Source organism: Capricornis sumatraensis, chromosome 9 (assembly GCF_032405125.1).
Source record: "Capricornis sumatraensis isolate serow.1 chromosome 9, serow.2, whole genome shotgun sequence".
Taxonomy (NCBI): domain Eukaryota; kingdom Metazoa; phylum Chordata; class Mammalia; order Artiodactyla; family Bovidae; genus Capricornis; species Capricornis sumatraensis.
Window position 1 is genome coordinate 50,368,636 of NC_091077.1, and position 67,178 is coordinate 50,435,813.

The following is a 67,178-nucleotide window of genomic DNA, read 5'->3' on the forward strand; positions in this document are numbered from 1 at the left end:
TTCGTCAGGCACATGCCTGGTGGTCTGGTGGCTAAGACTCCAGGCTTCCAGTGCAGGCTATCAGGTTTGATGCCTGGCCAGGGAACTGGATCCCACATGCTGCAACCAAGAAAGTCCTTGCATGTCACAACTAAAGACCCCACAACTTAGACCTGGTGCAGTCAAATAAATATTTAAGGGGAAAAAAAAGAGATATTCGTTAGAATAAGTTGTGCAAATCTCCAGTGTAAGCAGCTCCATGAGTTTTTATTGGACATTTTTAACCCACAAAAATGGAATTATATAAACTACATTTTGCTGCAGTTTTTGTTTTATACCTCAACAATATTATGATAGTTCTTCCACAGTAGGACATATGGATTTAATCATTCTTTTCATGGTAGCATAGTATCCTGTAGTATGAATTTAGTATTCTAATTAACCTTTCTTAATTGGTGAATAGTTAGACTGTATCCAATTTTTGCTATTTCATGTTATAGATTTTAAAACTTCTTTTCTTTATATAAGAATAATACATGCTCAGTATAAAACTTTCAACATTTCAGAAATGTTAGACTTAGAAAGCAAAAGTCCCTCATAATCCTATCTCAGAAATTACCAAACACAGATGTTATTCTCTTCCTATAGCACACCCATTATCTATATTGTGTGATCTCTACACACTATTGGAAAAACAAATAACAAATACTATATAACTGTTAGGACTTCCCAGACGGCACTAGCGGTAAAGATTTTGCCTGCCAATGCAGAAGACACAAAAGACAAGATTCGATCCCTGGGTCAGGAAGATCCCCTGGAGTAGGAAATTTTTCTTCTACAGGTAGTAGAGGAAAAATTAGATACGAGTTAATTTATTCTAATGAATTGGACAACTTAAATGAAGTGAACAAGTTCCTTGAAAAACAATGGACACAAGAAGAAAAAAAATCTAAATACCCCCATACATATTAAAGAAGTTAACTTATTATCAAACTCCTCCTGTAAAGAAAACTCCAGGGTTAGATGGCTTCACTGGTGAATTCTATCAAATATTTATTTAAGGAAGAAAAAAATAACAATCCTACACAAACTCTTTCGAAACACAGAGGAAGGAACACTTTCCAACTTATTTTATGAGGCCAGGATAACTTTGATATGAAAACTTGACAAAGATACTACGAGAAAAGAAAATTATAAATTCTTATCCCTCATGAACTTAGATGTAAAAATCTGATTAGTCTTTGACAGAGCAATTTCATTTCTAGGAATTTTATACCCAAAAGCCCTCAGAGATGTACAAAGATTAACTACAGAATACACACTATAGCAATATTTTTGTTGCTATTCAGTCACTAAATCATGTCTGACTCTTTTCCACGCCATGGACTGCAGCATGCCAGGCTTCCCTGTCCTTCACCATCTCCCAGAGTTTGCTCAGACTCATGTCCATTGATTCAGTGGTGCCATCCCACATCTCATCCTCTGTCATCCCCTTCTCCTCTTGCCCTTGATCTTTCCCGGCATCAGAGTCAATTTTTTGGTGCTCAGCCTTCTTCCTGGTCCAACTGTGACATTCGTACATGACTACTGGAAAAACCATAGCTTACTAAACAGACCTTTGCTGCCAAAGGTCTACTTTTTAAAAAAATATATTTTTATATTTCAGTTCAGTTCAGCTCGGTCGCTCAGTCGTGTCCAATTCTTTGTGACCCTATGGACTGCACCATGCCAGGCCTCCCTGTCCCTCACCAACTCCCAGAGTTTACTCAAACTCATGTCCATTGAGTCCATGATATCATCCAACCATCTCATCCTCTGTCGTCCCTTCTCCTCCTGCCTTCAACCTTTCCCAGTATCAGGGTCTTTTCTAATGAGTCAGTTCTTTGCATCAGGTGGCCAAAGTATTGGAGTTTCAGCTTCAGCATCAGTCCTTCCAATGAATATTCGGGACTCATTTACTTTAGGATGGACTGGTTGGATCTGTCCAAGGGACTCTCAAGAGTCTTCTCCAACACCACAGTTCAAAGGCATCAATCCTTCAGTGCTCAGCTTTCTTTATGGTCCAACTTTCACATCCATACATGACTACGGGAAAAACCATAGCCTTGACTAGACAGACCTTGATGATGCTGTGAAAGTGCTGCACTCAATATGCCCCCAAAATAAAAGCCCTCCAAAATAAAAGTATCTCACTGTTTCCACTGTTTCTACTGTTTCCCATCTATTTGTCATGAAGTGATGAGACCAGATGCCATGATCTTAGTTTTCTGAATGTTGAGTTTTAAGCCAACTTTTTCACTCTCCTCTTTCACTTTCATCAAGAGGCTCTTCAGTTCTTCTTTGCTTTGTGCCATAACGGTGGTGTCATCTGCATCTGAGGTTATTTATGTCATCTGATAACAATAACAAATGGTGTTGTCATCTGAGGTTATTGATATTTTTCCCGGGAATCTTGATTCCAGCTTTGGCTTCATCCAGCCCAGTGTTTCTCATGATGTATTCTGCATATAAATTAAATAAACAGGGTGACAATATACAGCCTTGACATACTCCTTTCCTGATTTGGAACCAGTCTGTTGTTCCATGTCCAGTTCTAACTGTTTCTTTTTGACCTACATACAGATTTCTTAGGAGGCAGGTCAGGTGGTCTGGTTCTCCCATTTCTTTAAGAATTTTCCACAATTTGTTATGATCCACACAGTCAAAGGCTTTGGCATAATTAATGAAGCAGATGTTTTTCTGGAACTCTCTTGCTTTTTTGATGATCCAACAGATGCTGGCAATTTGATCTCTGGTTCCTCTGCATTTTCTAAAACCAGTGAACATCTGGAAGTTCATGGTTCACATACTGTTGAATCCTGGCTTGGAGAATTTTGAGCATTACTCTACTAGGGTGTAAGATGAGTACAATTGTGCAGTAGTTTGAGCATTCTTTGGCATTGCCTTTCTCTGGGATAGGAATGAAAACTGACCTTTTCCAGTCCTGTGGCCGCTGCTGAGTTTCCCAAATTCGCTGGCATATTGAGTGCAGCACTTTTACAGCATCATCTTTCAGGATTTGAAATAGCTCAGCTGGAATTCCATTACCTCCACTAGCTTTGTTTATAGTGATGGTTCCTAAGGCCCACTTGACTTTACACTCCACGATGTCTGGCTCTAGGTGAGTGATCACACCATCATGGTTATCTGGGTCATGAAGATCTTTTTTGTATAGTTCTGAGTATTCTTGCCACCTCTTCTTAATATCTTCTGTTTGTTTTATTATTTATGGCTGTTCTGGGTCTTCATTGCTGTGTGAGGGGTTTCTCCAGTTGCTGAGAGCAGGGACTACTCTCCAGTTAAGGTACATGGACTCTAGGGCATGCAGGTCATGCGGGCCCAGCTGCCTTGTGGCATATGGGACCTTCCTGGACCAGGGATCAAACCTGAGTCCCCTGCACTGGCAGGCAGATCGTAATCACTGGACCACCAGGGAAGTCCTGATGTCTCTGCTTTTTAATAAGCTGTCTAGGTTTGTCATACCTTTTCTTCCAAGGAGCAAGCATTTTTAAATTTCATGGCTGCAGTCACTATCCACAGTGATTTTGGAGCCCAAGAAAATAACGTCTGTCACGGTTTCCATTTTTCCCCCATCTGTTTGCCATGAAGTGATGGGACCAGATGCCATGATCTTAGGTTTTTGAGTGTTGAGTTTTAAGCCAGCTTCTTCATTCTCCTCTTTTGTCTTCATTAAGATGCTCTTTAGTTCCTCTTTGGTTTCTGCCATTAGGGTGGTATCATCTGCATATCTGAAGTTGTTGATATTTCTCCCAGCAGTCTCGATTTCAGCTTGTGATTCATCCACCCTGGCATTTTGCATGATGTACTCTGTATATAAGTTAAATAAGCAGGGTGACAATATACAACCTTGATGTACTCCTTTCCCAGTTTTGAACCAGTCTGTTGTTCCATTGTTAATATTTATTTATTTATTTGATTGCATCAGTTCTTAGTTGCAGCATATGAACTCTTAGTTGTAGCATGGGAGAATCTAGTTCCTTGAGCAGAAATCGAACCAGGGCTCCCCACTTTGGGAGCATGGAGTCTTAGCCACTGGGTCACCAGGGAAACTCCATATAGTAATATTTTTAATAGTAAAAATATTAAAACAACTTAAATATCCCCCCAAATGTGATAATTATATATGGTACATTTATGATTGAATATACAACCATTAAAATATAATAAAAATATGTCCTGACACAGGAAGATTTGCCATATAGTGTTTATTTTAAAAGTAAGTTACCTGACAACCTAGAGTGGGATGGGGTAGGAGGTGGGAGGGAGGTTTAGGAGGGAGGGGACATATACATACCTATAATGATATCATGTGGATAAATGGCAGAAACTAACACAATATTGTACAGGAATTATCCTCCAATTAAAATAAATATTTTTTTAAAAGTAAATTACCAAAATTTTAGGTGCTTTCACTGCACACACACAAAATGAATAAAAAAGTTAACTGTCGTGACTGTAATCATGCCATTATGTTTATGTATATCAAATCAACATGTTGTACACCTTAAGTCCATATTTTTTTTAAACAGGTATATGACGAAATAGTATAATGGCATGATCCTACATTTTCAAAGAAAAATATATATTTATATATAATGGGAAAACACAGAAAGGACAGAAACCAAATGTCACAAATGGTTACTTGTTGGATGATGGGAGTATGAAAGTGAAAGTGAAAGTGAAGTCATGTCCAACTCTTTGAGACCCCATGGACTGTAGCCTATCAGGCTCCTCCGTCCATGGGATTTTCCAGGCAAGAGTGCTGGAGTGGATTGTCATTTCCTTCTCCAGGGGAGCTTCCCGACCCAGGAATTAAACCCGGGTCTCCTGCATTGCTGGCAGATGCTTTACCGTCTGAGCCACAAGGGAAGCCCTAGACTTTTATTTCCTTCCTTTTGCTTACCTGTATTGCTTATTTCCTTATCTATATTTCTTGCAATGAAAAATGTAAATTTTTTTAATACAAATTATTGTTGAAAAAAAGTTTTAAAAATGTGACCAATGAGCATTTTGTACCTGTCCCATTACAGTTCTTAGGAAGAAAAGATTTAGGACTTTGGAATCTTCCTCTCCACCTCCAACCTAAAACCTATCCATCCTGGGCTATTGGACATCGCTTTGCCCTCCTTTGACATTGAATCCATGGTGGCCCTGCCTTATGGGTCCAACCTGTATTCAGCAGGTTAGGCATTACAAATTTTGCGGCTGACTTATGGCATGACTTTTAGAAAGATCCTTTTCCTTAGGGGCTCCAGTTTCTCCTCTCTTAATCAGTGATCTTTAAAGTGCCTTCCAGACAGAGGAAAGAACAGATTTAGAATCAGGAAACCCTGGGGGAGACTTGGGAATGTAGGCATCACTGCCCAGAAGAGTATTACTTATTATTCTTTGTGTCTTCAGGGTCCTCAACCAGGTAAAAAGCACCTCCCAGACCAGGCCTTATAAAACCAGTCAGCCTTATATTTCTCTGGTCCTGGTTGCAGGGCTCCACACAGAGTAGTTGCTCAGTGAACTCACTTTTTGCCTCATCTTTTAAAAGTAACCCCAGAATAGGTTTTCTTTCTTTTTTTTTTTTTTTAATTGGAGGCTAATTACAATATTGTAGTGGGTTTTGCTATACATTGACATGAATCAGCCATGGGTGTACACGTGTTCCCCATCCTGAACCCCCCTCCCACTTCCCTCCCCATCCCATCCCTCAGGGTCATCCCAATGCACCAGCCCTGAGCACCCTGTCTCATGCATCAAACTTGCACTTGTGATCTGTTTCACAGATGATAATTTACATGTTTCAATGCTATCCAGAATAGGTTTTCTAAGCTTGCTTTTGATGATGAGCTGAAAGCAAAGTTGGTTTTAATTATTGGGCCACACATTGTGCAAGTTTTTTGCTAAGGTATCGAAAAAGCAAGAGTTCCAGAAAAACATCTATTTCTGCTTTATTGACTACGCCAAAGCCTTTGACTGTGTGGGTCACAAAAAACTGTGGAAAATTCTGAAAGAGTTGGGAATACCAGACCACCTGACCTGCCTCTTGAGAAACCTATATGCAGGTCAGGAAGCAACAGTTAGAACTGGACATGGAACAACAGACTGGTTCCAAATAGGAAAAGGAGTACGTCAAGGCTGTATATTGTCACCCTGCTTATTTAACTTATATGCAGAGTACATCATGAGAAACGCTGGACTGGAAGAAACACAAGCTGGAATCAAGATTGCCGGGAGAAATATCAATAACCTCAGATATGCAATGACACCACCCTTATGGCAGAAAGTGAAGAGGAACTCAAAAGCCTCTTGATGAAAGTGAAAGAGGAGAGTGAAAAAGGTGGCTTAAAGCTCAACATTCAGAAAATGAAGATCATGGCATCCAGTCCCATCAATTCATGGGAAATAGATGGGGAAACAGTGGCAACAGTGTCAGACTTTATGTTTTTGGGCTCCAAAATCACTGCAGATGGTGACTGCAGCCATGAAATTAAAAGACGCTTACTCCTTGGAAGAAAAGTTATGACCAACCTAGACAGCATATTCAAAAGCAGAGACATTACTTTGCTGACTAAGGCCCGTCTAGCCAAGGCTATGGTTTTTCCTGTGGTCATGTATGGATGTGAGAATTGGACTGTGAGGAAGGCTGAGCGCGGAAGAATTGATGCTTTTTAACTGTGGTGTTGGAGAAGACTCTTGAGAGTTCCTTGGATTGCAAGGAGATCCAACCAGTCCATTCTGAAGGAGATCAGCCGTGGGATTTCTTTGGAAGGAATGATGCTAAAGCTGAAAGTCCAGTACTTTGGCCACCTCATGCGAAGAGTTGACTCACTGGAAAAGTCTGTGATGCTGGGAGGGATTGGGGGCAGGAGGAGAAGGGGACGACCCAGGATGAGATGGCTGGATGGCATCACGGACTCGATGGACGTGAGTCTGAGTGAACTCCGGCAGTTAGTGATGGACAGGGAGGCCTGGCGTGCTGCGATTCATGGGGTCACAAAGAGTCGGACACGACTGAGCGACTGAACTGAACTGAACTCGACTTGAGGGAAGTCCCAAGCTATGCCACTGTGGAGCAGTGTGACCTTGGACAAGTTCTTTCCTCCTATGGCCCTACGTGCTCTTCCCCGGTCGGTTTATGCTATGGGGACGGTCGAGTGATACGGAAAACATTCGCTTTTAAACTTTTATTTATCTCATGTATCACGCGAATGAAAGCTGAGAGCCCACAGGCAAGGCGATCAAGGACCACTACCGGCAAGCCTCTGCGACCCGCGCCACAGGTCTCGCGAGATCTCCCCTCTGCGCTTCGCGGCGTCATCCTCTCGCCGGCCGCGGCGGCGACAGCGACGGCGCGTGAGGTACTCACAGGGGCGGCCCGTATCCCTCCGCCGCCGGCGCGGCCCGGCCCTCCCTTCTCCCGGCCCGCCAATCCCCGCTCTCCCGACCTGCCCCTCGGCCTGGGCCCACCCCGCGCTCCGGCTGCCCCACCCCGGCGGCGCCGCCCGCCCGCGCGTCCCTCGGTCCACCTGCAGCAGGCAGTCCCTCTGGCTGTCCTACCCAGAACCGCCGGCCGAGCCCGAGGCCTGAGCTCTTGCTCCCCGGCGGAGGGATCCGCGGCGGCTGAGGAGGCGGCGCTGAGCCTAGAAGGAAGAGGCAGCTACCGCGGTGGCGGCGGCGGCGGCGGCGGCGGCGGCGGCGGCGGCGGCTCGGGCGGCAGCGCATAAAGGGGCCGCCGCCGGGTGATGCGGTGACCGCTGCGGCAGGCTCAGGAGCCGAGTTGGCCCCGGCCCTAAGTCCGTCCTGCCCGACCCTTGCTCGCGAACTCCCCATCTTCTCCGGCCGATCCGCAATCACCGAGGCGGCCTCGCGCCCCCTCACCCCTTCCCCGTCCCTCCCCTGCCCCCGTCCCCGCCCCGGGGCCGCCGCCACCCACCTCCCACGATGGCTCTGAAGAGAATCCACAAGGTAAGCGGCCAGGGATCGGCTGTGTGTTCGGGCAGCTAGGCGGGTCGGCCGAGCTGGCTGCGGCCTGCACTTCCCGCCGTCTTCTCCGCCGGACTCCCGGCTTCTTCGGACCGGGCTGCTGGCGATGGCCCGGCCGGGCGGCCTTCACACCCTACTCCCAGTGATGGCGCCCGTAGAGGCCCCGGCGCGCTGCCCGCACTTAGGCCGGAGGTATGCTCGCCGGTTCAGCGTTCCTTCCCGGCCTCCTTTCTAGGCCCCGCGTGGTATGGAGTCCCAGGGCCTCTCCCCGGCTTGGGACTGCTGTGCCAGAGGGCCATTGTCCGGCTGTGCCAGGAGGGGGTGCTGGAACTGGGGCGTTGGGAGGCCCCATCGACGGAGGTCGAAAGGGCTCTGTGCCCCATCTCCGCCTGTGCACTCCCTATCCCCACCTGCCTAGGTTCACCCGCAGAACTCCTTGAGCTTGGGGCCCGTATGAGGAAACCTTTTTGTCCGATTCAGAAATATTTCTTGAGTTCGCTTGCCGTTTAGCGGCAACACGCTTCCGTCCACTCTGCTCGTCCAGAAACTAAGTAGGAAGTTGAGGAAATAAGCATGACTTTTATGAGGAAGGAGGGAAGTGGAGGGAGAAGCATTTTATTCCATGAGGTTGCCAAATGTAGTCACAAACATACTTCAGTTTGCAGGAGTGGATTTAATAGAAAGGGTATTGTCAAGGGTAGAGGTAGAAACCTGAACATTTGAAAACCACTGGAGAGAATTTCACAAAGTTTCCTTTTACATTCTTTTCGCAAAATGGGTTTTAACGCTTAAATTAGGTGATGTTTTCTGGGAGATCCTTTTAATGTAGAAGGGATTTTGCTAGATTTTTCCGTTAGATGAGATTTCTTTGCCCTTTAAAATGAAGGGTTATCTGTAGTTGTCTCTACGGAGGTTTTTCTAATATTGCTTCTAGATTATGGACTTCGCTTAAAATTTAGGGTTTTTTCGCTTCCCTCTCTAATTACAACCTATTATTTCTCACTACCTTTTTTACTTAGAGGGGGGAAGCGGCACTGATGATTTGTTTCGTGTTTGACTTGGCTACTTGGAGAGGCTGTACTAAAGCTTTAGGCAGTAAGTAGTAGATCCTGGGATCCATTCTCTAGGATGGGATGGAGATGCAAGGGGGAAGAGAACTAATTTTCACCTTGCATTAAACTCCGTGAAAATGGAGATTTGGTCAGTTTAAACACTTCAGCTCAGCAGTTGGTCCTGGTTTTATTCTTGATCAAAGACCTTTCCTGTGGAATTAATCCCAGTGGTTATTGTAAATTAGGTTAGATCCTCACCAACTTCTTTTGACTTTGATTTCTATCAAATGAAAAAGGGCAGACTTTAGACAGTAAATCTTGTACTAAAGTGAAGCAGGTTATTTGTTAAAAGAAGCTCATCCTTAAGTAGAGATCTCTTGAATCCTTTTAAGGGGCAAGAGCACACTGAGGGCAAATTATGCAAGTAAATAATAGCATTTTTAAGGCTTTAAGGAGTTAATAGATTCTTAAGGACTAATTGAGAAGTTATTAGCTTGAGATTATACTTGGAGAAGATTGTGCACCTTTAAAACCTGAAGAAGAATAAATATAATGTGCGATCACTTACAGATCAAGAGATAGAGCCTTTAATCTCTACTCTGAGTGATATGGAGGTTTTTTTAGAGAAGGAAATAGCACTCAAAACATGCATTTTAATCGTCTTCCTTGCCTTCTTTTGAGATACTGCATGTTTGCTAGATTTTCTCTAAAAGATACCTTTATTAAAATTTTAGTAAGAAAAATCAAGTGTATACCATGATTATTTGAACTTTTAAAACTCAGTATTAACCTTTTTTCACCTGATTTATAACCTAGAACTGTCCTCAAAGTATGGCTCAACTTAGACTGCCAGGGATTTGAAAAATAAACTTAATTTTTGGTGTACATACTAGTCAATAATATTGTGAAAAGAAAATGATTTTTTCCCCGCAAGCATTTTGTATAACACTAATTTTAAATTGAATACAGACTTAACCTAGATAGGGGTAAGACCAGTCGTATCTCACCCTCAGCCCTAGTAGTATCTGCGTTGCAGTCCCCCAAAGACAGACTTGGTTTACATAATTGGTCTTAGTGTTGAATCTTCCCAGTTACTACTCTCTGAGAAAGTAGTTCTGTTTAAATACCTCTCAACTTTGGATAGCATGAACTACTGCATCTGGGTTCTAATAAAATTTTATTAAGAACAAATACTTTTGACCAAGGCAGCTTCAGGAATTCTGTGTCTTGTGTTTCACTGACAGGGTAATAGTGTTGTGTGAATCTCACAGTCCTTTAAATGCCATGACTTTTTTGGAAAAAGCTCTTGATGGACCTTATTTTGATAGAAACTTTAAGATCGTATATGCTTTAACAGAGTTTACCAAAGAATTTTCATTTTGAACATCCATTATGGTTCCATGCAGGGTTTGGGATACTTTGGTATTGTTTGTATCTACACCAAATGGCCCCAGCCTGCTACATTTTGAGGTTTTCTGCTGACATTATGGGTCTTCGGCTTTGATTTTGATGCTTTGAGTGTCTGCCTCTAGCAGCACCACCCCCAGCCTTTTTCCAGTTGGCTGCGTCTCATCTGTTGTGGGCTGGGAAACCAGATCACTGAGCTTATTAAAATTATGTCTAAAATAAGATCCAGTAGGCTCTGAGTGAAGAGGGCTTCATGTGTTTTGTGAACTGTGTGGTCTGTTTGACTGATCAGAGACCTTTTTTTTAAACTTGCTTCCTGTTTTTCTTCTTTACTTTTGTTATACAGTGCAGCAGGCTTTTTTGTGCTATTACAGTGCCACAGTGTTGAAATACAGGGTAAATTTATTTATTTTGAGGAAGAGTAAAAGGCTAAATATCCTGAGGAATTGAAGACAGACCAAAGTTAGGATACTAAAAGCCCTTAACAATAATAGTGGCTTGTACATTTTAATGGTGTCCTGCTAGATATAATTAACATTTGGTATACATAGCTTTAATACCAGGACTATCACTTGATTTACTGTATTTCTATGATTAAAGTGCCTTAAATTTCCTGAAAAGCCCAGTCAGTCAGTTAATTTTCCAGTAAAATAAAATTTCAAACTCTGATGGCTAGGCAGGTAACCAAAGTGAGCAAAGGGAATTGGAGGGAACTAGAAATTGCACGTGCTTTTAGAAGAGGACAGCTGCTATTCGGCTCCCTCCAAATGTTGCTGTTGCCAGGATCTGTGCCCAAAGTTACCAGATTATTATTATTTTTTTTTTGAGGGAAGCCACAAAACCAGAGTTTTGGCAGCCAATTCAAATTAAAAACAAGGACAGTAAAACCAAAAGACACCTCCATACTTTTTTTGTTAGATTGGTAGGTACCAGTTTAATGTATAAGTTAAAATTAACAAAAGATTGAGGTTCAGCAAGTAACCAGGAGCATAAGGATTAAATCACTTGAACCATACTTTCTGCCTTTTTCAAAGTTTGGAAGTATTGCTTTATGTAAATAGGCACAGTTAAGTAATTTTGGGGGTAAACTTTTAATTAACTTCTTCAGTGAAGTTTTGTATGGTTATGGTTGTAGGAAAAACCAGTTTAGTAGATACATTGATCCCAGGCAGATGCTTACAACTTACTCTTCATTGTAATCTGTTACGAATCATCTTTCTGTAGACTACATACTTTCAAAATATCTACGATTGCCAGTTACCAAAGGATGAATTTTAAGGATATGGGAAGGGAGTTGTAATATCATAATAGTACTAGTTTTAAGATTATTTTAAAATAGAAGTGTGATATGATACATTACATTAATCTTATCAGAGGTAAGGATTCAGTTTATTCCAGTCAAAATGATGAAACAAATTAGCAAATAGTCCTGTGGAGTATTTGGAACTTTAATAATAAGTTTAATAATTTTAATAAGTGGTTGACAGAAGATGACTGAATTAGTTATATATTGGAAAGCAGACATCCCTTCTTACTCCAAAAGATAAGCTTTTTGAAATCTTTGGGAAGATTTTTTTTTTTTCCTTTAGAAATGATTCTTTGCTTCACAAAGGTTTGTTGAGTTGAGAAACTTTCTTTGGCTTGTTTGGGTTGCTATTTAAATATAATTTAAACAGCCGTCATTAACTTCATAAATCTAGGGGTGTGTGTGTGTGTGTTTGTGTAAGTCTCCCAAAGTGGGGTGGGTGTGTGGGTGTTTAAAGTCTCCCAAAGTGTATTACTGTACTGCTGACTGACAAGGAGGAAGTTTTGACAAAGTCCAATTCTGGATATTTTAGTCCAGAGAGAGAAGGTTGCTAAAATATCCTAGGCAGTTCTCAGGATAGGAATACCTGACTCATGCTTGATGCTGCCAGCAACCTTTGCAGCCTCATCCCAAAATTGAAGGAGCACACTTGTTTTTTCTGTAGAAATAAAGTTTTGGTGGTTAGGTTCCCAGGCTAACCTTCAAAATCATTTTAAAAATATGACATGGAAAAATAAAGTACCGTTTCTTCTTCAGTGTACACAGTCAAGTAAGATTTCAAGTAATAGAATCATAAAATTTTAGCTCTGCATCACATCTCAGAGCTACGGCCTAAAAAGGCCATGTGACTTAGTAGGGCTGGATTAAGAACCTGGATTTCTTGACTGCTCAGTGTCTTTTCTGGCAGGCACTGTACCCTTACACAGTCATTAGGGGTGTAATCCCAGGGAATGCAATTTTTTCTTTTGTTCAAATAACTGAGTATTTATGCTCTGGAACCAGAAGATTTTACCTTCAGCATCTCTTTTTATTGTTGGAGAGGTGTCTATGAATTCCCTTAAAACAATGCTGTTTTTGTTTTGTTTTTTTAGTGTTTTAATTCCCATAAAGCAGAAAAATAAGAAACTATGCAAATTTTGGGTGTTCTCTCCTCCGTATATCCTTCATCATAGTCAAATGGGTTTTTTAATCTCTCCAAAAGACTAAGAATCACTGTCCTACCTCCTTAAACACTCTGTTTTAATCTCAGTAGGTGACCCAATTACCTATTCTGTAGAGAAAATAGAAATCTGCGTGAATCCTTTCAAATTTCCTTTGAAGACTTTAAAAAGAAAAAAGAAAAACCAGACCTCACAACTACAATCTTCAGAGTACTCAGTGTGTATCAGAATGACTGAATCTTCTGAACAACCCTGTGAGAATTCTGTTCTCGGGTTAGAAGAGAAAATGGAGGCTTGGAGAAGTAAACAAACTTGCCTGTGATTATATGGCTATGATGTGAAGAGCCAGGATTCCGATGCATTCAGTCTTGACCAGGGAGCCAACCATTGCTCCAAATGTACCTTAGCCATCACTCTTCTTCCCTGTTGTCTCTGAGAAGCTCTGCTTTTCCCATTGTAAGCTAACTTTTGCTATTCATCCTATTCTTTTGCCAGGTCCTTGCTGTCTAGTAATTGTCCCTGCTCTCCCAGTTCTCTCTTTGACTCCCCTCAGTATCCAAACTTAACCTAAGACTTTCCTCATCTTAAGAGAAACAACAAAAAAAGCTTTTAACCTCCTCTCCCCAACTAGAGCTGATTCCTTTCCTTCCTCTTCTTTATCTCTTCCATCTCTGACATTTCAGTGCCAAAATTCTTGACAGAATAGTGTCTATTCACTGTTTTGGAACTGTTCACTAAGGTCACTGATGATTACTTTATTGCCAGATTCAATGGATACCTCAGTTTTTATTTAATTTCTGTAACAGTTTATGTGATTATTACTCATTTCCCTCGGCTTCTGATAAACTGTTTCCTCCTTCTGCATACCTAGTGTTCTAATAAAGTTAGTGTTTCCTAACTTTTTAAGAATAATTTTAAATTAATATTATTGATGGATACAAATAAGAGTTCATGAAATAATGTATACTTGGGTTAAAATTGACAGCACACAAAAAATACATTGAGGAAATACTGTTCACTGTCATTTTGCTGTAAAGTAACAACTAAGAATAGTATTTTAAGAAAATAAAAGGGATCATCATCAGATGCTGCATTAAATGTGTTACTCTTGAGAATTCCCTGTGGTCCAGTGATTAGGACCCCTCAATTTCACTGCTCATTTCACACCCACTTTCACCTGGGTTCAATCACAGGATAGGGAGCTAAGATCCCACAAGCCGCATAGTGTGGCCAAAAAAAAGATGTGTTACTCTGTGCTGTTTTCATTACAGTATTATGTGAACATTTGTTTTAAACAGGTGCGCTGCAGCAAAAGAAAGAGTTAAAATTGCATGTTTTGCAATATTCATGCAGTTAGACGACTACCAACATTATTGTCTCATGGACAGACAGGTCACTTAATTTTTACAAAAAGTATTTGCTTTACTTATGTTTATTTTAAAATAATCTGTTATGTTGGGGTTTAAGAAAGGACTCTGCTTTTCATTTAAAACTTCCATATTCTGGCTGTAACTCCATAGGGAATGAATTGGTATAGTAGATTAGTGTTCAATATACTTTGATTAAATAACTTCTCAAATATATATTGAATTATAATAAGCGGAATAAGTCACTGAAGTTAAATAGCTAATACCCATGGTTAAATGCTGTTTGTGCATCAGAGCATAGACATAATTTGCTTTGTAGTGTGCAAATTTTTTGAGGCATATTACTGCTTTAAATTAGTGTAAATACGTAATATTTCTTAAAAACATGTATTAAAGATAGGTAAAATCTAGGACAAAAATATTGCCATCTTTATCCCTGTAATACATGTTAGCATCTCATGAGAAATACTACTGTAATTGAAACAGTTCTCAGAATTATTTTCCTTTAGTCTTTGTGCTTTTCCATGTGCCTTCTCAACCCACCCCCTCCTTCTTCTGAATTCTTACTCATCCTTGGATAGCCAACAGACCACTTCTCTGTGAAGCATGCCCGAGGCATGCAGGCAATAGGGTTCTACTATAGAACTGTTTCTCAGTATATAGACATGATTGATTATTACCCCTTCTAGACTGAATTCTTCTGGGCAAAGTCCCTGTCTTATTCATTATATTCCCAGTACCTGACACATAGTAGGCATTCAGTTTTTGCCAGCAACGTTTAGTGAATGTCAACAGCAAGTAGTATGGTGGAAAAACTAGTAGAATTTTGGAGCTCCATGTCTACTCAGTCATGTTCTAACCCTGTGTGTGTGGCCTTAGGCAAGTTACTTCACTGATTTTCTTTGGTCTCAGCTTCCTTGCCTATAAAATGAGGATAATGTCATATACTTCGCAAGCCTGTAGGGAATGAGTAGAAAGGAAATATGGACCGCATAAAAGATAGTTTTTAATATTAATTACCACTGGCTTAATTGCCCAGTAATGTTGACCCGTGAAATTGGTAGAATCTTGAAATCTTAGATGGTGTCAGTGATAAGTGTTTTTTCCAGTTTACTTGGTTGCCACCCCAGTCAAAAAAGAAGGAAAAAAATGTACACCCTGATGTTGTAAAAATTATGCTCTATAATACTTCTAACTGGAAAAAGGGATTGAATTCCAAATTTTTTCTTCAGTAAACTAACTACTGTTATGTTAATATATTTCCAGTACATGTGATGTTTTTGTAAGCCTAGACGTAAGAACAATTTTCTTAACAGTATCTTGTGATAGAAGTATCTGCTTCTGTCCTTTGAGCACATATCCCCCACCTTCCCCCCTCTGCCACTTGCAGAACGTCAGTACCTGTTTAAATCATAGCCCTCCTTCATCAACTTTTTAAGGGCCTATATCAGATTAAAAAATTTGAAATCAAAGCTGAATTTTACAGAAGCCACAGTGATAATAGTTTAGAAATAGATTTCTTAAAATAATAGTATACTAATGGGAGTGTGAATGATTTTCTTTAGATTAAATGTCCTCATGCACATCAACTGTATCAACTTCGTAGGGCTGCTGTAATAAATTACACAGTAAATTACTGAGTGGCTTAAAACAGCAGAAATCTATTCTCTCACAGTTTTGGAGGCCAAAAATCCGAAATCAGCATACCAGCAGAGCCACACACCCTCTGGAAGCTATGTGGGAGAATCCTTCCTTCCTTCTTCCAGCTTCTGGTGACTGTAAGCATTCCTTGGTTTGTGGCCACATCACTTCAGTCTCTGCCTTCATCTTCACACTACTTCCTCTGTGTGTGGTTTCTCTTTTGATACTTAGGGCCCATCCAGGTAATCTAGGATGATCTTATCTCAAGATCCTTAATTTTAATTATGTTTACAAAGACCCTTTTTCTAACTGAGGTAACATTTATAGGTGATAGGAATTAAGATGTGTCACATGTCATTTTGAGGAGCATTCAATGCAGTGTACCATCTAATCCCCAAATTCTAATAAATGACTGTTTTAGATTGTAGTTGCCTTTAGGCTTTTCTGTTTTTAAGTTTCTAAAATTCTGAAACAGTCTCAGACCTACAGGGATTTGCAAATATAATACCTAGAACATCTTTTTCTTTAACCATTTCAGAGTAAGGTACCAACATGATGACTCATCAACCCTGAATACTTTAATGTGTGTTTCTCACAAACATGGACATCAAAATTAGGAAATTGCCATTGAAATATTACTGCAATCTAATCCTCAGACCCCATTTAAGTTTTGCCAGTGGTTCCGATAATGTGCTTTGTTGAAAAGGATCCAGTCCATAGTCACTTGTTTAGTTTCCTTCAGTTCCTTAGTCTTTCCTTTGCTTCATGGCCTTGACACTTTTAAAGATTAGAGTCCAGTTATTTTGTAGAATGTCCCTTAGTTTGTGTTTTTCTATTATTTCCTCAAGATAAGGTTTAGGTCATGCATCTTTGATAAGAATGTCACAGAAGCATTACTATTTCCCTCTCTGCATCCTATCTAGTGATGCGTGATTTTGGTTCAGTTTTTTACATTCCATCCTGTCAGGTACTAGTCAATTTTAGTTTGACCCATTATGGAGAATTTTCACTTGATTAAGGGGATATCTACTAGGGTTTCATACTATGAAGTTACTTTTTTTCCCCTTTATAATGAATAAATAATTTGTTCAGAGACACTTTGAATATATGTACTTCTTCTGTTTTTGTTTTTTTTTTTTTTTTTTAATCTATTGCTGCATAAGAAAATGCCCTAAAACTTAGCTGCTTAGAGCTGGGTGGTTCTGGCTCAAGGTCCCGTGGTTATTGGCAGATCTCAGTTCTTTATGGGTTTCTGGACTTACAGACTCATTTCCTCCCCACATATGTTTCTCCGGCTGAGGGCTGCCTGAGTGTACTTGAGACGTAGCGCTGGGTTCCCTCAGAGTGATCTGCCAGAGATAGAGCAGCCAAGTGAAAGCTGGAGTATCTTTTATTAACTTAATCTCAGAAGCAACATACCATGACTACTTCTATGTTCTGTTGGCCTCACAGATTCCCCTGCGGGGCGGTGTGGCAGGGAGGATTACATACGGGAGGGAATACTAGGAGTTAAAGATGTCTGGGAGCCAACTTGGGTACCTTGCGCTTACTCAGAAATTTTAATTTATTCACTCTAAAATTTATATTTGTATGGACTCATGCTTTCTTTTTTTAATTCGTGTGAGTTATACTAGTTTACTATCATTTACTTTAATGCTCAACTTGTCCCCAGTTTGCTTTTTTCCCCCATCAGTTGAGCACTTCTTTAAGTTCTGGCACAAAAGATGTTTCCTGCTTTTTCTTACACTTTCCCTGCTCTAGCCCTGTAATCATCTAGGTATGCTGATTGCTTTTGGAATCTCAACTGTTTCCACACTTTCTCAGTGTAATTAGTGGATGTAGCTAGGGAAAATGTGAATTTGTAGATTCGCTTTTCTCTCTGTGTATCAGAGACCATGAATTCACATTGATGCATCTTAATTCCAGTCCAGTACCATAGGGTTCATCCTGTATTTTTTCTTTTCGATATTGACATTCCTTTTCTTACAGTGAAAAACTTGGCTTTCATTAATGTAATTACTCATTTGATCAGTTCCTCTGTGTATAATTAACTTCCCATTGCTGTGGCCCACCTGCATAGATACTGTTCTTTGCTCCCCTCTCTCCTAGGGGTGCCCTTCTTAACTCTGTCCTTCCTGACTTGGATATCCTGCACTGAGTTATGCCTATCCCAGTGTGGATAGCCTCACTATTTTTAAAAAACAAAATACAGGACTTATTTGACATAAATATTTTTAAAACAGATATGGAAAAATCAAGTCTAGTGACTGTGACCACATAGCACTTTTCCCACTTAGAGAATATGGCATTTTCTGTAGCCCTTTTTTTGAAAAGACTCATAATTTTAGTTTAGTGTTGTTATTATTATGAAACAATTTTGGTAATTTTAGAAGCCTGTGTAAACTCATCTCCATTCTTAGAAATAATTGGAAACAATGATAATTTAAAATCCTGAAGCTTAATCTTTTATTATGAAACTTTTAGATACTGGTAATGACCAACACCTAGGCACTTACTATCCAGCTTAAGATTCAGACCTACCTAATTTAGCTTCAGTGTTAAAGTTTAGTCAGCAACCATGGCTTCTCTTGGTAATTTATGAGCTTGGGGTCTTTGCATATATTTAGAAATACTCATGTTTTGGTAAAAGTACATTGTTATTAGTGATGGAGAATTACTTGTGCAACCTCCTCTACTTTACCCATTATATCAAGGCAGTAATATATCATCACTGAGGTTATAGTAGGTCAGTTTCCTGAGGTTACATACAGCATTAATACAAGGTTAAGAAAATTGTTCAAACTTTGAGGAACAAGTAACAGTGTATTGGCATTTGAATCATGAACATGACTTGAATCTCAGAGTCTGAGGCACTCTTTTTACTTTTATAATCAGTATTTTCATTATCGTCTAGCTTCTGTTAAGTCTAAAACTATTCTGATTCGTGATCCTATATATGTGACCAGTTTCCTTTCTGGAAGCTTACAGACTTTCTTTGTCCCCAGTATTGTGAAATTTCCTGATGTTTGGTGTGTAGGTCAATTTTCATTTATTTTGCTTGACATTCAGTTGGTCTTTTGGGGTCTGTCTATGTGGATTTGCTTATTCTGGACATTTCATATAGATAGAATCATACAACATATGACCTTTTGTATCTGGTTTTGTTCATTTAGGCAGTGTTTTCAACGTTGTCCAAGTTGTAGCGTGTATTGGTACTTAATTTCTTTTTCTGACTAAATAATATTCCATTGTATAAATATATCATGTTTTCTTTTTCCATTTATCAATTGATGGGCATTTGGTTTGTTTTAATTTTTCAACTATTAAGAATAATACTGCTATGAACATTTATCTTCAGATTTTTTTGTGAACATATGTTTTCATTCCTCTTGGATATATACCTAGGAGTGGAATTGCTGGATCATATGGTAATTTTATTTTAAATTTTAAAAATTATTTCCTTCTAAGAGTTTTTTAGCTATAATTCTCATATTTAGATCTTTGATCTGTGTTTTCCAATTTTTAATTTTTGTAAAATACATATAAAATTACTGTTTTCACTATTTTTAAATATATAGTTCATTGCTGGTAAATATATTTTGTATTGTTGTACAACCATTGCTATCTCCCAAATTCTTCATTTTTCAAAAGTTACCTATTAAGCAGTGACTCCTCATCTTTCTCCCTGGCCTTTAAGAACTCATCATTGTACTTTATCTCTCTATGATTTTGACTTGGTTATTCATGGAAGTAGAGTCATATAGTATTTCTCTCTTTGTGACTGATTTTTTTCACTTAGCACAGTGTCCTCAAGATTCATCTATACTGTCAGAATTTCCTTCCTTTTTAAGGCTATTTAGTACTCTGTTGTGTGTTTATACCATATTTGCCTATCCATTTATCTGCTGTTGAACACTTGGGTTATTTACACATTTTAGCTCTTCTGAGTAGTTCTGCTGTCAGCATGGGTGTATCTTTAAAAGACCCTCCTTTCAGTTATTTTGGGTATATACCAAGAAGTGAAATTGCTGGATCATATGGTAATTATTTTTTAATTTTTGAGAAACTACCATATTGTTTTCTCCAGTGGCTCTAGGGTTTTACATTTAACCCTTGCTCCCCCTCCCTGCTTGTGATGCACAAGGGTTTCAATTTCTCCACATCCTCACCAGCACTTAGATTTTCTGTTTTTGGCTGGTTGGTTGGCCCTTTTTTTTTTTTTAAATAGTAACCATCCCGATGGACGGAGAAGGCAATGGCACCCCACTCCAGTACTCTTGCCTGGAAAATCCCATGGATGGAGGAGCCTGGTAGGCTGCCGTCTATGGGGTCGCCCAGAGTCGGACACGACTGAAGCGACTTAGCAGCAGCAGCATCCTGATGGAATGAGATGGTGGTCTTTGATCCATTTTAAGTTAATTTTTATATCTAGTTTGCAGTAGGCATCTAAGTTCATTTTTGCATGTGAATATCCAGTTGTCTTAGCACCATTTGTTGAAAAGATCGTTCTTTCCCACATTGAATTGTTTTGGCAGCTGTGTCAAAAACCAATTGGCCATAAATATATGGGTTTATTTCTGGACTCTTAATTCTGTTTCATTGATCTGTATGTCTTTTCTTATGCCAGTACCATACTGTTTTGAATACTGTACCTCTGTATTAGGTTTTGGAATTAGAAAGTGTGATTCCTCCAACTTTGTTCTTTGCCAAGACTGTTTTGGTTTTTTAGATCCCATGCATTCCCTATGAATTTTAGGTTCTGCTATTTTTTTTTTTTTAATGGCAGTTGGTATTTTGATGGAGATTGTATGGAATCTACAGATAAATTTGGGGAATGTTTGAGCTAGTTTTCCTGTATTTTCTGTTTTCCATGTTTATCTTTTATCTGTTTTTTGGAAAGATTTTCTCAGAATGTTTGCTTGCTTGCTTGTTTTAAGGATTTTCCTCTTATTTCATAGAAGCAGTAGCTTCTCTTAGCTTTAAGGATATTCATGATAGTTTTTCTTTTAACTTTTTCTTCTCCCTGAATGGTCTTTGCTTTTTCCTGCTTCTTTTTTACTTGACATTGTTTCGGTCTTTATCTTTCATGTTGAGTGATGTTGAAGATGGCCAGTTTCTTTCATTGTTTTTGTTTATCCTTATTTTAGAATAGGGCATTAAAAAGCTGATTACAGAGTCTTAGCATATGGGAGTGAGGTTTGGCAACTGTGAAACTCTGTGGTTTGCTGGCAGGGCTGTTCTCCAGATGAATCACTGGTGTCAGTGAGTCATATAGCTCTTTATCTTGTGCTAGTCAGTTTTTCTTGAGAAGGGTCTTTTTATCTCCTGTCTGGAACGTACAGGTCAAGCTTCCCATGTTTTCAGGACAAAGTATGTATGTAAATATTCACTTAACCTTCTGATTTCCGTACATCATTCATGCCATTAACTATGCTCAGTGTCTCTGAGTTCTGAGATCTTATGTTTTATCCTCTCTGGAGAACAAACCTCTGGTTTGCTTGGATGGGAAGGACATTCACTGGTAGAATCAGGGAAGTGATCTAGATGTCATTTTTAGTTTTAAGTTATTTTCAGATTTTTACCCATAAACAACATATAATACTGCTTTGGATGTTGTCAATTTACATAGATGTTATGGAAATGCATACATTTTAAATAGCATGCATTTTCAATGAATATAAATAGTCCAACAGTGTATTTTAAAATTTATTCCCCCATAATAGACATTTTGTTTCCAAGTTTTAATTAGTAAAGATGTTGAAGCTCAGTGTTGCCTTGATGCACATAGGTGAGAGTTTCTCTTTATAGTCAGTAGGATTGTTTGGTTGTAGAGAGAGGCTCTTTATTTTTGTAAGATAATGCCAAATTAAATTTTTTCTTTAAAATTTTTCATTATTTTGAACATAACACGCTATATAAAGGTACACAAAACAGTGAAGTCACTCAGTCATGTCTGATTCTGTGACCCCATGAACTGTAGCCCCCCAGGCTCCTCCGTCCATAAGCTTTTCCAGGCAAGAATACTGGAGTGGGTTGCCATTTCCTTCTCCAGGGGATCTTCCCGACCCAGGGATCCAACCCCAGTCTCCCACATTGCAGGCAGATGCTTTACCATCTGAGACACCAGGTGTCTAATAAATTTCAGTGAAAATTTCAGATATATCCAGACATTCAGTAGTCTACAGCATATCACCATGTGTCCCATCACCTGTCATTTTGTGTTTATTCTTGATTACCTCTTCCACCCTTATGGATTATTTCAAACTCAACCCCAAATGTCATATCATTTTATCTGTAAAGAATTCAGAATGTGTTACTTAGAGATAATGCATTGGTTCTCAGTAGGGTAGTTTTGCCTACCAGGTGACGTTTGGCATTGTAAACATTTTTAACTGTCACAGCTGGGAGGCTACTGGGTGCTACTGGCATCTAGTAGATAGAGACCAGGGAGCTACTGAACATCTACAATGTGTAGGACAGGCCCCCACAACAAAGAATTATCCTGCCCCAAATGTCAAGTCATTTCCCAGATTGAGAAATCCTGAGATAAGGAAGTCTGAGGGACATTCAATGGTTCTTCCTGTATATATTTCTAAATACATGCTGTTGTATTACACAAAAATCTAATTTCTGGGAATTATAACTCTAAAAGAATAAGCACTTTAAAAGTCATACAAAACTCCTGTGACTCTTACTATGTTTATGTGGCTGATAAATGTATTGGACATTTACATATTTTTAAAATAGTTCATGAATATTATTTGGTGTTGTAAAGAACCCTGGGCAATATATTGAAATGTCAGTTCTGAAGGGATGTGGATCACTTGAAATAAACTACTTTTGTCTTTCCACCTTTCTTGCACTAGTAACTTTCAGTAGCAGGGTAGTTTGGGGTGGGGGTTGTGTGTGTTTGTTTTCCAGTATATTGCAGAATTAGAAATTGATATTGTTTTGCTGAGAAATTGCTATGGTAATAATTGTTGGAAGGATCTATCATTGAATCTTATTACTTTTAGAGGCTGCATAGGGATGTTTATCAGTTAGGTTTGCTGTATAACAAATTATTCCAAAACATAAAACAGCAGTGATTTATTTCTTAGCATTCTGGATTGACTTGAAGGTTTTGTTTCATGTATTATCAGCCAGGGTTATTCTTGTGGCTGTGTTCAGGGTTAGAAGGTCCAAGAAGATCTCTCTCATGTGTCTGGGGCCTTGATGCTGACTCAGCTGCAGTGTGCACCACTGTCCCCCAAATGGCCTTTCCAGTAAGAAAGCCTGGACCTGCTGTGTGGTGGCTTAGAGCTGCTGTGGTGGAAGGAGCAGAAAGAAAAGCTGTCAAGTCTCAACACTAGACTTGTAACTGACGCAGCGTCATATTTGCTTAATTTTTTTTTGGTCGAACAAGATCCAAGGCCAGCTGGGATTCAGGGGGAAAGGAAATAGACTACTTCCTAATAAGAGAAGTGGTATGTTCTTACAGGGAGGGAAAAATTGTTTGCATCCATCTTTGGAGATTATTTACTGCAGGAGAAGTTGTAGTAAGCGTTGTCTTATACTGGCATGTTTACTTCTTGGATAAGGTCCCTTGTTAGAAATTTAATTCTGTAATAGTAGAATTTGGCTTCTTTGGATTCATTAAAAACAGTTCTGAATGGTTGAGTAATATTAAGTTATTAATAACATTTTTTCCAGTTTTAATTCAGAGAAGTTTTTTATGAAGATTTGTTTGGCCAGTCAATAGGAGGGGGGAAGGGAAGAGGAGAGGGGAAGGGAAAGGCTTGTTGGATATGAAATGTAAAAATGGTTGTTTTGAGAAGAGGTATAACCATTTACTTGGTTTGTCTTTTCCTGTCAAAATAGCCTAAGTTGCTTTGTTTACCTGCTTTATTTTTATTTTTAATAAAATATATAATTGATATATAACATTGTGTAAGTTTCATATACAGTGTGAATTTGATGTTTACATAGTGTAAAAAGATTACCACCATAGTGTTAGCTAACACTGCCATCATGTCCTATAATTATTTCCTTCTTTTTGTGGTGGGACCATTTTAAGATTTACTCTCTTAGCAAGTTTCAAATATACAGTATTGTTAACTATAATTGCCATGTGCATTAGATCTCCAGAATTTATTTATCTAATAACTAGATAGAAGTTTGTACTCTTGTTATAGGAACAAATAATTTTATACTACCAGTCTTACTCTTTCCAAGACTGTCACATAACTCATGATATTGCTAACATAAGGCTGACTAGGCTATGTATGCTTTTTTTTTCTTTTCTACTTGATTCATAATGTTTTCATACTTTTCCTATTACCATAACAAAGAACAACTTCTGCCTGTCGCCTCCTCTTTGTTAAAAAAGTGCTCTCAGAATCCTCAAGTAGCACCACTATAATGACTATATAGGTTAAACATTCTCTGTAGGTTAATTGGTCAGATCTGCCATATCAAAAACTGCTTAGGAGAACTATGCTTTGTTGTTAACATCAGGAATTTAAAATGTTTTTGAAGCAAGTAATAGTACCAAACCTTTCTCCAGCCTAACTATTGACTTGAATTTTCTGTCTGGCCCTCCCCTAGTGTTTGCCGCAGACAAAATGGAAATCCTTTTATACTTTGAACTTCGTCATAGCAAAAAGGAAACCGTTCTTTTCTCTTACTGTCATGATACTATAGTACCTTCCCCAAGATAGTAGTACATGTTTCTATTATTGTGTAGCATATAGTTGATTAAATGGCATCTCAGGTGATTTTAATGTGGACAGAGAACTCTTCCTGTCTCTAGGCTAACCTAAAATATAACTTTGAAAAGACATTTCTTCAGAGGTACCTATTCACGCTTTGGTTATTACTATTTAGTGTCATGTTTTGGAGGTTGGACTGTCCTGAGAGGTGGACAAGTCATTTTTTATCTGTCTTTATAGTTGTTCTAAAATACAGTCCCAGGCAAGTATGTAGCAAGTCATCTAGCAGAGTACAATTTAAGTTTACTTGACTATTGGTCACATCTTACAGAGATTTCAGCCTGTAGGAAGACTGACTTAACTATGGATAGATTCATTGTCTTGAACAGGTAAAGAATCCACCTGCTAATGCAGTAGATACAGCAGACTTGGGTTCAGTCCCTGGGTCTGGAAGATCACCTGGGGAAGGAAATGGCAACCCACTCCAGTATTCTTGCCTGGAAAATTCTATGGACAGAGGAGGTTGGTGGGCTGCAGTCCAAGGGATCACAAAGACCTGGACATGACTGAGCAACTGAGCACATGCTGATTCATTGTCGTGAACTCCTTGAGCTGGTGTTAGAGAACTCATGAAACAGAAGCTGTGCTTTGGAATAGTGAAGAGTAAAGTCCATGGAAAGTGTTATTTTTAAGTTTCAAGGATTTACAGTCTTGTGGTGATTTATTCACTAAGTTGTGTCAGACTCTTACGACTCCATGCAAGACTTATGACTCCTGCCAGGCTCCACTGTCCATGGGAGTCTTCAGGCAAAAATGTTGGAGTGGGTTGCCATTTCCTTTTCCAGGGTATTTTCCTGACCCAGGGATTCAACCCAGGTCTTCTGCATTACAGGCAGACTCTTAACCAACTGAACTACAAGGAAGCCCTAGTTAAATAGTATTTATATATTTCAAAGCATCTGAGTACCAGAACTTAACCATATGCTACTACTAAAAGTAGTACATGTGAATTACTTTAGGAGCAAGTGGGGTCTCATGGTTTTATGGAGTATAATGAGAAAAAGGATGTTGTTTTTAACTCTTTTTAAGGTCCTCATTGTCCTGCCACTTTTAAGTAGCCTAGAAGCACACCAAGACAGTGATAGCATCATTTGTTTATTTCCCCGTTTTCTCAGACTTTGGACTGTGGTACATGGTGATTAGTGCCATAAAAGAGTTCTTTAGGTTTCTAGTTTGCTGTGTAGTTGTTAACTGAGGTGGAATTGACTGGTGTAGATTCTGGTTATTTGAATGCCAAGAACGAAGCTCTTTTCTTAGTATTTCAGTGTTTTCTTCTGAGCTTAGTGCTGAAATTGTTTGGCATACGTAATAAGCACATAGACTTTTCCTATTTACTTGGTTATATGCCAGGCTCATTTTGGAAATAGTGTGGAAGAGCACTGACCACTGCCTTAGTAACTAAAGGAGAGGTAATTTCAGATCCTGACAGAGACCCTCTGTGGAGTGTGACCTAACCTGACAATTTAGCTACCAGCCATCATTAGCTCCAAGAGCAAGGAACCACTAGCCTGTTTAGCTTCTGGTACCATTTGTACCTCCTTAATATTTTTGTCCCCTTACTTATTACAGAATTAGTCTTCTGGAAGACTTGTGATTTTCCTGTCATAACTGTCATTTACTCAGGCACTTTCTACTCTGTCCTTGATTGCCAAAATTCTAAACTTGTTCTTTGTTAGGTATTTATAGGATCCCTTGGCTGCAGTATCAGACTATTACTGCCTTCTCAAGTGCCTTACTTCCTTAAATCTAAGATGTTATCCATTGAAAGATGTAGAAGTGAAGTCACTCAGTCGTGTCCAACTCTTGCGACGCCATGGACTGTAGCCTACCAGGCTCCTCTGTCCATGGGATTTTCCAGGCAAGGATACTGGAAGTGGGTTGCCATTTCCTTCTCCAGGGGATCTTTCCAACCCAGGGATCAAACCCATGTCTACCCGCATTGTAGGCAGACGCTTTACCGTCTGAGCCACTAGGGAAGCCTAGAAAGTTTTACTACTAAGAAGAAAAGATACTGCCAATGAAGCTGACATACCATTGATTATAGTAGGCAGTTTGATGTCAGGTATATTAAAAAAATCATACAATCAGTGAAAGACAGTATTATCCTTCTCTAGGTACTTAAAGGAGAAGGAAATGGCAACCCACTCCAGTACTCTTGCCTAGAGAATTCATGGACAGAGGAGCCTGGTGGGCTGCTGTCCATGGGGTCGCACAGAGTTGGACATGACTGAGGCGACTTCACATGCATGCATGCATGCATTGGAGAAGGAAATGGCAACCCACTCCAGTATTCTTGCCTGGAGAATCCCAGAGACAGAGGAGCCTGGTGGGCTGCTGTCTGTGGGTTCGCACAGAGTTGGACACTACTGAAGTGACTTAGCAGCAGCAGCAGGTACATAAAATTACTGTGTGTAATTGTAACAATCTGTTCTTCAACAGGTATTTACTGGGACTCCCTCTGTATCAGGAACTGTGCTGGATATCAAATTCTTATTTGTCATTGGGTTGAGAGACATTAAATAATCATACATATAAACTATCTTGAGTTGCTAAGGCAACTTGCACTTTTACATCATAGTATTTAACAGAAAATGGGGAAAAGGGCTTCTAGGAAACCTCTCAGCACATTTAAGTGAAAGCTAAGGGTGCATGTGGTAGGAGGGTGCCTAGAGTATTCCAAGCACACTGTCCTGGAGTCTTGAGCTAGTTGAAATTTAAAAGCTAATTGATTAAGAAAAAGCTTTGAAATGAGTAAATGGTAGTTCATATAGGTAAAATAAGGTCTTGAAAAGGTTCTTGATCCTCAGTAGTAAAGAATATTGTCTTTAATTAGAACATTTTCATCTAAGTGGTTATTGCTGAAGTGCTCAAAGAAATGAACTCCTTATTCTCTAATGTTACCCCGTCTTACTCAAAACACCTATTCCATTCATGTTCAGTAATTAAATCTGAATATATTTTTGTCACTATAGACTTTCTATTTTCTGGCACTGTAGGTGATTAGGCTAAATTGGACTGGACTTCCTCTTGGAAGTTGTTAATGTACTTTTGTTTATCATCTCATTTGCCAGTGTTTGAACATCAATTCTGCTTGATATTGTGCTAGACATTTATTCATCTGCTTATTCAGACATTAGTGTGTCTCTTAAGTTCCACTCTGGAAAATGCGGTAAAGATTATATTATACCTTGTCTTTAACTCAAGGAATTTAGAATTAAGTATTCCAGGGGTAGCATTAAGGGTACACATAAATTTTGATAGTTGTGCATAAAAAATTGATCATAAGATATTACTATACCATATGATGCTAGATTTGTATAGTATAGTTAATAATAAGCTACTTGGAGAAAGAAGGAAGTCCCTGGGAAATAAGATTTTTTTTCATCCTAAAAAAAGCAGTATATGGACAGTAATCTTTTAAAGTGAAAATATTTAGTGTTGTATTTTAAAATCATAATTGTGCTATTGTGAAGATAGATGAAAGTGAACTGGGGCCTAGCCTTTTTAAAACAATTTTTTAACCTCAGATTCATAATTAGGTTAATCACATGCATTGTCAGAATTTCATATTGGTTTTTCCTTTGTGTGCCAAAACAAATATGAATCCTTATAACTCTGCTGTAATTTGTTTTATAGAAATTTCAGGGAATTCACTGATTGTATAAGCTTTCAATATTTGCAAACTTTTAGTATAACAGATAGGATTAGGATTATATAAATGACAAATTTTGCTAATATCTTTATGTAGCATATCATTTCCCCTTTAAAAGATATGTACTTCCCCCCCAACCCCTTTTTATACAGAAAAAGTATTTTAAGCCAGAAACACATCTGCTATATATTTGATCACTACGGGAAGCTATCAACATTGTCACATAAATAGCACTTGTAAGGATTTCCTGGAACTTGACAAAAGTAACTTCAAACAAACAAAAAAACCTGTCTTTAAAAATTAATAAAAACATGTGATTGCCTTAGAAAAGAAATTTATGTTGTATTAACTATATCTGAAAAGCTATTCATAATGCGCTTTCTCTTACTGTAAACATTCTCTTAAAACATTCTGATCACAGTGTTATTAATGTACTTAATACCACTGAGCTGTATACTTAAAATGGAAAAAAAAATGGATAAGATGGTAAATTTTATGTTTGTGTATTTTACCACACAAACCACACTGAAGTAATTTATAGTCCAGACTGGGGGTGGGGGGAACAAGGTATAGATAACTTTAGGACAGTATTAGCCATGTTGGGTGGATTTCTCTATGTCATGTTTAAAAGTCTTTTATTCTATAACAAAAAAAATTCTTTAGGATAAAAAGTGTTCTTGGTTCCTTCAGACTAATTTCTGACTTTCCCACAGACATTAGGCATTTATGAGAATAAAATCTTGGGTGGGGAACGTGGCATTGGAAGAATGGGCCACAGAAAGAAGCAAAGCCTGGTTCTGTGCCCAAACAATAGTGTTTCCTTTATTCAGGACTTGCTTAGAATCTTGAATATTCTTATAAGGATGTGGATTATAACATTTCCCAAATTGATTTGACCCTTAAACCTATAACCAAACCATGTTTTTTTAGTTTAACTTCATTGTTTTATCGATACAGGAGTTCTGATCTGGAGAAGTCGAATGACTTGCTTAAAGTTACTTAAGAGCAGAATAATAAAACATCAAGGGATGTTAAGACTTCGGAAAAACTGACTTCTGTCTGTTGCCCCTGTTGATATCAATAGGAACATAAACAGTTGTAGAATAACCATTATAATTCTTATGAAGCTAATTTTCATGTAACAATTACACATGAGATGGTTAGTTTCCAATATTTACAGAATGCTTGTCAGATAGTGGTGAATGACTATTCAGATGGTGGATAGTTTCTGTCATGTTCATCTCTATCATGTTCTTAGATGTTGGCAGGTGAATTGACCTCTTAGTTAAGCATGCTCTAGGAATAATTTTCCCATCTCTAGGCAATGATTGGGTTTGCAAGTTCCAGTGTGTTGAACAGTACAGTTATTTCTGTCTGGGTGTATGGGTTGAGGAAATAATTTTTTAAAACCCATACATAATCAAAGGCTTTGGTACACAGTTAAAAAAGAGGAGGGGTACTTATTATTCATAGGGCTTCCCTGATGGCTCAGCGGTTAAGAATCTGCGTGTAATGCAAGAGACGCCTGTGGGAGACATGGGTTCAATCCCTGGGTTGGAAAGATCCCCTGAAGAAGGAAATGGCAACCCATTCCAGTATTCTTGCCTGGATCGTAAACAAGAGGAGCCTGGCAGGCTATAGGGCATGGAGTCGCAAAAGAGTTGGACACAGCTTGGCAACTAAACAACAGCTTGTTATTTAAGTCAAAGGAGTGTTTAGTTGGAAAAACTCATGTGTATACAAGAATGTGGGTATAAGAATATTTACCAAAACATTATAATAGTGAAAAACAGGAAATAAATATCTGTCACCTAAGGAAAGGAAACACTGTGGTTTATGTACCCAGTAGCAAAATAAAGTGGTAAAAAGGAATAAACTATATCTTCATGGAAAAATATTAATGTCTTACTATGTTGAGGGAAAAGCAAAGTATAGAAGAATACATGCCATGTAACACTTTTTAAATAAAGTTTAAAAACATGATAACAAGACTATGTTGTTTATGAACACATAGAAAATGTATATAAGTATGCAAGAGAATGATAAACTCTAAATTCAAGGTAATCATTACTTTGGAGAGGAGAACACAGGGGACTTCTTAAAGATCTAGTTTGATCTAGCAATGTTTAGATTGGGCTGAGCTGAGTAAAGTTCAGTTTTCATTCCAATCCCAAAGAAAGGCAATGCAAAAGAATGTTCAAACAACCACACAACTGCAGTCATCTCACACGCTAGCAAAGTAATGCTCAAAATTCGCCAAGCTAGGCTTCAACAGTACATGAACTGAACTTCCAGATGTTCAAGCTGGATTTAGAAAAGGCGGAGGAACTGGAGATCAAATTGCCAACATCCGCTGGATTATCGAAAAAGCAAGAGAGTTCCAGAAAAACATCTACTTTTGCTTTATTGACTATGCCAAAGCCTTCGACTGTTTAGATCACAACAAACTGTGGAAAATTCTTAAAGAGATGGGAATACCAGACCAGCTGACCTGCCTCCTGAGAAATTTGTACGCAGGTCAAGAAGCAACAGTTAGAACTGGACATGGAGCAACACGCTGGTTCCAAATTGGGAAAGGAGTACGTCAAGGCTGTATATTGTCACCCTGCTTATTTAACTTATATGCAGAGTACATCATGAGAAACGCTGGGCTGGAAGAAGCACAAGCTGGAATCAAGATTGCCGGGAGAAATATCAATCACCTCAGATACGCAGATGACACCACCCTTATGGCAGAAAATAAAGAATTAAAGAGCCTCTTGATGAAAATGAAAGAGGAAAGTGGAAAAGTTGGCTTAAAACTCAGCATTCAGAAAACTAAGATCATGGCATCTGGTCCCATCACTTCATGGCAAATAGATGGCAAAACAATGGAAACAGTGAGATACTTTACTTTGGGGGGCTGCAGCCCCCAAATTCACTGCAAATGGTGACTGCAGCCATGAAATTAAAAGATGTTCCTTGGAAGAAAAACTATGACCAACCTAGACAGCATATTAAAAAGCAGAGACATTACTTTACCAACAGAGGTCCGTCTAGACAAAGCTATGGTTTTTCCAATAGTCATGTTTGGATGTGAGAGTTGGTCTATAAAGAAAGCTGAGCACTGAAGATTTGATGCTTTTGAACTGTGGTGTTGGAGAAGACTCTTGAGTCCCTTGGACTGCAAGGAAATCCAACCAGTCCATCCTAAAGGAAATCAGTCCTGAATATTCATTGGAAGCTGAAACTCCAATACTTTGGCCACCTGATGCAAAGACCCTGATACTGGGAAAGACTGAAGGCAGGAAGAGAAGGAGATGCCACAGGATGAAATGGTTGGTTGCCATCACCGACTCAATGGACATGAGTTTGAGTAAACTCCAAGAATTGGTGATGGATAGGGAGGCCTGGTGGGCTGCAGTCCATGGGGTTGCAAAGAGTCGGACATGACTGAGCGACTGAACTGAACTGAAGCTGAGTAATAGGTTTTTGCTGGGTATTTTCTGTAGTCTTAGTTAACTTGAATTTTTTAAAAAGAGTACAGACATTAATCTCAATAAGGTTACTACTACTGCTTATAATCAGTTCAGGGAAAGATTGCTATTGATACATTTTTATCAATTTGTCTTTAAAATAGAAGGCAGCATTATTAAGAGGGAAATAGAAAATATTTGAGAGTGCCAAGGGATTAAGTGTATCAGTAACAGATATAAAAGATTCTGTAATTTGCTGTTTTCAGAAATCATAATTTTTTTTTCAAACTGATCTAGGATAACTGAGTTACTAGTATTTCCAGAGTTTTAAAAATTTGTAATTGTCAATACTCTAGCAGTTCATTTTTAAATACTAACTTCAGATATTATGTTGGACATGAGTTAGCGTTTCTGTTGCAACCCTGGTAAGATAGGGGTAGGGCAGGGAGAATGCAGTGCTAAGGTAATAACAGACGCTCGCCTTCAGTGTGCCTTGAAAATGTGGAAACACCCCTTTCTTGCATTCGTTCTGTGCTGCCATGTTTTCCTTCACCTTCCCTTCACTTTGAGTCTTGCTGGTAATGAGTTTTCTAGCCTTGCGTTTTGTCTTTGATGCTTAATTCGTCAAACATAAAGGCAGTCAGGATTTAGTGTACATCACAATTTCCTGGGGGACTTGTTAAAACGCACCTTGTTAGGCTTTGAAACTGCAGAGTTTCTGATTCAGTAGGTCTGGTTGGAGCCTGAGAATTTGCATTTCTAATAAATTTTCTTGTGATAATGATGCTGCTGTGCCAGGGTCTCATTTTTGAGAACTACTACTTATCTAGTTGTTCTTTCTTCACTGTTCATTCATTTTAAAGGAGGTTCAGTTTGATTTCCTGGACAACATATAGATTCTCAGATATTCTAACTTGTACATTTCTACTATTTTAGATTCAGACTAAAGAAGCATGATATAATAGAACATATATAGTACACCATGTCCTTACTCTAATTACAAGTTTTCCTTGGATTAGCTACTTTGTATCTTTTTTATGTATATAAAATGGGGAATTAGTCTAGATATCTCTTCTGATGTTAAATCATAATTTCTGCTTAAATCTTCTCATATCCTGATTTTCCACCAAAGACCTTTGATTTGTACAGGAAATTTTAGAACTATTGACTTTGGAGCCAATTTTCTATAAAAGTAACTATAATCTCTCATGTCCCCATCTTGTTCCTTTTACCATTTGCTGTAGGGTAAGACCAAAATGGTGAAACAAATCTGTGTTCCGTACTATGTATATTTAGCTTCATAATTGTTAAGACTGGGGAAACAGGTTTTTTTAAAAATAGCTAATATCATTAAGTTTTACCAATTAACGACCTGTTTGAGTATTTGAGGATACAAGGAAAGCAAAGTCAGCATAGCCCTTGTAGGACCCCCTCCCCACAGTTAGGAAGTCCTCTTTCTTTTCGCTGTAGTGCTGTAATACAGAAATATCGCAGGCTTAGAGGCTTTAGTGTTCTGTTTTCTTTAACAGTGGTCCCTTTTAAAGAAGGGTTAATTCTTTGGAAAATAGGTACTCTTAAGATAATAATATATAAGGCATTATAATCATTCCTGTGTATCTTTATTGGAAAACATATTCCTGAGCCAAAAAAGATAGTAGTAGGAAACGTATTAAAAAGTTGGAGGACTTCCCTGGTGGTCTAGTGGTTAAGACTCCACGATTCCACTGCAGAGGGCAGGAGTTGAGTCCTGGTCAAGAAACTTAAGATCCTGCATGCCACGCAACATGGACAAAAAAGTTTGTAGTGAATTAAACTTTACTGGAAAATAATTAATTGGTATAAGGTTTGGGGGCTGTTTGAACTAAATTAAACACTTGGGAAAGTTTCAGATAATCAAAATTGTCTATAACCCTTAATCTTTAAAAATAATGGTTCTGTATACCTAGAAACAAGGAGAGTGTACAATGTCAAAGAAGAAAATCTTAATTGAGAACTCTACTAAAATCCACAGTTTATTTTGAAAATAAGACCTTTAATATAATATTTTTTTTTATTTCAAAGTTAAGACGATAAAGTCTCTTTAGAAATCGAGGATTCTTTACCTTAACTGTCAAACTTCCCTCTTCCCTTTTTTTCCCTAAATTTAATTATATGCATTTTGTCTATAAGGGCTTCCCAAGTGGCTCAGATGGTAAAAAGTCCATCTGCAATGCAGGAAACCTGAGTTCAGTCCTTGGGTTGGGAAGATCCCCTGGAGGAGGAAATGGTAACCCACTTCAGTATTCTTGTCTGGAGAATTCCATGGACAGAGAATCCTGGTGGGTACAGTCTTTGGGGTCACAAGGAGTCAGATATGACTGAGTGATTGATACTTTCACTTTCTCTCTATTGCTCTTTCCACAGAAAAGAAGTTTTCCAATAAACAGAAATGTTGCTTGGTTTTGGGTTTTGTCCTAGCTCTACTCTCAATCCCAGTAATGTATGATTTGCTATATGATATATAAGACAAAATCTGAATACTATTTGGGGGGAAATAAAAAGTCAAGGAAATCAATGTATAGGTATAAAGCCATATGATAAAGCCAACAGCCTGATGTAATAGGGTATATTTTTCTGCCCAGTGATTTGGCTAGATCAGTGCCTTTAATTTCAAGATTTATCTTTATTTAGTTTTCTTTTTGCCACATCACTCAGGTTGCAAGATCTCAGTTCCCCCAGGCCATGGTAGTGAAAGCCCAGAATCCTAACCGCTATATCAGTAGGGAACTCCCTTCTGTTTTTTTTTCCCCCTTCAGTTTTAATCATAATTCAGGGACATCAGATTTTGTGGTGGTGGTCGTATAGTCGCTAAATTATGTCCAACTCTTGTGACCCAGTGGACTATAGCCTGCCAAGCTCCTCTGTTCATGGGATTTCTCAGGTAAGAATACTAGAGTGGGTTGCCATTCCCTTCTCCAGAGGATCTTTCCAACCCAGGGATCAAACTTGTGTCTCCTGCATTGTAGGTGGTCTTCTTCATTGCAGGTGGATTCTTTACCACTGAGCCACCAGGGAAACTTCAAATTTTGTAGTTTCTGTGTTTATTTAGTCTAACTGGGTTTTCACTATTCTCATTACTATTCAGATAGTCACAGCTTTTTCAGAACTTTTTTTTTTTTATCCAAATGTATGGTCAGAACTGGTAAGTTATTTTTTAAATAGACAATAAATGTACTTGTTAAAGGTATGAAAGAAATACATGTAGTTCCTATTTACCCCCAAAGCAAAGTTTCCTTCTGAAGGCAAATACTTTGAATTAGTTTTGTATCTATTCTTCAGAGATACTGTATGCATATATGAAGATGAATGAATATATGCCCTTTTAGTAAACAACTTTTCTAAAGTATATATAATAAATCTATATACAATAAATGTTTACTATGATGTATACAATAAAATCAACAATTTTAAGTATACAGTTTGAGTTTTAATGAGTATAATTCACAGTTTTGTAGTCCCTACCAAAATCATAATATAGAATATATCCATAGCCCCCCAGATTTTCTTCATGTTCCTTTGTAATCAGTCCCCTCCAACTCCCTCTGGCCCCTAAAACTATTAATCTGGTTTCTATCGCTATAAATTTGCCTTTTCTAGAATGTGTATCAATGGAATCATACAGAATATAGTCTTTTTATGTCTCATTTCATTTAACATACTTAAGTGAGTGCCTTGAACCAAGGAAGTGTTGGAATGAGTATGTTAATTGTAAATTAGCACAAATTTGAGTTAAAGTTTTCTTTTTTTTTAATTATATAATATTGACTTATGAAGAGGACAAGGATTTTTTTTTCCTTTTAGCTTTTTGAGATGTAATTGGCATAAGTTTAAGATGTTCAGCATATTGACTTACATATATCATGAAATTTTGGTAAGTTTAGTGAACATCCATTATCTCACAGGTACAAAATAAAAAGTAAAGAGAAAAATTTTTTTCCTTGGGATGAGAACTCTTAGGATTTACTCTGTTAAACTTTCATGTATAGCATACAGCAGTGTTAATTAACCTCTTGTCTGGAAAATTCCATGGACAGAGGAGCCAGGTGGGCTACAGTCCATGTTGTTGCAAAGAGTAGGACAACTGAGTGCGTGTGTGTGCACACGTGCACACACATACATATTACAGCCCTACGACTTAAAACTGTTAGTAAGTATAGTTGACCTCCCAGACTATGTTACTGTCTCGTATACAACACAGTGGTTTGATATGTTAAAAACTGATCACCACCTGATGAATCCTTACATTCAACTTAGATGAGGTTAGTCAAAAGATGTAGCTTAACTTCTGTGTTTCACATCAAGCAAGCTCTCTAGTTATAGTGACCTGTATTACAAACATTTGGGAATGTGAACTGTACAGTAAGTTTTTTGTTTTCTCCTTGAGGTGGGCAAGGAATCTCTGTTGTAGAGAAATACAGAATCTTCAAATTGAGATGTGAAAGGAAGTAAATATTGTTAAATCTTTATCTCAATCCCAGCACTTAAAAAAAAAAAAAGTAAGAGAACTTTTTTTCTATACTTTATGCTTTATCGTCCAAGCTTACAAATAGGATAAAACAAAATAATTGATGTAACGACTGGTTGAATAAGTTAACTCAGAAGAAGGAACTTACAGAAATATCTGTGTTGTAATTTAAAATATTTATTTATATAACTCAGTAAGATTTGAAATACTTTTTAAGTGGTAGGTTTTACCATTGTAGTTTTAAAAGATAATTAAAACTAGTCCTTCCTCAGAGTTTGTTTTTATCTCACATACCAAGCCAAAGGGAAAGGGAATATAGTATGATTTCCTGCTTTGTGGTTTTTAAGGCATCCCCACCCAGTAACAAATCTCAAGTTTGTGGGTTCTTGTGTTAAAGTAGCTAAGAAGCTGGCATCTTTTGTAGAGCATGCTGCTGCTGCTGCTGCTAAGTCGCTTCAGTCGTGTCCGACTCTGTGCGACCCCATAGACGGCAGCCCACCAGGCTGCCCCGTCCCCGGGATTCTCCAGGCAAGAACACTGGAGTGGGTTGCCATTTCCTTCTCCAATGCATGGGAGTGAAAAGTGAAAATGAAGTCGCTCAGTTGTGTCCGACTCCCAGCAACCCCATGGACTGCAGCCCATGTGTAATTCCATCTCTGATTTCAAGACTTTATGATGGGTTATATCCAACCAGCCTTTGTAGTATATCTCTTTTTCCTACTACCTTTGGAAGCTTTGTAGTGGATATAAGCTGAAAAAATACCAGTATCTTGTCAGATGGTTCTGTATGATTTGAAACATTTGTGACTCCATTCATCTGAAGTGTAACTTAATGGTTTTGAGGTACAAAAACCAGCTGTTGATCTTTATTGGAAAATAATAAATAAAGTGTTTACTTAAAAACAGTTTTTGTGAGACTTCCCTGGCAGTCCACACTCCCAGTGTAGGTGCACGGGTTCAATACCTGGTCTGGGGACTAAGATCCCGCCTTATGGTGCGGCCCAAGAAAACCCAAAGAAACAGTTTTTGTGGTTCTTTAGTATATGATACATGTTTACTTTCATTATATTTAATACCTATTAAACTCCAAACAAAGCAAAAATGATCTACTTTTAAAAACATGCATTTATATTCAGGAATCCCAAATATTTTAAAGATTTAATTAATCTACCTTTCTCTTCTCTGACTTTGAAGGAGTGCTGCTAAAAGCTTTACTGGTGAGACAGAGATTATTGGTAACAGTGATGGTGTTATTAATGGATAATAGTTACATTTATGTTAAATACATTTCTTTATTCTCTCCTTCTTGAAGGAATTGAATGACCTGGCACGGGACCCCCCAGCACAGTGTTCAGCAGGTCCCGTTGGAGATGATAGTAAGTATCTAAAAGGAATACTAAAACATAAAACAGCATAACAGTCTGCCTCTGGTGGACTCTGGTACTAATAAATATATATCTGCTGAGGTTATTTGTATGAAGAGTTAATTATGCAATTTTCCTTTATTTGCCCATGAAAGGTGCAGTTTTATGTATATTCCATCATCTTTTGTACTGTATTTCGTTTTGAACGTCTTCTGCCAGATGTTGTCTGTGTAGTTGTTCTGGCTCTTCCTTACCTACCCTTTGTCCCTTCTGGGTATTTACCTAAGTCAAAATATTCAAGCTTTTGTCTACAGCAAGCTATTGTTCTTTAGTAAGATAATAGTAAGTATGATTGGGGGGTGGTGTGTATGTGGGTCTGTGTCTTTCTTTGTATTGACTCATATTTGTGAAGACAGCTACAACTTACCTTTAATTTCCAGTTTATCTTCTTAATCCTGTTTGAAATAATTTATTGTATCTTACCATACATGTTGGATAATAATTTTACTTTTGTTCCACTTTGTCTCAAGACAGCTTTTCCCCTAATACCATCTTACAGCCTTTTAAAAATGAAGGATATTTGAACAGGCTGTGTAACTAATTCTCACACACAAAAATGCAACATTTAGCAAATAGGGGAAAAGTGGAATATGCTTGGAGTATATTTAGAAGCATTTGTGTAAGGGAGGTGTATAGGTTAAGACAAAATAAATGAGGTTATATGTACTTGTGTGTAAGATTAATTTTTTCCTAATTTTTCTTAAGATTGTTGTTTTGGTTTGCTAAATCCTTAGGAATCAAAGCAGAATCCTTGTACAAGGATTGCTTTATAGATAAAACAGATGTTATAAATTATAAGACTTAAGTACTTGTTATAAAAATCCCATTTATGTTATGTTTAGATCTGTCCAGTATTACTGAGTATATATAGTATTTGATATCAAACAGGACAGGCCAAGTACTTAAACACATTATCTCATTTAAGCCTCACAATTCTTTAAGTAATTAGAAAAGAAATTGTTAACTGTTTTAGAGAAGAATCTAGTGAGAGCCTTGTGGTGGTTCTTGAAGTAGATTTATCCTCAGATTTTCTGATTCTAGTTTTGTCATTCCATGGTATCATATCCATCTGTATCAATGTGGTCATTCAATTTTGAAAGAGTGTTTTTATTTCAGGTAAATTGCTCAGAGTTGAGAGAGGCTGATTTTTTTTTTTTTTTTTTTTTGAGAGAGAGACTGATTTTTAATTAAAAGTGTTTGAAGTCTGGGGATTAGATTTCATTTTTGAAGTTCTGTAGTATGCTAAAATAATTTGCCTTTGTTTCTACCATAGTTGGTACTACTACATTCCTTTCTCAGATTGAAAAGTGGTTACCCTGGAGAGTTAAACTCCCCCCTAAAGCATAAGCAATAAAAGAAAAAGAAAGATAGATTAGACTACATCAAAATTTAAAAATTAGGTACAGCAAATGATACTGTTAAGAAAGTGATTTTAAAGTCTTTATATCTCAACATTATAAAGATCAATAACCCAAATTAAGAATGAACAGACGATCTGAGTAGCTTTTTCTCTAAGATATTCAAATACATTAAGAACATGGAAAGATGTTCAGCATCATTAATTATCAGGGAAATACATATCAAAACCATAATGAGGTGTCACTTTACACCCACTAGGATGGCTAGTATTGATAAAGATGTGGAGAAATTTGAACCATCATACTTGGCTGGTAGAATGCAAAATGGTACAGCCAGCTTGGAAGAAAGTCAGTCTGACAGTTCCTCAAAAAACAGAACACAGAGTTTACCATATGACCCAGTGAGTTCATTCCTAGGTATGTGTCCAAGAGAAATAAAAACATATATCCCTATAAAAACTCACACATGATTGTTCATAGAAATTTTATTTATAATAACCAAAAAGTGAAAACAACCCAAATGCCCACCAACTGATGAAGGGATAAGTAAAATATGGTGTATCCATATAGTAGAATATTATTTGATGATTAACAGGAATGAAGTATTGATACATGCTACAACATGAATGAGCATAAAAACATTGTGCTGAAAAGACCTATACTCTGAACACCATTAAGATGCTGGTGAAAGAAATTGAAGATGACATAAACAGATATTGTTAAAATGACCATATTGCCCCAGGCAATCTACAGATTCAGTTCAATCTCTTTTGAATAACCAATGGCATTTTTCATGGAACTAGAACAAAACAAATTTAAACTTTTGGAAACACCAAAGACCTCAAATAACCAAAACAATCTTGAGAAAGACGACTTCCTGACTTCAGACTGTACTACAAAGCTACAGTAATCAAAAATAGTATGGGGGTTGCACACACAGAAAAAAGCATATGGATCAGTGTAACAGGGTAGCAAGCCCAGAGATAAACCTATGCATTTACGATCAATTAATCTACTGCAAAGGGAGCAAGAATATACAATGGAGAAAAGTTAAGTGATACTGGGGAAACTGAACAGGTGCAAGTAAATGAATGAAATTAGAACATTTTTTCACACCATTTATAAAAATAAACTGAGAGATCTAAATGTAAGACCAGATACTCTAAAATTCCTAGAAGAAAACGTAGAACACTGGCACAAATTGCAGCAATATTTTTTGGATCCATCACCTAGTGATGGACAGACAAATGGGTCATAATTACTTAAAAGCTTTTGCATAGCAAAGGAAACTGTAAACAAAACAGACAACCTGTGGAATAGAATATATTTGCAAAACGATGCAACCAACAAGGAATTAATTTCCAAAATATACAGACAGCTCATACAGCTAGTTATTAAAGAAATGCAAATCAGAACTACAATGTAGTATTATCTCACACTGGTGAGAATGGCCATCATTAAAAAGTCTACACATAATAAATGCTGGAGAGGGTATGGAGAAAAAGGAACCCTCCTACACTGCTGGTGGAAATCTAATTGGTGCAGCCACTATGGAGAACAGTATGGAGGTTTCTTAAAAAACTAAAAATAGAGTTGCCATATGATTCAGCAGTCCCACTCCTGGCATTTATCTAGAGAAAACTCTAATTTGAAAAGATACATGCAGCCCAGTGTTCATAGCAGCACTGCTTAACAATAGCCAAGACATGGAAGCAACTTAAATGCATTCCAGAGAAAGACCTAAGTCAGTGACTCTACTAGGTTTTCTTATATATAACCAGTGTGGCAGAATATGCAGTTAAGATTTAAAATAGTAGGTCTCCAAATGCTTTTTGTTAATTAATATGGGGCCTTTAATAGAACCTTTGTTGAAGATACTAGGACTGATCTTAGTGGCTCAAAGTAACTTTCTCCTTAGCTACTTAATCCATAAAAAAAATTAGTTGGCAGAAGTTAAGAGGAATTTTTCTCAGTACTAATGATGAGTAATCTAAAAAGGAGAGTCTCAGCAATACCTATCCTTTATTTTTAATCCCTAGTAAACAGATTGCTCTTTGTAGCTTCAGGCCCCAGTGAGGGGCAAGCCAACGATAGGGGCAGTTCTTATACAGATGATCAGAAGGAATTTAAGGGTTTGGGCTGACATCTGAGTGGATTTTTGTGTGGTTTTCTAGTCTTCACATTCCCTCCTTGCATCAAGAGTTAGCTGGTTTGAGTTGCTCGTGTATAATCCCATTGACAGCATCCCTTAGTTTGCTCAGATCCTAGTGTGATTGTTAAGTGCTTAGTAGCTTGCTTAGAAGGTGTTGTACTTAGTGGCATCACCTTTGAAACAGAACATGCACCATTTTTTGCAGTTTGAAGAGAAAATTTCCTTACTAAACAAGTTTATGATTTATTGAGATTATCCCTAGAGTTTGTAATCAAGCTTGGGACTTTCAGCATACGTTTTCTTTATTTATTGAGATACCAGTAATTCTAAAGATCTACACATGAGAACTCTTGGAAATTTTTTTCTCACTGGAAAGAACTAGCATTTCCTAATTTGAGTATTATCTACTTTTAAGTTTACTGTTCTGCTCTATCAGTTCGGTTCAGTCGCTCAGTCGTGTCTGACTCTATGCGACCCCATGAATCGCAGCACGCCAGGCCTCCCTGTCCATCACCATCTCCCGGAGTTCACTCAGACCCACGTCCATCGAGTCCGTGATGCCATCCTGCCATCTCATCCTCTGTCATCCCCTTCTCCTCCTGCCCCCAATCCCTTCCAGCATCAGAGTCTTTTCCAATGAGTCAACTCTTCGCATGAGGTGGCCAAAGTACTGGAGTTTATGTTAGGAAACAGTAAAAAAAAAAAAAAAAAATTTACTGTTGATATTACTTCGTGGTGACTTTTTGTTGTTCTTTTTCAGTGTTCCATTGGCAAGCTACAATAATGGGACCAGTAAGTATTCAGATTAATTTCAGAATAAATAGTTTAGGTAATTCACTCATTTTAACCCAACATTTTTTGTTATCAACAGAATGACAGTCCCTATCAGGGTGGAGTATTTTTCTTGACAATTCATTTCCCAACAGATTACCCCTTCAAACCACCTAAGGTAACTGGGATATGCAAATTGTTTTTTTATCTACTTTCTACAATGCTAATGAAACTGTTTATAAGAAGTTTTCCTTGTTTTGATAGGTTGCATTTACAACAAGAATTTATCATCCAAATATTAACAGTAATGGCAGCATTTGTCTTGATATTCTACGGTCACAGTGGTCTCCAGCACTAACTATTTCAAAAGGTAATAGAATGGATATTTGATATCAAAATAAAGCCTACTATTTTTTTGTGTGTTTGTGTCTTTTTTAGGTTACTTATTCTTGAAAGGGTTAGTCAAATTCTTCTTCAAGAGAATGTAGCAGTCCCCCTTATTCTTGATCTGGGATTTAGACCCACTAGAGAGAGTTGGATTTTTAAGCATATGTATACCTTGGTGCTGTGATTGCTCTCTGTCCATTGTTCTTGCTGTTCAGGCATAGATTAGAATATGGCGCTTGTGAATCCGTTTTTTTAAGAGCATGGTTAATGTAGAAGACAAGTAATGTCTTTCCACCCTTGAGATCCATGAATGGAAAGGATAGATAGTGTTCAGGAATAGGAAAAAAGCAGCCCTTGTAGAGGAATGTTTGTACTATAATTATAGATATTAGTTTCTTGAAGGACAAAGTATAGATGAATTCATATTCACATTATTTAAGGTTTTACCTGTTCTTGTCTTTAGGTTTCTATCAAGAACAGAATCATCATTTAAGATAATCAGTTTAATGTATATTTTTATGTGAGCATCTTAGTCTGTGGTATATTGGTGCATGCACGTGTGTGTGTGTTTGAAAATGTGTGGAGAAAGTTACTAACTTTGTGATGAAAGATCCAGTAGTTCTTTTAAATAAGACCTAATTATATGAGTAGATTGGATATTTCTTTATATACCTGAACTGAATATTATCTTGTTGATTTGAAATTCTACAACCTTTCAATGTCATACTCAAATGAAATCACAAGAGGATTGCTGCTACTGCTGCTAAGTCGCTTCAGTCGTGTCCGACTCTGTGCGACCCCATAGACGGCAGCCCACCAGGCTCTGCCATCCCTGGGATTCTCCAGGCAAGAACACTGGAGTGGGTTGCCATTTCCTTCTCCAGTGCATGAAAGTGAAAAGTGAAAGTGAAGTCACTCAGTCATGTCGGACTCTTCGCGACCCCATGGACTGCAGCCTACAGGCTCCTCTGTCCATGGGATTTTCTAGGCAAGAGTACTGGAGTGGGGTGCCATTGCCTTCTCCACACAAGAGGATTAAATGTTGTCAAAATACAGTACAAGAAATAGGCTACAAGTATGATAATGGGCTGATTGGATTGGGAAGATCCCTTGAAGAAGAGAATGGCAGCCTATTCCAGTGTTGTTCTTGCCTGGAGAATTCCATGGATAAAGGAGCTTGGTGGACTACAGTTGCAAAGAGTCCGACATGACTGAGCAACTAGCACATACACACACGCACACACACATGAAAATGGGCTAGTATGTTTAACAGATATGAAGAACATGTATAAATCAGTAAGAGGAAAAACCTAGATCCCAATAGATGAATGGACAGAAAGGAACAGAATAATCAAGGAGATACAAATTAAAATAAGTACCTATTCTTCACCTTTTGGGGCTTCACTGGTGGCTCAGATGGTAAAGAATCTGCCTACAATGTGGGAGAACCAGGTTCAGTTCCTGGGTCAGGAAGATCCCCTGGAGAAGGGAATGGCTACACACTCCAGTGTTCTTCCCTGGAAAATCCCACAGAGGAGCCTGCTGAACTACATACAGTCCATGGGGTGACAAAGAGTCAGACATGACTGAACGACTAACATTTTCACTTCACCTTTTTAATTAACAAAGATCTTTTAAAAAGGAAACTAAACATTTTTTCTTTTTAAAAGAAAAAGTACATTGAAGTACTTTGTGAAGTACATTGGAATGATTGCTTATATATGCTACAGATAGATTTGTTTAGTCTGCCTATATGTATTAAGAGATAGGAGATTTAATCATTAATATTAACACCCTTTGATGTAATAATTCTTTCTAAGAAAACAAACCCAACTGCTAAAATCTCCCTCTGCATCTGCAACAATGTTATTTCTGAAAATTAGAAATGACATATAGGTTCAACAATAGAAAAAACACATTCGGTTCTGGCACATGCATTCAAAAGAATATTGATCCTTACAAATACTGTGGAAAATGGGAAAATACAGTGTTTGATAAAAGCAGAAGAGATAAAATATTATACATTGTAACTTGCATTGTAGAGAAAGTATATTAAATAGCTAGAAAGAAATAGTTTGGGTATTTGAGGCTGAAATTTGGTACATGAAATTTTTTTTTCCTCTCTATTTAAATTTTATCATTTCTTTAATGCATACATTTAGGCAGGAGGCAGCATAGTTTCATGGTAAAGAACGTAGATTCTGGATGCAACTGCCTGTGTTAGTGAGATTTGAGACGGATTAGCTTCTGTATTCCACAGTGTTTTCATCTATAGAGTAGGGGTGATAAAAACTATTTCACTATTATTCTGGAGCTTAAAAAGCAAAAATGCATAGTTTACTGATTCCTTGTAAGCACCCAAATAACTGGGATAAAGGCACTATTGTAAAAAGTATTGGATATTTGTCATGTTATAATTATGGTAACACTTTTATACCCTTCCACATTAATTTTTTAAAGGCACAAAAACTCTGAGGCATTAAATTAAGATTTCTGGGGTCCTAGGCAAAAATGTGAACAAAAAAAATAAAAGGACCACATTTTTAAAAGTTAACTGAAATAGCTTTACAGATGAGTGGCCCCTTTTGTTTTTGTAGGCCTCTGTGCCATTCAGTGGTTGCTTGTGAAAGTATTCATATGCCTGTTGTTCTTGTGATTTCCTGAACTGTTTGCTCTTATTTTACCAAGTAACTGTGGAGATATGAATCTAGATATAAACGGGGCCAAGAGAGGTGGGATTCTGTGTGTGGGTGGGTTGGGTGGATGGATGGTGGGGCGGGGGGAGTCTGTCTAGATAGCTGAAATTGTTACCATAGCTTTTTTCTCTTCCCTTCTGTGCCTAGTGGTGGCGTTTTTTGTTTTGTTTTGTTTTTCAATTATTCTAAGTTATAAGGGCTGTTAATTTATTTGACTTGATATGTTGTCTGGATAGCTATCTTTTAAAATAACTACAGTACCATTTTGTTGAATTTGGTTTTATCAGCATACCTAGGTTTAGTGTTTTAAAGATTCTTTTGTAAATTGAAGTATGGGCAAGCCTTTCTGTGAAAGACCCAAATTCTATGTATGATATGATTATTCTTTAGCGTATTCTGTTTTTAAGGGCAATAATCTAGACCCAAAATACCCTCCTCTTTGAGTATATAGGTAAGGTACCTAAATATACAGAAAACTTGAAGCAGGTTAACTGTATCGTAAAGCTACTTGATTTAGAATTTGATTTAGAATTGGAAGTGACTAAGTTATGACACTAATGAAATTGGTTATGTACTGAAGAAGAATATATATAAGTGAAAATTCAGTTACTTCAGTAAAGAGTCTCTACAAGCTGTAGAAATAGAAGTTACTCTCTTTATAGAGAAAGAAAGTATAGTATATTATAAGCCAAAATCAATTTTCTACTAACTAAAGGAACTAAGTAGTGTACTAAAAATCCTTTCACTAGATCCAGATAACCACCATCCTACCTTCCTTTTCTGGAAAGAAAGTGAGGAAAGTTATTTACTTAAGCTTATCTTTCTAAAGTGATGCAAATGAACTTATTTACAAAACAAACAGATTCACAGACAGAGAAAACAGATTTATGGTTGACAGGGAAAGGGGGATGGGAGGGATAAATGGGAGCCTGGTGGGCTACAGTCCACGAGGTCGCAAAGAGTCGGACGCGACTGAGCGACTTCACTTGGGATTAATAGTTATACACTGCTGTATATATAAAATAAACAAGGACCTACTGTATAGCACAGGAAACTATATTCAGTATCTTGTAATAACCTATAATACGAAAGGATCTGAAAACAAATGTATATGTATAACTGAATCACTTTGCTGTATACCTGAAACTAACACAACACTGTAAATCAACTATACTTTAATTTAAAAAATCTCTCTTTAAAATTGCCTGTTTTAAATAGTTGGACAATAAGTAAAGGAAACTTATACTAATTTTAGGTGAAGAGTTGGTTGTATTCTTGCCAGCTTGATAGGTCAGACAAGTTTCTTCTGTAGTCAATAATTTCATGAACAATCAAAAATCTATAACTCCCTGTTGTCATTTCCAGGAAATACATGAAATCTTTCCTAATTGCTGTTAGAATGTTCTGTGCTTGAAGAGGGCATCAGGTGGTACACCTGACAAAGGGAAGAGAAGATGTTTTGGGAATGCCACCTGCCAGAATTGTGGGCAACAGGAATGAAGAGTCAGAAAACATCTTTCCTGATGTTTTTTATTTTCCATATACTCTTAAGGCAAGGAAATAGCTTTTTTGTTAACAACTGAATGATAAAGGGCATGTAAACTTTCTTTATCTCTCAGAAGCCCTTGATCTCTGTAGGACAGATTTGATGGGAAAATGAGTAAATTCCTTTTCCTGCTGAATTGATGTTTTGGGAGTACAGTGGGCTCTAAATTATTGTCTCTTGTTACAGAACATTAGAGAAAAATAAGATAGCTGAATTCTGTTAACATCAGAATAGGAGGATTGGAATTTATTTTGGTATGTCAGAGGCCACTTGATTTAATATAATTAGTGGCTTTGGCCTCCTCTTTGCCTTCAGTAAAGGAATATGTAAGTTAACAAATTTAAACAGAGGAAATTGTACTATTGAGATTTGTCTGCCACATTTCAGGTTGTCGTTGAGGAAATGACTGAGATGAGATTTTAACTCGTTACTGAAGATAGTTTGAGACTTTTGTTTGAGATATGTAATATCATCTGTAATAAAGTGTGGCCAGCCCCATCTGGGGACAAGTACTGGCCTCTTGTGTTCTTAAACTAAATTGTTTTCAACTAAAAATGAAACAAATCCATTGCATCTGAATATGGTACCTGACATCAAGAAATAATAATTGTTGGATTTCATAGTTGTCATTTCTTACTGAGAGCATTCAGTAGTGTGGTTGTCTTTAGAATTTTGAAAGCCATTTATCCCTGAACATGGGCTTCTAAAAATTGAAATTTATAAGCTGGGGAAAGTCTTATTGGTTTAGGATTTGAAAGACTTGTATTCTATTAATAATTCTACTCTGATTACTCACTAACCAGGGAAATGGGGCAAGACAGTTCACCAGCCTGGGCCAGCTTTCTTACTGGTTCAAGCTTAGAGAAGTCTTAGAATCTTTGTTAGTTACTGTTACTGTAAACATAGATAGAGCTTACAAACCTGCTAGACACTACAATAAATAGGGTCTTAGAATTTTCTCTTATGTTGGCATCTCATATTTCTTTCAGCCTTTTTGCTTTTATCCTCTACTAATTTGTATGTTTTTTTCATTCTAGTACTTTTGTCCATCTGTTCTCTGTTGTGTGATCCCAATCCAGATGATCCTTTAGTGCCTGAGATTGCTCGGATCTACAAAACAGATAGAGAAAAGTAAGTATGGTCTCCAGACAGAAGAGTGTCTGATAGGGTGAAGATGTTTGTGTCTAAGGTCTGAGCATGGGTCAGACACTTAAAACGAAGTCCTAATATATCAGTTGGGGACAGGAAAGAGCAGTATTTGCATCAAGTATCATAAGTAGATGATTTTATCTCTGTTTTGTATGATTCCTACTGTCTAGAAGAACTTTTCTACAGTATATTTTCCAACAGCTTTATGTCTTCTTGGTTTTTGACTTGTAAAGATTTTGCATCAAGAGCCCAGTTGTCTTAGGTAGGTATTTATAAATTAATGGGAAAGAGAATTGATGTTCTACCATTTGGAATAATCTAAAAAAAGAAAGTAAATAAATGCTACAAGACCCAAAAGCCCCAAATTTCATTTAAAATAGAACTTGCAGAATTTGCACATTTTAGAATTGTATTATGAATTATTGAAAAGTAGTCAGGGTATCAAAAGATATAGTAAATGAAATGTTGTAATCTTTTGTTTGTTTTGCATATTATTCAATAAGATTGTGAAGGAGATAGATGGGAGAAAATGATTCATTTTCAAAAGTTAAAATATAAAAGATTAAACGGTTATTTGAATTATTGGCTAGAGAGGCATATATATAAGATATTTTTAAAAGGAGCTGCAATGAGAATGGGGTATTCTAACAGCAGTTGGGTCTTAGTTTTTTTTTTTGTATCTGAATCTACATAGTATCATAAGAATTAAAGATCCTTTGCCCTGCTTATTTTACTACTAGAATGTTCTTCTGAAGCAGTAAACCCATTCATTTTAGCAACCAAATTGTTAAAATAAGTTATGCCAGAACTGGTTGTTCTGTTGATGCAGGAAAAGTATTATGTCAATTTGATCATTTTTATGTGATTTCAAGAACTATAAAATGTAGAATTATATTGTTTAAAGAACTCCAAATAAGTAAAACAAGGGTTGAAAATCATCTTGGAAATAGGTCAGTGGAGTAGAGACTGGAGATATGCCAGCAAATGCTGAAATTTAATTAGAATCCTATATAGCATTTATAGGATATTTCTAATGTTTATTAGAAATTTGGAGTAGGAAGATGGCTTCACTTAAAGTTCTTAAGTTCTTCCCCTCAAGTTACTAGATGGGATAATGAATGAACACTCTTGCTTTCTGACTGACTCCTTACCTATGTTAAGCCAAGCTTCTCTTTGTGTGTACAGGTACAACAGAATAGCTCGGGAATGGACTCAGAAGTATGCGATGTAATTAAAGAAATTATTGGATAACCTCTACAAATAAAGATAGGGGAACTCTGAAAGAGAAAGTCCTTTTGATTTCCATTTGACTGCTTTCTATGAGCCCACGCCTCATCTTCCCCTGTGCACATGTTTACCTGATACAGCAGTGCTGCGTGTTGTACATACTTGGAACAACAAACTAGAAATACTGTACTTCTGTACCAACATTGCCTCCTAGCAGAGAAGTGTGTGTGTGACAAGCCAGTTCTCCAGGCATAACCTAGGTGTGAGACTAAAAGCTTTCCTTATTGACTTAAATTTGGATAACAGCAAGGTGAGGGGTGGTGGGTATGGTGTGTTCTTGGATGGGAAAGAAAAGCTCCACTGACCTGTAGGAGATTGTTTTTTAAGTGAAATCCTATTAAACTCAAAACAGTTATGAAAAGCAAGGTGAAAAACATGAATATGTTTCTGTATTCCTTTTATTCTGAAGGACTTACGTCTTAGGTGAAAGTTATGACCAACCAGATTAAACTCTACCCACATCCTGTATTTTAAGGTCTAAGTTTAACTGGTCAACATTTAAATGGACTGGAGCTATTAGTAAGTAATGTGTGATGGGCTTTGCTCCCAACTCTTTTACATCTCCCCACCCTTCAACCTTCATCTTTCAGCCCCTCTTTCTCTCTTCCATAATTCTTTGGTTTGTATGTGGTTTCTCAGTTAATACATAGCTAATAGCTCTTATTTTTCTTATGTTTTTAACTGCTTAGGTCTATTTGGATGTAAGGGTGACAATTCATTTGATGGAAATACTTGTGTATATTTAAAGACCCAGTTGCTCCTCTGGAGCTTGTACGTTCAAGAATGATTAATCTGTGTAATAAACTGATTACTACAGTCATTACATATAATTTGTGTGAATAGGCTTTTTGATTTTAAGAACTTTGTCTAGCTGAGATTAGTGGTGGATTTTCTCCCACCCCTGAAATGTTTTCACTTATATTGGTTGCACTTCAAAATCATGAAACAATTCCAGTTTACACAGTAAAAAGTATATCTTGAAAGTAATTTTATTGAACAAGATAAACACATAAGCTTAAAAGAATTTCCATGAAACATATGTGCAGTATTCCAGGGACATGACTGTTACATAAGAAATTTGCTTTATTATTGAAATTAAGCTGCATTTCACCAAAACCTTGTGACATTCCTTTGGTACATAGGACATAAAACAAAGGCATCGCTGTTTGGTAAGTTAAGCTTCTGTGATTGTGATTGTAAAAGAGCAACATTGACCAAACCTGGGAAACATGAGCACAATCTTGTATTGGAGAGTCTACATAATTACTTTGCACTAACATTGCAGGATGTTCATCCAATTTTAAATTGTACTGTATGTGGCTTTTTGAAGTCTTCCCTTGACGCTAGTAAAATGTAGTTTGAAACTTGTAAACAGCTGTGTTTGCCAGAAACATCGTTTGTGTGAACTAGGCAAGTTACCGTTTTTCCCCCTACTTCTCCTAATCTAATTGTAAACCAGGCTAGCCTGAAAGCCATGGCTGATGTGCTTTAGCCGTCAGGTTCTTTCAAATGCATCTTTACACTCTTGCACAAAAATTGAGGAATAAATGTCCACTGCTTTTGGTTTTAAACTTGTTTAAGTTGTCTTATCTCTCAGTGTCACTATATCTCAGAACTAAAGTGTGATACACCAAACCTTTTAAATTGCTGCATTTTAGCTGCTGGGTACTTATTAGTATTTCTAGTATCCTTGATTTTGCAAAGGTTTGACTGTTAATAGTTGTGGGTAAAGGAGTTAGAATTGAGCTCTAACCTAGAATTACCCTCAGTATCATGAGTAAGTGGGAATTCAATTTTTGACTATTGACCATGGATTAGTTATACAGATCCTGAAAGCCTCATTCTGTGGTCATCTTAGAGACCAGCCAGCTTATTACCATTTATTAGGCCACAACATAGATATTTTTACAAGAGTGCTTACAAGTCAAGTGTAAAGTAAAAGTCATTGTCCTGATGTTCAGGTGCTGAATGAAACATTAAGCCTTTGAATGCAATTGCTCTTGCTCATTTGAGGTTGGAACATATATTGTTAAGTTTGGTTGTATATTCCTTGGCCAGAATGAAGGCTTAATGAGGGAGACCATCTTCCCCACTCACAAAAAAAAGTGTGTCATTTGGGATGGGTCTCATGTGGGATCACGTTGCTTTTTATAGAACTGTCTCTAGTTTTATCACAAAAGCTTGTTTGCAGTAGATTTGATTATCTTGGTGAGGCATTGGTTATAAGGGAATGTCAAGTGTATGGCTTGCTTTGCCTTTTTTTTTTTTAATTGACATATAGTTGGTTTACAATGTTGTGTTAGTTTCAGGTATACAGCAAAGTGATTCAGTCGTACATATATATTTATTTTTTCAGATTCTTTTCCCTTACAGGTTATTATAAAATATTGAGTATAGTTACCAGTGCTATATAATAGGTCCTTGTTGGTTACCTGTTTTTTTATATAGTGGTGTGTATATGTTAATTGGTTTGCTTCTCAACAACATGGAACGCTTGATCAAGTTATGGTTGAAGCAGTCTCTTTCAGTAAAACTACATGATTTCAGATACTCACATACTCTGTTACTGGCCAGTGGCCATTGTCCGCTAGTTTCTACATTTTGGGTAATGTAAAGATTTGGAAAGAGGACTGTTGGGTAGGGGAGTGGCAGGGAGGTCTGTAAGAGAGAAGGATATGGTAGTCAAAGAGAGGAGTCCATGTTCTCTGCACTAACTTAGCAAATAAAGCACTCCTTTTCTGCTTCCAGCAACTATAGTATTCCACTTTTCCAATCATTCCTCTTTGCCTCAACAAGTTATTTTGAGCCCTGTTGTGAGGAGAAATGAATTATTTCTAAACTACAGTTGAAAAGCCTATAAACTGCCCCTTGACTGCAATTAAAGTGAAACTGGCCTTGTCTCATATGCTGTACCATACCCCTTAATAAAACCAGGGGGTAGGTTTTAGTGGAAGAATTTTCTTGAGTGCCTAGGTCTTCTGAATTATGAACACATCTTTCCTTCCTTCCTACTTAGGAATAACATCTTTGTTACCCCTGCAGAAAATTGTCAGTCATGTTAGGAACTTGTCTCCTTTTGATTCCATTTGTGAAACAGTCTTTAAGTGATGGGTTATTCCAGTATGTGTGGTGTTATATAAGAGAAAGCAGATTTTTAAAAAAAAAATTTAATGATGCAAAACACAAATGCTGATTTGACATAATATTCACATAAAGCTTTTTCTCTCACATTAATAATAGATTTGTAAATCCAGGGGAGCTGTTATAATCACTATATAAAACATACTATATTAGCATTTCAAAAGTTTTTTCCAACCCATTTCTTCTTTATAGTCTAAAACATCTTCACCATATGTAATAAGATAGAGCCATAAGAAGTTGGAGGTACCCAAGACCATTCCAGCTTTCAGCCAGTCAGAGTTTGTCATGTGATAGCTCCCAAACATAGAACTTTGAACGTGCTAAAAAGCCACTCAGGATCCTGGCTGGGCCGGCAGCCTGGAGAAGTGTGGAGAAAGCAGATTTTTAATGTGAGAATAACTATGAAGGTAGCAGTCCATCAGAACATACGTTCATATCCACCCAAGAAGAGAAATAGACTTCCTTTGGGACACTCCTAGAGCCTGTTCCCTATTTCCTTATTACTTTTGTGTGCACTTAGATGAAAAGTGGCTCTGAGTTCCCAGTACTGAACTCAGTTTCAGTACTCAGTTTCTTAAAAACCTTTTCCTAACCTAACCCCCAGCCTTCTCGATCTTCCCAATCCAGGGATTGAACCCAGGTCTCCCGCACTGCAGGTGGATTTCTTTACTGGCTGAGCCACAGGGGAAGCCCCCAGCTAATGTAAGTGGTTGCTATTGAGGCCCCTCTGAGTATTTCCAGGCCAGTTCTTGGGATCACTTTGTTAGAGTGATCCCAAAACAAATACATTCCCCCATTGTTGTCGTATTTTACCCTAATCAATATAAGCAGAAAAACTCAAAGATTGAGACTGTACAACTTTAAGGCCTTTGGCTTCAGTGCAACACAGTCACCAGCCAGCTTTGCCCTTTCTCAGTGCCTGTTCCAGGGCTGGTTAAAGAATAGGTAGAGTCGGACATTTCTGTGACAAGTGATTAGTTTTCATCTTTGAATATTTTGTGGAGCTGCATCTTAACCAGAGCAAACTTCAGATGCCTGTCTTCAAACTGCCTCTCATCAGATGAAGAACGATGTGAAGGTCTTATCACCAGAATAGCAGTTTAATAGTTTTCCGCTGCATGGGGGTTTGTTTATAACCTCCAGTGTGAGTTGTTAGTAGAATGGCCTTTTCCAGGGCTGGGGTTCCTGATAACCTGACGGTGCACACTGAAAACAAATGGTTGATCACTTGGCAAAGTGAAGAAAAAAGTTACTAAGTGCCCAGGTCAGGCCTCCGGTGATGGATGTCCAAAGAAGAGCAGTGCCCGCCTTAGTGTGCTGTGTTCCTTTTCAGACTTCTCTAAGGATATGAGCTGAGACAGCAGCCATTTTCCCAGGCACCTCATTTCTTGCCCTGAGTCATTTGTTCTCCTATTTGAATTTCTTCCTAAATACGTAGGAATCTTGATTCTTAAAGGATACTCCCCTACCATAAATTGTAGGGCCTATTAGAGAACAAGAGTTACGAGTAGGGAGGGTTTGGCCAGCTTTTTCACCCTTGATTTTCCATAGGAAATGAAGGTAGCTTTGGAAGCTCCATAGCTTCTGCTGCCTAGACCATCTGACTTGGAGGTTTATAGAAACTATTAATACACAAATACAAACTGACATTTGGGCTCCAGAGCCAGCCTAGGGGTGAGAGATGTTCCATGCTTGAGTTAGCAAATCTAGATTAACTCCCTGACAGCTGGGGCATGGGATCTACCTCCAGCTAATTGAGGGGCTACTGGTTCTTCTGGGCAGTGTCCCCTCCACCTACATTCTACATCTCTGCTGTCTCTGAATGGTGTGGCTGCTTGCAGGGTGTTGAAGTAAAAGTTGGGAGATGGCATTTCAGAGATGCCCAGGACTTTCAGTCACCTGCTACAGTGTAACAGAAGGAACCAGGGGAACAAAGGCTTTCTGAGATCTGCCAGAGAAGTTGAGCTTTCTCAAAGAATGGCTCTGGGTCATCTAAGCCTGGCCCTTCTTTGGAGGGGACAAAGAGCTTAAGACAGAATAAGGGGGAGGTTCTGATGCTGCTAAGTCACTTCAGTTGTGTCCAACTCTGCAATCCCATGGTACCCCAGCAGGCTCCCCTGTCCCTGGGATTCTCTAGGCAAGAACACTGGAGTGGGTTGCCATTTCCTTCTCCAATGCATGAAAGTGAAAGTGAAGTTGCTCAGTCGTGTCTGACTCTTAGCGACCCCATGGCTGTGGCCCACCAGGCTCCTCTGTCCATGGGATTTTCCAGGCAAGAGGACTGGAGTGGGGTGCCATTGCCTTCTCCAGTTTTTAACTTCCAAGCTGGATAGAAAGGATCCTTCAAGTTTTGGGTATAAATTTTGGGAAGATTTGGCAGAATTTCTTTGTGATTTCTCCTCTTAACACCGTCCCTGGGTTCTTCCCTGCTTATCCTGTCCCCTGCCACCCTCTAACTTTAACTAACAGTTGGGTAGGTTTAAGTTTCTGTGCCCTCAGATGGAGGAGGTGACTGAAAGGGGCTTTTGCTTGGGTAGAGAGTGAGCTGTGTCTGAGTGGATGCTAGTACCTGAGTTGCCAGCAGAGGGCAGTGGTGACCTATAGCTTAAACAGTCATGAAGTGGGTGGTCAGTAAATCTGCTTGGACAGAACCTGGGAGGGGGCTTTTGTTGGGCTGGGGAGGCCTGTTTGGGCTTGGCTTTGTTTACAGATTATCCAGAACTGGGTGGCCTGGTGCCTAGCTCAGTTACGCTCCATCATAGTCTTAATCACGGTAAGGAAACAGGTTAGTATTCTAGCCCAAGGTCTGCCAGAAGTATCAAGCCACCTTTTCCCCTCAGCATTGGTATAGTAGCCATGTGCATGTGTGTGGACAGGTTTGTAAGGACCAGGCCAGGGCCTTTGCCACCTAGCTTTAGGTTGCATGGGCACAAAGACCTGTCTGTTACTTCATGTGAACAAAGGGACCCCATATTTCTAGTACTTCTCTGCCTGGTGCCTACCATTAACCTTTCCCCCAAAATTAGGCAGTCCCTATGACTAGCCAACTAGTCTTGCCTGCCTACCTACTCTGGGCAACCAGGACATGACTTCATACCTGAGAGATGGAGGCTGAGGACAGGAGGAACAGAGCTGGGAGTGGTAATAAGACCTGGGAAATGTTATTCCCTTGTCCTTTTCAATCTTATCTTGTGTTTAGGGGCCCCAGACTCCCCAGTCTTCCAGCCCAACAGCTGTGAGCCTCCAGGGCCACTACCCCGAAGCCAGCTGCCTCTTCTTGGGGAATTCTTTGAAATTCCAGGCTTAGCCATCTGGGTATGCAAATAACTCCAGATTTGCTGAGCCCGCCAAGTGGTTGCACCCTAGGCAGAGCTGTGAGAATTTAACTGCTACTACCCCCAGATGGGGAAAACTGCCTAGGGGCTCTTGGTGCATGGAACCTATGCTTTTACCTATTGTGAGATTCTTAGAGTGGCAGAGAGGGGAGTCCTGGGGGTTCCCTAGGTCCTGCTTTAATTACTAATTGTATAAGGGATTTTGCATCCAAAGGGTGAGTTGGGAGACCCTTGGAGGCCTCCTGGAGTGTGAAGCTCTCAGCTTCCAGCTCTCAGCCCTGGAATAAGGACGGAAACCTTGGGTCTGGTGTGCCTGAAAGGATGGGGACTATCTACAGGGAAAGCTTCTGACTTCCTACCATGCTAGATCAGGGAATAGAACTAGCTTAAACAGCCCAGAGTAAGGCCAGCAGTCTGGCCCCCAGAATGCCTTGCTTTCTCTCAGGCCTCCCCCTGGGGCTGGTTATCTGGCTGTAGCAGGAGGAATGTGTGCTCTGAGTGGGGAAGGGGGGTGGCGGCAGGGTCAGGGCAGAAACCTGGGAATGTGGACTGCCTGCCACTGTCCCTGTTGGAGGGAGGGAGCCATGGAGAATGTGGCTGACAGGCCCCAGGCGTGGGAGAGTGTAGGCCTGCTTGTGTGTGTGTGTGCGGGAGGGGGCTGCCCATGTGTGTAGGAACTTGTGAGAGTGTGAGAGAATTGTGAGCATGGACATTCCTTAGTGTTTATGCATATGGGTGTGAGTCTAAACTGTAGCCTTTGTGAAACAGAAGTCAAATCCGGATTTGAATCACAGGCCCGTGACTTTTCAGTTGTATATTCTTGGGCAACAAATTTCTCTCTCTGTTTGGTTTTCTCATCTAGAAAATGGGTACTTGACCCAACCTGGCCCATAGCAATGCTTGGTGGAAAATGGCCTTAACATATTAAAGGGTTGGAGCTGCCTGTGAATGCTCCTGGATTCAGGGAAGTTGGCCTAGGTAGTTGCACATCTTTGCTGGACTCCTATACAAGCCAGAGGATTTTGAGCAGGACCATCTCCCAGGAAACCCAGGGACTTGGGGCATGTTGTCTGCACCCCTTTGAGGCCTATACCTTACCCATTTGGGCAAGGCCTGCAAAAATTTACCCAAAAAACAGGCATTTAGATGGACATGCCTAGCCAGCCTGTGTGTCCCTGTACAGGGTCTGTGTCTGTTTCTTTTGGGGAACAAATGAGGGGTCCAGCTACCCTTTCTAGTGGATAAAAGCCTGGAATGGAATGCTGGGAAGAGCAGCCTCCAGCCACCTGGGAGTGGGGATGATGTGGATAGAGGCCAGACCTCCCCCACAACTGTTTCTCCATCCTACCTGGAGGAAGCAATAAGGGATGAGAGGTAATTGTAGCACTGCCCACAGCCCAGGATCCTTGGTTTCCTCCATCCTAGGTCACAGGCTACCTAGTGGTTCTGCAGCTCTTAAAGAGTGCCTGTGTGTGTATGTGCATGTGTGCAGGAGGAAGGGAAATACCTGCTCTGGAAGGGGAGCAGGTATTGGAATTTGGACCAACTGGCAAGATTTGGGATCCAGGCACAGAGGTTGAGGGATTAGTCAGATACACAGCCAGACAAGAGAATGTTTGAAGTCTTTCCTGGTGGAACATTTACGGGGCGCTCCCTGGCTGCAAGGGATTACTGGAAGCCCCTGGGAGGGCCAAGGCCTTAACTGAAGGAGATGAGGGCTCCAGCCCAGCTAGCCCTACAACTGGAACCACAGGAGTGGCTTGTAAGGCTGTGTTGAAGGATCTTCACCTTGTTCCTACACACATGTACCACTAGGAAATGGTGTCTGGGGGTTGGGGGTTGAATTTTTTAATCTGGGGCCAGCCCTCTTTCCTGATACAGATTTGTAATAGGGAGGGCTCTGGAGCTGATGCCTCCATTTCTATACGGGAAATGAAGCAATGGAGAGACAGATTTGCCATAGTCTTTAAGGAGCTTTCGTGGGAGGTTCTGGGACCCTGTTGGAACTGAGTATATCATTGTTGGGCCTCCTGTGTTCTCAACCTTGTGAGAGTGGCAGGAAATGGGGCCAGTAACTATGTACTAGTTGAGCTGTACCTGATGAGAGATTGGAGGTGGTTTCCCCACCAAAGTCCCAGAGTGTGTGTGGCCAGTGTGGCAGTGTACTAAGGGAATTGATATGTATGACCACTATGTGAATGAGTATAGCAGTTTGAGTTTATGATGCTTGGATTGTGTTTCCCAGGTGCATGTAATGGCTGAACTAGTTTTGTTGCTGAGATGAATCAGATTTCTGGAGAGGGATGGACCTATCTGGAGAGAGTGATGTTATTAAGTAGTTATAATCATTATATTGATATGACTTAATTAGTATGTGTTGTATGTGTTAGTCGCTCAGTCGTGCCCGACTCTTTGCGACCCCATGGACTGCAATCCACCAGGTTCCTCTGTCCATGAGATTTTCCAGGCAAGAATTCTGGAGTGGGTTGCCATTTCCTTCTCCAGGGGATCTTCCCAACCCAGGGATCAAACCTGGGTCTCCTGCACTGCAGGCAGATTCTTTACCGACTGAGCTACAAGGGAAGCCCAAAATATTTTGGTCACATGGCATGTGGAATCTTAGTTCCTAGATCAGGGATTGAACCTACAACCCCCTACAGTGGAAGCGCAGAGTCTTAACCACTGAACTGCCACGGAATAATCCCAGTACCCACTGTGTTTTGAATGCTTACCAGGTACTTGGCCCAGTACTAAGTGCCTAACCTGCTCATTGGTTCTGTAAGAGCCCTCAGAGTTAATGCTGGTTTGCCTGTGCCACAATATTTATTTTCCCATGTTATATTCATATTGGGGGATGAGATTCAGCTGCATCTGTTATCTTAGTTGCTGAAATGCAACTTGTGGCAGTGTGGGGCCCTGTTGTATACCTGGCTCTCTATCCTTTTGGGTTGCCAATATGGGGCACTGTTTCTTAGTTTTAAGACCCAATTTGACAATGTTCTTTGAGGTGATGGTGTATAATTCGGCTCTGTGGCTTTTTTGTTTTGTTGTGTGACATTGTTGTGCAACCAGAGTATGTGACTCCCTTCTGTCATGTAGTTGAGACCAGCTAGTGGAATGCATGACTTTTGTGTCTTGGTGGTAATTGTGGGTGTCTACTGAAGTGACTTAGCAGCAGTAGCAGCAGCAGTGTAGATCACCGGTTGTGGTGGTGGTGTGAACTGTTTGTGTGATACTGTGGCTGTATTGTTATTTGTGTGTGTCCGTGGGAACCATTTGTTTGACCCCTTGACCTCCTGCCATAACTTGTGTCAGACACTGTTCAGTCCAGTCGCTCAGTCGTGTCCGACTCTTTGCGACCCCATGAATCGCAGCACGCCAGGCACTGTAGTAGTGTGCAATAACTCCATGTGAGTGTGCTTCCTTGGTGGGGGCTGTGGCCCATAGTGACCCATCCCTGTACAGACTGTGTGTCCATGTGACCCAATGTGCCGCTGAGCCCCTTATGGGGTCTGCGTGTTATTTGACCTCAGCCGCGGATGCCCCCACCTCCGCCAGCCCCGCTGCCCCTCCCCCGCGCCGCCCGCCCGCGCCTTGCAGCGATCGATCGCCATTGATTGTCCCTGACGAGCTGCTCCACTTTCCAGCCAATGTCAGGAGGGGGGATCTCCGCCGCCCTGGCGGTGTCATTTCCACACACTCCCTGGGCTGCCGCCAGTGCGGGCGCCACTAAGAGCCGGCCTGGATCGCCCGGAGCGCGGACCGCGGACCGCGCCGCCCACACCATTCCAGGACGCCCGACGGCGAGGCCTGACCAGCGCACCCCCACCCCCACCTCCGCCTGCCTGGCCTGCGGCCCTGCACCCAGACCCTCCTTCCCTAGGTGGGTGGATGTTGTCGATACACCAGTTCGAGCTGGCCCCGGGGAGGGTTGGGGCACGCTCCTTTAGCCTGTGTGCTTTGGTGGGGGCGTGAGGGGCCGTTTCCGGCGGGCGGAGGCGCCTGCGGGCCAACTTTGCCGCGGCCCAAACAGATGCTAATGATTTTCCGGGAGGCGCCGGTTATCTCTGGCCCCAGCCAGCCAGTACTCTGGCCTGGGCTGGGCGTAGGTCCCCACCCTCCCTTTCACCCTTCTGACCCTCGCCAAATGACCACCTGGCCCCAAGCGGACAGTGAGGGTCGCAGGCTGCCCAGGGCGCCCCCAGAGCTCTGGCTACAAGGGGATATTTGCTCCTGTTCACCCAAAATGCTGCTGCATCCTCTGAGCCCCTTCCCAGCTCGGGCCTCTGCTCCTCAGCTCCCAGTCTGAACAGGGGAAACTGAGGCTCGGTAAAGCCCAATGCAAAGTCATGCTGACACAGCGCCTGCCGGGCTGAGTGGGTCATGCTCTTTCGAGGCCACGCTGTCGGGGTCGGGGACTCACAGCCTCCCTGGTCCCCCTTTGCCCAGGGGCCAGAGCCAGTTTCCAGGCTCCCCCATGGAAGTGCTGACGTGGCTTTGGGCAGCTGTCTGGGGCCGGGAAACGGGGCAGATGTCACAGCCCAGGGGAGGAGGCGGCTCCAAGGGCGGGCAGGGCCTCTTGCCTGGCGAGACACGCCTCCTCCCCTAGCCTGGCGTTGTCTGGGGCTTGGGGCACAGCCACTGGCCAGGCTGACCCGCCTCCAAGTGTAGCTCCAGCACCTCTGTGTGGCAGCGGACAAGCACTGTAACTTCTCTGGTCCTCTTCCTTCCCCCTGGAGGAATAGAACAGCACCTGCTTTGGATGAGTGTGAACCTCAGGTGAAAGCAGAGGTGTGCAAAGCCCCCAGTCCAGTGCTGGACACACTGTTCCCCGCTCAACATGTGTTATTTATTATTACTATTGTCATTATAAGTGGGACTTTGGTGTGTCCAGAAGCAAAACCGAGTCCTGAGAGTGCCAGCTGGCTTTAGAGGTCATTCCAGCCAGCCTCCTGCCTCGGTGCCCGTGGCCTTCTGCATTTCTCATGCCTGTCTAGCTTTGTTTCTTCTCATTGAAGTGTCAGCCCCCCTCAGCTCTGCCTGCTGCCAAGCTGCCCCCACCCGCTCTTATCGGTGTGGTTCCCGCCTATCTGGCCGCCACATTGGGTCCCTCGAGCAGCATAGCCCCCCTGGGAACAGCAATCGATGGGGCGGAACAGCCTCCCTGACAGATGGACCCACGGAGGCTGGGCTGCTTCAGCAGAGCTCCCTAGGAAACCAGAGACAGGAGCGGAGCCACTGTGGCTGCCTCCTAAATAGAAGTGGGAGGGGGTGGAGAGATGAGGAGGAGGCCAAAGCTTGCAGCCAGCCCCAGGCTGAGCCAGCCCCCTGGGGATGGGCCTGGAGGGGTAGGGCAACCCCTACCTAGGATCTAGGCTTTTCTATAGGCCCAGATCCTCTTGAGCGGAGGGCTCTGTAGAGCTTGCTTGGTAGGATTTGTCCAGAGTTGTGCTCCTGGGCAGGTGAAGTTTTGCCGTGCACTACGCCCCCCCCCCCCCCACCATGAGCACTTTTACTAACAAGCCCAGAGGCTGGTGGGTAGGTGGGTAGGCAGGCGGCTTACCACATTCTTCAGGCCACAAGGAGTCTGTTGCTCTGCCTGTGGGCAGTAAGAGATGATGAAGTGTGTGTGTCTGTGTGTGTGTGGAGGATGCCTCCTGTCTCCTACCAGACTCCCAGATTAGTCAGGGACTTCTTCCCAGGTTTCTCAACCTCAGCACTAGTGACATTTTGGGCCATTGGATTCTTTGTCCTCTGCATTGTATGATGCTTAGCGGCAGTTGTGACAACCAAAAATGTCTCCAGATATTCCCCAGTGTCTCCTGGGAGGCAAAATCAGCTCAAGTTGAGAACTGCTGTCTAACCTGAAGACCAGCCCCCTGGGTTGGAAGGTGTGGCTAGGACCTCATGGGTGTGCCATATAGTCTCTTAAATATTGAGCGTAAAGGGAGGTTTCCAGAAAGGCTCTGTCCCCAGCTGCCTCAGGCCCAGGAGGGTGGGAGACACCCTCCCTGCCTCCCCATGGCCCCAACTGCTAGGTTGGAGGGAGCTGAGCTTGCCTGAGACGGCAGGGCGTTTGGCGTCACTGCTCAGCTGCACCAGGCTTGGTGCCAACACCTTACTGCTGAGACTACATAGCATGGGGGTGGGGGAGTGGGGGCGTTCATGGGGATACTCAGGCTGCCTGGGAGACCTTCTGTCCAGCCAGCTTGAGATGAAGGGAGCCAACATGGATGATCAGCCTCCTCCCTTCCTCTGGTGCCCTGGCAATGTCTCTGCTGCCTCTCCTAGGCCTGTGTTGGTTTGGGAGTAGGTCTAGCAGGCCTGAGAGCCAGTGGGGGCTACTGCTTGGAGCAGGAGGATTGTGGACATAAGTCCAGCGGGCCCAGCCAGCTGACAGCTGGGCCACCTGAGTGCTGAGCTCTCCCCTTTAGGAAAGGGAGAGAATACACTGTGGGCTGGCTAAATGCTACCTGAGTCCCCTCAACCCACAAGCCCTGGGCCAGAGGATTGGGGAGGGGACTCCCTCTGGAGTCATTTACCTTTTCCTGCCCAAGCAGACAGCAGACATTGAGGAAAGGGAAAATCTTCTAGAACAGAGTCTCACTGCTCGGAAGTCCTTACTTATATCAAACCTACTTCCTTTCTTCCTGCAGTATCTGCCCTATCCTAGCTTGCATGATCTAACCCCAGCAGAGTCGGGGCGCAAGATTACAGGTTCTCTGGCCAGGGTGTGCCCTTATTCCTTGGGACAAGCACCCCACCCCACAGGAGAATTTTCAGTCGGAATAAAGGTCAATGGGTCCTAGTGTGGGTAGAGGGATGACGGTGCCTAAGTGGGCTCAGCCAAGGGATGGAGAGAGGCATTAGTGCTAGTTGACAGACCAGGGCCTACAGAGAGTAGGGTTGCCCCAAGACACATTGAACCCTAGAGCCTAGGGGGTTCTAGGGTGGAGAGGAGGAAGTGGCAGGGAGATGGGCAGTGGCTTTGTAACCAGAGATGGCAAGCCAAGCGGTCTGAGGCGGCAGCTTGGAGCTGGAGTTTAAAATAGCGCCTCGGCCTGGCCAGGATCGGATTCAGGTCACCCACAAGGCAGTGTGGCCACCACCATCCGGCTCGGGTTTCTTGCCTTCCCTGATGATTTAATGGAGGAGGTGACTACCCAGGCAGGTAGGCCTAAGAAAAGGGGTCTAGGCACTAACACTTCAGTCCCCTAAGCAGGCTCTTGCCTGTCCTTTCTCTTCCACACCCACCCCCATGGGACAGATTGCCTTCATGCCCTCCCTCCTTTTCAGTAAATATTTGACACCAACTGGGGACCAGGTACTAGACAAAGCGTGGAGATGAGTTAGGCCTTGCCTTTTCTAAAGCCCACAAGTTTTGGTCCCCAGGAGGGGGAAGGTAATGAGTATTCCAGAGACTCTCCATGATGTCCTAGTCTCAATCCTGAAAGTCCTAGGCATGAGGAAGCAAGGGGCAGAAGGACCCCCACAGGCTGCAAGAGAGGAGAGTTGGACCTCGAAGAAGTCTTCTGTTTCTTCCTAAGAAATGGCTGTGGCTGCGACAGAGAGGGGAGAATGTCTTCTCCAAAGCCAGTGATCATCCTTGAAAACTCCCCAGGGTGGTCCACTCCCCCAGTGTTCCCTGACCTGCCCGCTCCCCCAAGGCAGAGCCCTCAGACATAGATCTGAGAGCACATTCTGGTCCTTCTCTGTCCACATAGAGTGACCATGGAATAGGGCAAGGAGTCAGGGGATATGAAGCAGGGAGTGCCCTCTTTAGTTTTTCGAGAAAAGTAGTTCTAGCCCTGCCACATCCCATTATGCTTTTGGAAAGTGGGGAAAAGCTACCTCAGTCAATAAAAAGTTCCAACCAGGGACTTCCCTGGCAGTCCAGTGACTAAGACTCTGCTCCCAATGCAGGAAACCCAGGTTCAATCCCTGCTCAAGGAACTAGATTCCATATACTGCAACTAAGAGTTCGCATCGCATGCCACAACTAAGACTCAGCACAGCCAAATAAATAAATATTTTAAAAGTTCTGCCCATTATCCCTCTGCTCCACTCTCCCTGCCAGAGTCTTTGGGCTCCTAGGGGCAGTGGCAACTTCTGGGCAGCAGCTCTTAGGGCCCAGCAGGTATGGTTCCTCATCACTTTGCCCTTCTTCCTCATCTATGAGTCTGAGGAGATGACACAGCAGGCCAAGAGAGCTCCAGGCCAGATCTCTCTTAAGTGGAGCACTAGCCAGCTGTCCTGACAGAAATCACATATATCTAAAAAAGCATCTTGTATATCTTAATGATTTCTCAACAGCCCCTGATTGAAGCATGCTCAATTTAGCCGTGCCGTAAGTAACTTTTTATATTTCCTTGGGGAATCATTTCACTTATGAATCTTTTCTGAATCTGCAATCTCGATTAAAAGTTGATTTTTTTTTTTTTTCTTGTCTCTGTCTCCTCAGCTTCTGAGATGTTTCCCTAGTGAAAAGGGTGGTAGCACCATCAATCCTCTCTTGTTAGCCTGTCTGGGTCAGGAGAATTCTTCCTGAAGTCGGGGAAGCAGCAGTCAAGGCTCTTCTGTGATAGCACCTGGGGCTTTGTGACCTGAGGGGGAGCTGCCCTGGCCAAGGGGCTTACAGAGAGGTTGGGAGCATTGCCAGTCTCCTGCCCACATACACTCCCCTACCAGCCCCCACTACACACAGTGTTACACTGGGGGAACTGTCTAGCCCATTCTGCCTTTAGAATGTCTCCTCACCAGTAGTTTAAGAATTTAATAAGGAGACAGAGAACCCTTCAAGGGTTCAGCTTGAGAGCACACAACAGGTTCAAATCCTGGCCCCGTTCTGAACAGCTGTCACAGCCTGGTAAGTCATGTCTCTGGGAGCCTCAGTTTCCCTATTTGCAAAATGAGAATGTGATGGCTAAATAAATTACCAAGGAGATAAAGAGTTTAGCATATCTTCAGAAAGGCAGCCTTTATTTCTCTTGAGGGAACCCCAGCACCAGGGAGCAGAGTTGGAACAATGCCGAGGGTCCTATTGCAGTTCTGAACAGTATCTAATTCTTTTCCCCAACCACTCATTATCTAGTCCTAGTGACACCCCTTGGGGTGAAGTGGTGGGAATGGCATAGTTATCTCCCTGAGATTAAGGGTCTGGTGGGGTTGGGACTTGCCCAGGGGCTGCCCCATGAGGCCCACCCAGAGTTTCTGACTCTCCTGAGAGACAAAGGTCAGGGCTACAGTGGGAAGGCTGGAGGGCAAACTAGGGTGAGAAGCTCTGAAGTTAGAAGGGCCTTTGCCATAGACACTGTCCCCATATACTCCCCGCCCCCCACCTCCCTCCAATCAGGGGAAGGATTTGTCCAGGTGCTGGGACCTCTGGCTCTGACCTCTAACCTCCTACTCTGGCCTCCAGTGGGCTTTCTGAGTCACAACTGGGGGTGGGGCTGGGGGACATGGCAGCAGAGGCTGCTCTGGGAGTTAACGATTTACGAGGGGCCCCTTCCTGAGGCCTCCCTCCTCACAGGCCAGGCAAGGCAAGCAAGCAACCCCGTGACAGCCCAGGCGACTAGACACAGAACCAGTCCCGCCAGTTCAAAGAGCAGTTCATCCGGGGCTTACCCCCAGGCAATTGCTTGAGCACCCCATTCTCTGGAAAAACAAAGTAGGGCTTGGTAGGTGAGGTCTGGTCTAGGGCAAGAGGCTGGGTCCTGTTTTAAAGTCTCAATGGTCTGCCTTCTGGGGCTAGATCTGTGAGGGGAGGCTGAGCCCCACCTCCTCCACCTCCAGTTTCCCCCCTATCACCCCACCAGAGCCTGTAGGTCTTGGGTAGAGCACTTTCTGGCCAGGCTGGCTTCTGGATGCCCAGGGCACACACACCCTCACCCTTTGTTCTGGTCTACAGTCTCCAGATTTGGGATGCTGTGTTCTCCCGTCCCCTAAGGTTCCATTCTGTTACCTCAGGACCCCTCCCTCTCCCCATGATTCTGAGGGCCATGGAGCCACACAGCTTTGGTCTCTGAGTGCACCCAGTCCCTTCCTGTTTCCCATAGAAGAGACAGCTGAACCATGATTATGCCTAGAGAAGTCAAGAGTTACTGTCACGGGCATGACACCCCCAACAGTCCCTGCCCCTCTCCCTCATCACATTTGGCTGAGTTCCCTGTTTCCTGGGTCTGGCAGAGTATCAGGGTACTTCTGGTTGTGTGTGGCACATGCGTAGCTGTGTCTAGGCAAGCAGAACTACAAAGTGTGTGAGGTGCATGTATTGGCTTGGTCTCTGTTCCCTCCCAGCCTCACCCCAGAGTCATTTTGTTCTGGGACTGGAGAAGTAACCCTTCTACTGGTCTTTTCCACTCTGTTTGCACAGCTCAGGGCCGGCTGGGCCACCAAACTGACTTCTTAGGGATGGACTGGACCTTGACATCCTAAGAAACAGACCTAGCTTTTCTGAAATTTCCTTCTTGTTTCACACTTCTCTTGTCCCTTCAGAGGTCATGGGGACAGCAGTGATACCTAAGGGCCAATGGTCAGTATGTGAGTCCTGAGACCCCAGAGGCCTGGGCCCATGCCTAGGCAGTCAGGCATCTCTCTTCCCCTGCCCGTGTTTGCACCCCCAGCCCGTGTTTGCACCCCCAGCCCTGCTCTGGGTGAGGTGTAACCGCCAGTGTGACCCCACTGAAGACTATCCTGCACCCTGCCCTGAGGCAAGACTCCAAATGCCCTGGCTCTCATTTTCTGTGATAACAGATGAGGGAACTGGAGCCTCAGTAGAAGGGTATGCCAGGCTCTGTATTGACCATGTAAATTGGAAACCCTAACTCCCACACTCCTCTCCACGCAGCCATTCCAAGCCATTGGATGTTTAATCGGTGACTGGTGGCTCAGACAGTAAAGCGTCTGCCTACAATGCGGGAGACCCAGGTTCAATCCCTGGGTCGGGAAGATCCCCTGGAGAAGGAAATGGCAACCCACTCCAGCAGTCTTGCCTGGAAAATCCCATGGACGGAGAAGCATGGTAGGCTACAGTCCATGGGGTTGCAAAGAGTCAGACATGACTGAGCCACTTCACTTAATGGAAAAGGTAGATCCCTCCTATAAGGCATAGATTTAAATCCTGGTTTTGCTACTCTGTAACATTAAACAGCTGTGTGAGTCCTAGGATTAAGCATATTCACTGAAAGCAATCAGTATGGTGCAAGACACATAGTAAGTGCTCAGAAAAATGTTGGCTACAATCCTTGTTACTGATACTTACTTAGTGCCAGGCTTCAGGCCCAAAGCAGGTAGGGGACTCTCCCTTACTCTCAACAAATGTTTGTGGATGGTAGTAGTGAGGGGACAGGAGACAAATGAGCAAATAAAAGCTATTTCTGTGCAGTGTGGTCACTGTGGCCATAGGAGGGGACAGATGCGGGGCCCCAAAGCCAGGCCACAGAGTACAATTGCTCAGTACATGCACTATAAAAAAGCCAGCTGGCAAAGGGAGCAAGGAAGACTGGAAGACAGTTCATGACCTGCGGCCAAATGGCAACCCACTCCAGTATTCTTGCTTGGAGAATCCCATGGACAGAGGAGGCTGGTGGGCTACAGTCCATGGGGTCGCAAAGAGTCGGAAACGAC

The 67,178-nt window shown here is 40.8% G+C and overlaps 1 protein-coding gene across 1 annotated transcript; it reads left to right on the forward strand.

Annotated features, from left to right (window-relative positions):
* The first annotated feature begins 7,731 nt into the window (after positions 1-7,731).
* Positions 7,732-50,600, forward strand: UBE2D2 (ubiquitin conjugating enzyme E2 D2). The gene is made up of 7 exons (XM_068981162.1): positions 7,732-7,995; positions 37,620-37,683; positions 42,002-42,033; positions 42,113-42,190; positions 42,277-42,382; positions 47,679-47,772; positions 48,976-50,600. Exons 1-7 carry the CDS (start codon positions 7,972-7,974, stop codon positions 49,019-49,021), a joined length of 444 nt encoding a protein of 147 aa, XP_068837263.1. The 5' UTR covers positions 7,732-7,971; the 3' UTR covers positions 49,022-50,600.
* Positions 50,601-67,178: the final 16,578 nt, after the last annotated feature.

Excerpts from the sequence above, each read along its gene's own strand:
- UBE2D2 (XM_068981162.1), top strand. The coding sequence starts at position 7,972 with ATGGCTCTGAAGAGAATCCACAAG. Across the intron at positions 7,996-37,619 it reads CTCTGAAGAGAATCCACAAG|GAATTGAATGACCTGGCACG; the intron begins GTAAGCGGCCAG and ends TCCTTCTTGAAG. Across the intron at positions 37,684-42,001 it reads AGGTCCCGTTGGAGATGATA|TGTTCCATTGGCAAGCTACA; the intron begins GTAAGTATCTAA and ends GTTCTTTTTCAG.